The following is a 60,094-nucleotide window of genomic DNA, read 5'->3' as shown; positions in this document are numbered from 1 at the left end:
CCTCCGTCGAGTCGGCAAAAGTAGAACATTGCTCTACTTTTGCAGCGAGCACCTCGAGAGAAGCTACGCTTTGCTCCCACAATGCAGTTCGGCGAATCGTGACGTCACCCCATTCAAAGTGAATGGGCAGAAGCGTTGAAGCGGCAACGCACGCCGCCGTGTGTAGGGGCCGTGTGTGTTTGTGTATTTTTGCGTTTGTGTGTGTATTGTTTGTTTCCCGGGGAAAACACTCACGAGAAACACCGGCTGTTGTTATGCCTGCTGTGACGTCAAGTTACTCCGTTCTCCGCTTGTAATTATGCCGAAGCTTCAAAGTTGTATTTATCATCTGAATTTGCTGAAACAAGTTTAATATTCTGAAAGCCAAGACTTTCTTTATTTAATAATCTATGATTACTATACGCCTTACATTCATAATTTCAGCGGAGGGAGGGGTACAGCAGAACAGCAGAGTGGAGGGAGAGCTGTCTTCTTCCCTTTACAAGCTTCAAAAATATATTTATCGTGTGATTTTGGAAATAAAAGTTTCATATTCTGAAAGCCAAGACTTTGTTTATTTAAAAATTTTTTTTAAAACATCCGAAATAAAAAACATTTTTTTTTTTTTGTATTATTATTATTATTATTTTTTTTTTTTATTGGCTCATGATAGGCCCCTGATCTCCGTAGGCCCCTGGGCTTCAGTCCAGGTCAGCCCATGCATTAAGGCGGCCCTGTACACAACCGGTTCTTTTGTTTGCCGATATACATTTCCATGCGAATATGAATACGCTTGTCAGGGTCAGGACTCCCTGGAAGAAGAGATCTTGTATCTCAATGGGACATTCCTGGATAAATAAAGGATAAATAAAAATAAAAAATATGCTTAATCTATCAATGTGACATGAAAATGAAGGTTATTGTCACCATTTATTGTTAATGTAAGCCTGTTTACCCAAACCTATGCTGAATCATGCTGAGATGCAAGTCCAGACTTGCCATTGCCATATGGAAAGCTGCCTGCAACTGAATGAAGTGTGTATGTGCAGGGATTATAGTAAACCTTTTATGGAGGCCTGTTCACACAAGACAATCTTTAGAATGATTTTTGCAATAATATGTTAGCCAACAAAAGAAAGAAAAACGAAAGTTCATTTTGACTTTGGAATTGCAAAATACTAGCTTTCTCTGGAGCCAACACAACTCAATCTTCTTTAGTTCTCCTCAGATGTCTGTCTACTTGCATGCTCACTTCTTATTTATATCTTTAAAAATGAAAGCTTTAGCGCAAGTTCAATAAGGAAGACCTAACATGAGTCACTTACACGTCACTCTATTGCTCAATTCCCCCCTCATTAAATACGAGGGCGTCACCCCTCAGCAGCCAATTGCTGCACAGGCTAAATCCCTTAAATACCTGCTCTTCCTCCATGTCAGTTGTCATTTCAGGTAACCCGCCTCCACCCCTCTCGCCTCCTGTCTCCTCCAGGACAAAGCTAAACTTCCTTCTTCAGACCGGTCCCACCTACTTATCACCACCACCAGTGTCTAGACCCCGGGGATTTCATCGGAGCGGTTCTTTCCCTCCTGAATGATTATCCTGCAAACCGGGGCCTAATCACCAAACACCATTCCATTCTCCTTTTGTATTATCATGGCAATCATTTCATTCATATGACGTGTAAACAATAAATATGTATTCCTTACATCACGTCTCTCCGGTTTGAACTATAGTTATCCAAGAGTTACCAGTTGAAAGCTTTTTTAGGATTTAAGTTCAGATTGTGTAGTGAGAATATTTTCTCATTGACTCCTTCCACAGACATTGTTTACAATGATTCAATTGCAGAAATCAATGCACATTTGCACATGAAAAGTGACTCAAACAATTAATTATTGACTTGACAGTAGATCCACTAAAAAAATGTCAGACTAATTGGTTAAGCACTGCCGAAGAAAACAAGCCATATAATAGCGGTTACTATACTATACATGTGTGTGAAGTAGGAATGTATTCTTTGCAGCCAGACCAACTTTTATTTTAGAGAGGTTTGTTGTCAGTCTGAAATTGGTGTTAAATTCCTGCTCACTTTGACCCACATTGGACTCATTATTATGAGCTGAATATGCACACAATACACTCTTTGTTTCACTTCTCCTCTACTCACTGATTCACATGTCCGCAGTCCAACTGTCTTTAAGTTCCTAAATGTAACTTACCTTATGCTGTAGGAACCCTGATACTATGACTCTTTTCTGTTAATTTATTTAACATTTGTATTTGTTGGTATAGCATACAATATTATGACTTTTTATGACTTTTCATAGTCACTATACTTTCACGTTTTTCATGAAATACGATGACTTTTAAAATGACATTTCTTATGACAATTTTATGCCATACTATACTATGACGTTTTATGAAGTACTATTCCATGACTTTTTAAATTATATTTTTATGGCATACGTTTTTTCTTCTATTACTAAAACATTTTTTTAAATATTAAAGATCCATCCATCCATCCATCTTCTCCCACTTATCCGTGGTCGGGTCGCGGGGGTAGCAGTTCCAGCAGAGAGCCCCAAACTTTCTTTTCCCTGGCGACATCAACCAGCTCTGACTGGGGGATCCCAAGGCGCTCCCAGGCCAGTGAAGAGATATAATCCCTCCACCTGGTCCTAGGTCTACCCCTTGGTCTCTTCCCAGCTGGACGTGCCTGGAACACCTCCCTAGGGAGGCGCCCAGGTGGCATCCTAACTAGGTGCCCGAACCACCTCAACTGGCTTCTTTCGACGCGAAGGAGGAGCGGCTCAACTCCGAGTCCCTCCCTGATGACCGAACTTCTCACCTTATCCCTAAGGGAGACACCAGCCACCCGGCGGAGGAAACCCATCTCGGCCGCTTGTATCCGCGATCTCGTTCTTTCGGTCATGACCCATCCTTCATGACCATAGGTGAGGGTAGGAACGAAAATGGCCCGGTAGACAGAGAGCTTTGCCTTCTGGCTCAGCTCCCTTTTCATCACAACGGTGCGGTAAAGCGACTGCAGTACCGCTCCCGCTGCTCCGATTCTCCGGCCCATCTCACGCTCCATTGTTCCCTCACTCGAGAACAAGACCCCGAGATACTTGAACTCCTTCACTTGTGGTAAGGACTCAAAGAAAGATATTTTTCAATTACAATTTGAGATCTCAAAATAATGGGAACTTACTTTTTTTAAAGATTATTTACCTAATGCAGGGGTGCCCACAGTTTTTTGGCTGGTGAGCTACTTTTGATGTAAACTGCCCCGCCCCCTCGCACACAGACGGGAGAGAGAGATCTCGTCTGGATTGGAAAGGTCGAAAATACACCGACCATAGACGCATTTGTTTGTCTTTTTGCATGTTAGAAACGAGTTGGCGACACTAAGACTGCAAGATAATGTTTTTGTAGCAATAATACATGACCTTTCTCTTTCTTAACTCGCTACTCGGAGGGAAGTCGCTGCCATATACCTTGTGAACACTCCGATAATGCCTCTCCACGTTATCTGTCTTTGGCAGGGCGACGCTTGCTTTACAAATAAGGCAAATAACCTTTGAATGTGACATCAAAAAAAATATTCTTCCTCCCATTCTGTGTGGAAGTGGTATGTCTTTAGCTTTTTGCTCGGTCCCGCACTCATTTTGTTGTTTGTCTCTTAATTTGAGTTTTCCCGGCACTTGACTGATTTTGTATCGCTTTGCATTCTGGGTTAACAGACTGGAAAGCGATAGGTCGCTTTTTCTGTCAATCAAGTAAACTCCTGAATTAAGTGGCAGGGAGGCCAAGGGAGGAGGGATCAAAACCTGTTTTGTCTATTTTAACAGAGCTGGATTTTTTGTTTTATGAATGACTCACGATCTACCAGCATTGCCCCGGTCGACCGCGGTCGACGTACTGGGCCCCTCTGCCTTAATGCATTACTGTCACGCAGATCAAAATTGCTGAATTAACAACATAGGTGTTAGAAACCAACATGTTCATGTTAAACATTGGGAACAAAATAATAGTCCCTAACTAAGTCATTGGTGTTGTTTTTAAAAATAATAGTTGCTATTGTAAAGTTGGTCTTCCATGTTAATTCAAAATGGCATTAAAAAAAAAGTCAAGCACTCCAGTGTGAACAACATTTATTTTTCTTAGACACAAATGCATTAAAAATAATATTCCACAAACATCACATATATTTCTCTGGTAGGGACACATACTGTAGTGCTTACACTAGAGACCCCTACAAATAACATCATGACAACAACAACAACAACAACTGAAGGCAGGAGGTAAAAAAGGGTTTGTCAAGTTAGACAACTTTCAATTCTCCCCAAAATAATGTTTTTATCATGAATTGCACTGTTGGTCTCTTGCATGAATGAAAACTGAAGGAACATATCATGCATCAATTACTGTACTATGACTCATAAATGTATGCATTTTAAAAAAATTCCGTGTACATGTAAAGGACATATGGTATTAAATCAGAGTTACTGTATATATTGAAAGCAGAAACAATGTCACAAAATCAGAGTATAATAAGAAGCTACAAACGAGTAGCAATACTGCACAGGAACACATATTGGCTTGCCATCATGCAACTCTACTGAATAACTGTAGAGACTGTAAAAACAAAACCTAAACTGCAATATGACACAGAACACCTGTGGGAAATAAGTTTTTATAATCATTACCATTAGGAAGGAATATGGAGGATTTTTCTATTGTCCTGTGAGAAGTAACACTTTAACATGTCAACCAGCCAAATTCATGCATTGTGAATCTAACTTGACCTAAACATACATATTCTTTACTAATTTTTTGCATCACATGTCAAACAAATGTTGCAAAACCTGGTAAATCTTGAATTCAATTATTATTAATCAATGCTGGCTACAGGAAGTTCAGAAACTCTGACAAAATATAATAATTAAATTAGAAATACATTAAGAGACATTGTGAAATAATTGTGACAAGTAAAATATTGAATGACACAGGACACTAAAGGAAGTAAACATGTTGGGTACACAGATTGTAGGTCCTCTCATAGTGGCCCAGGAGCAACGTTCACAATCTTCTTGGAACAATGCTTTCCTTTTTCACAGATATGTTGAAGTCCTGATGTAAAGACAGGGAATGTAGTGAGAAATGTGTCTCTGTTGTGCTACATGTTCACTTGCTTCCCTGCACTGCTCCCATGCACAGACTGCCCTCCTCCTCGATGGTCTCCAGCTCGTCTGTGCGGATGGCCTGTGTGATTAAATTCAGCTCCTCACACATGGTCTCATAGCGGTACGCCACGCGGATGTCAGGAACGTTGGTGCGACGGATGTCATTACACTCCTGCCCCTCCTTGCGGTGATGTGGGCCGAGCCAGGATCTCTTCACCTGATCCAGGAGAGGAAAATTAATCAGGCTACAGAACTATAGACTGAGCAGGGAGTGGTATAGTTAGATGTGCTATACAGTAAGTAATACCTTTTGAGAGAATCCACTCATCAGCACGCTGTTTCTGGCAAGCTCACACATGTCGCAGGAGCTCAGCTTCCACACCTGAGCAGCAATGCTGTACTCTTCCATCAAGGGCTCCTACACAAAGGAAATACCAAAACACATCAGCAAGGTTACAAGGTCACATGTTAACCCTGGTGAACACAACTAAACTAAACAGGCCAGTCCTCCCCTATCTGAACTGTAGGCTACACCTGGTCACACCTGTTAAACCCTGAGCCTGTTTTCAGGTCTCAGGCTCGAAAATGACATTCCCAGAACAAATGACCATATCTTCCCTTCTAAAAGGGTTACATTAATAATCTTTTTTCTCAAAGTAATGATAAACCTGTGATGTAGAAAAGTCAGAATCAATATAGGTGTTTTTTATTTTAAAGAAAATTCAGATTGAACATGGTAAAAAACTGTAAATCATAGTGTCCGACCAAAAGATATTTTGTACTTATAGTGAAAACTAACCTTGGATGATGGGTTAGTAGACTAAAAGCTTTAGGAATCCAAAGTACAACATATAATAAGTACCCTGTATCAAGATTGATGCAAAACAAGTGATATTTGACCTTTTTAGACAGATTTAGCAAGAAAAACCCTCTTCTGGGGCCATTTGGGTGGATTTTCCTTATCTCTTGCCCCCCTTCTTCGATTTTGACATATGACATCTCTTTCTGACCGTTAGAGCCAATATAATCGAAGGGGAATTTCCCCACACACACACATGGTAAAACGAAAAGGTGGGGGCTTCGTGCACACAGTTTTGCTCCAGAGTGAAGCTGTCTCTAGGTCTGACATCTCAAAACCGAAAAGCAGATTTATTGCTCATAGATGATCAGAAATCATTCAAAGTGACACAGACACATTGGATTAACCTATGGATTAACTTCAGCATCGTTTTTATCGTTTTAATGCCATTGAAGACCACTTTTGACCAGACTACCACACAGGTGAGCCATTTTGCCGTTTTTAGCTAACTAGCTCCATATGTTTTGATGTGTGTTCTTGTCATTATCTCCGAGAGTTCGTATAATTGAGTGATAATGAGGATAACCATCGATTCTGTGTCCCCTCACGATGTGAAACGATGGGTTGAGATGTGCAGCAAAGATAAATAATAAGGTTTTGTGAGTGAATTTCGGTGCAGTCATCTGTTAGCAATTTTCCCTCGTTGCTAATTCAGAGGCTCAGCGTTAGCATTGTGGATTTTTTTTTGGAAAAAAAATTAGAATGATCAGTTAGATGAGTTTCTTTCCGTTACATGGATATAAAACATTCATAGTTTATTAAATGAACATGCCCTCAGACACTGTTTTCTGCAAGATATTGCAGGAGGCCCCCGTTACCGGGGTCTCTCGGGCTTAACAGCCACTCTGAACAAGCAGGACCCTCAATTTTTATTTTAAACGTGTTTTAAATATAATATGTGAGTTTAGAATGTATTTCTGTTGCACTGTGTCTTTTTTGTAAAACACTTTTGCCTTGTGTTGAAATGTGCTATATAAATTAACTTGCCTTGCCTTTTGTGTTGTTTCACAATTTCCGAAGACCACTCTGCTAGTTACAATGTAAGCTAACGTCTCTAGAATAAATGCCAGCCATCAATAGTCACAATGGGGTTTGATATAATGGAAATACTGAACATTATAAGTCAAATTCAAGATAATTGGAGAGGCGTAAGGCATGCAACAAAGTTCCCAAGACAGAAAACAAACTTGGTGCGTTATATTCAATTCAAGTCAAGTTTATTTTGAAATGTATATGGCATGTGCTGTTACACTTCGGTACAAAGGTGCACCACAAGTGTAAAACTTTAACATTAAGGATGTTGTGGTTGTGTACACCGACCTTTGTGAAGTGGAACTGCAGAGGGTCGTCTGTGGACAGAGAGACAACGAGGCCTCGGGACAGGTACTCTGGCAGAGGGTTGCGATGGTAGCTGAGAAACAGGCTGTTATTGCTGAGAGGGGACATGGCAATACCTATCTGGGCCAGGTAGTACAGATACTGCAGCACAGGAGCCTGGAGGATCAGAAAGCACAATGTTGTGAGCTTTATTAATCAACTAATGTTATAGTAATATATTAACACTGCATCCATTATGGAGAGTACAAGGTATGACTAAGATAAGATAAGATAGACACACCTTCCTGAGCAGCAGCCCATGGGAGATGTTCTCTGACAGCATGAAACCAGACACCAGGTGATGGATCGGCCCCGCCTCCCCACAATGAGGACGAAGAACAAGCGTGGGAAACCCTCGCTGTCTGGAAAGTAAAAGACACAGATAGGAGGGGCGGGAATTCCACAGATTAAAGGGGTTAACATATTTTAGCATTGTTTGAAGTGTACACAGTCTTTGAAAAAACTATAATCTGACTTTTCTTTAGACATACTATGACTTTTCTCCAATAAACTATACCATGACGTTTTTTCTGATGTTTTCCCACACCATTCTAGGCCTTCTTTATCAACATTTTGACTTTTTATGATGCATATTATATTCTGGTGTTTTTGACTTTCTGACATGACCATGTTTTCATTTTTTGACAAACTGTACTTACGAATTTTAATTACATAATATAATATGATTTGTTATCCTTTTTTTTCAGGGTATATTGTGCCTTCTTTTGTGACTTTTTGACATAATGTACTATTGCTTTATTTTATATTTTTCAACATACTATACAATGACTATGTTTACAATTGTGTGACATGTTACAGTATAGCATGACATTGTATACACACTACAGTATAAACCTTTTCAAATTTCAAAATGCTATACTATGACTTCGCTGCAAAAATGTGCTTGAAAAATTTGGAATGCTAAAACATAAAAACTGACGAGTTCAAAGTTGAAGTCGTTGTAAGTTTCTACACCTAAAACATATCATTATGACTGCATGGCAGCCAGTGGGACTTAGCTGTATCTATATACCTGCGCAGGTGATTCAGCACCGTCATGTTTGCATACATATAGTAGAGGTAGTAGGAGTAGGGTGGGTTTTCCTCCTGTTGCCAGTTGACTGGCAGCGGACTGTCCAGGTTGAAGATATGTTGCTCTGGTTTTGACTCATCGTCCACACTGTCAAAACCAACAACCTGTATGAGGGACCAACAAGAGATCCATGAAACCCTCTGAGGTCTGGCTACATGTGAATAAAATGTATTTAATGATCACACAGCAAAGACTTCATACGTGCTGTAGGAAGAGGTGCAGCTCTGGATGGCTACCAGGGTCGACTGTAACCTCGAACAGAGGTGTAAATATATTCTCCAGCATCTCTTGGAAGTTGCACAGCTGTTTCTTTGTTTGGTAGACGTCACTTTAAGAGAAAATACAAAATAAATAAGTCAGGTATGGTATGTGTCCAGAAACAAGTCAGTATGGTATGTCATAGGAAAGTGGTGAAAAGAAGCATAGTATTGTAAGCTGTAAAAAAGTCATTTCATAGATACCTTACTGACTTATTATTAAAAAGTCATAGACTATGTCCGCAAAATGTCATGCTGAAGTATGTGGTAAAATGTAATTTAAAAAAAGTTACAAGTAGTAGTATTATAGTAAAGTATAGTACATCGTAAACATGTTACAGAAAAACATCTTGAAAAAATGTCTTACAAAAGGTCAAAAATAATGTGGTTAAAATATAATTAAAAAGTCATATGTCAAAAATGTCATTAAAATGTCAAAATGAAGTCAAAGTTGAGAAACATTTCAATAAAACTTATTGAAAAAAAATGTTTACTTAGTTAAAGAACACTATTAATGTCAGTGATAGTGCAATACTCAAGTGTAGTATTAGATTCATGTGTGTTTGAGTGTTAATATTATAAAAGGTATTGATATAATCTGTATAAGCTCTATTGTGTGCTATACCTTTCTCTGAACATCTAGTCCAAATGTGACATTCTGATCATTATTTCTAGAGATACATGGGATAAGGCCAACACGGCCCCCTTCAGAGGAGCTTACATTTTCAATATTTTCAGATATGGGAAGGTTCCAAACATCAACAAAAAAGTATAATTTTGCAGCAAAATATTTGTATACAAGCATCCGTTTCCTAAAGTAGACGTATTATAGTAATGAAAAAACATGGTTGTGCTTTGTTCAACCTCGGGTAGGAGTATCTCGACTTTTAGGGGCCTTAGTTCCTCTACTTTATCACACTACCCACCAGTGCAGTTACTCACAAGAGTCGTGGCACCTGCACCAGCCAGCGCACGTTGCTGGAGTACACCAGGTGTTTGACAGCCCACTGGGCCAGCTTATCCCACTCGTCTCTGGAGCGGCCGTAGATGGAGAGCCGGAGCTCTGTGTTCTGGTACTTGCTCTCCTCCAGGTCAGCCATCACCTCCTGAGGAGCAGTAACAAAAAAGACGGTCAGCAGAGGGCGCCAGTGTCTCATGCACTCATTCTGCAGGTATCAGTGACAGGTGATGGGTTGTGTATTTGTTGAGCACCTTAATAATGTGGGCAAAGTATTTCCCCTCAATGTGGTTGTCTGTTTTGATGAAGATCTCTCTCAGGATGGACTCGCCGATGGGGTTGTATTTGGCATTGAACTTGTCAAAGCGGTGAAAAGTGTTACGATCCTGCAAAAGTGAATGTCATTTGAATCACTATTTGTAATTTCAACACCAACCTGGCAACCTTTTATCTATCCATCCTGGGCGTTACTCACGGCATGCATGTCCAGCGTGTCTACGCTCAGGTCAAAGGCCGTCAGGTTCATGCTCTCAAACACCTCCATGAGCGTCTGACCCTTTCCTTTTTCCACATGCACAATCTCCTTCGGGAACTTCTTCATCGCCCTTTTGATGAAACGCAGAAGGTGCTTCTGGTTCATGCAGGACGAAGCGTGAATATGTGTGTCTACCTGTAAAACAAGATAGAACATTATATCTTGAAGTCCGCTTCTGGTTTTTAATAAATATTCTGATAGGGCTCAGTAGGAAACAGCTTTCAAGTTCACCTTACGGATATTGTAAAAGTCTCGATGTGGGACTTTTTTCTGTTCTGCCAGCTCTTTCATCTCATTCAGCAGGATGTGCATCTGGAACTTGGAGCTAAGATACTGCAGACGACGGTAGCAGAAGGACTTTCTGTGGCAAAGGAAATGTGGTTCAAAAAGGGAATAATTAGGAAGTCCAGAGATAAACAATTTGAATGGTCCATTATACTTTAAAAATGTGTGATATACACTCTGTTCTGTAGTCAAAATCAGGACAACGTACACTGGTCCGTTGATGATGAGGGCCATCATGACGTTCATGTCACCGATGTACTCCCGCAGGTCGGGGTACGGCAGGTCCAGCTCTGTGCTCCTGTTGGAACATCACAACTGAAGTAGGAACCCTCTGCTGCCATCACAATGTGTGAACTGAGTCTAAAAACAGATCCAACCACATCCAGGACTAAAAGATAAAGCATGCGAGTGATTCATCATCAGTATCTCACTTTTCCATATTGCTCTTCGTCGTGTACACATGCATGACACCGTCCACCATCTTGCAGCCGTAGCCCATATCAGGGGGCATGCTGGCAGGGTCCTGGTTCTCATAGGGGTGCGTTTTAGAAATGGTTGGGTGCATTGAGCCATCTGAAGGGAGACAGAACGTCACGGCTCTGAACGAGGTGGGAATGCACATGCAACTAAGGTCTGATTTTAACAGCTTGAATGTTGTGACAGGCTGGTATGGGGTGTGTGACAGATGGATTGTGAAATCTGTGGGTGTACCCGGTGATGTCTTAATGTGAGAGAACGGCACCGGACATGGCTTATATTCCCATATTAATACGAGATCAGTAAATATTTTAGAGTAAAAATAATAAAGGTATACATAGTTTAGGATTATTGACATAATATTATCGTATGTGTAATTTTAATATAATATCTAACCCTAACCCATATTAGATCTTTTATACATCAACGTTTTTGCCAACACCGGTATATAGCAACAACCATCGCAAATAGTCAGGACATAGTCATATTAAAGTATGTCATAAAATAAAGAGGTTTAATATAGTAGGTTTAATATATAATTTAATATAGAATATAGAACGTAAACATAGAAAATAGTATAGTCTGGCAAAAGTCATAGTACAGTGTAATTGTATAATACTAGTGTAAAATTATCTCGTGTTATTGTTTAAGCACAAATAAGTGCCTCCTATTCACTGTTTCTCACTACTTCATCAATATATTGTGCAGTATATGAGGATATCAGCACTCATGCACACTGTACATACCTGCATATCCTCCGGCCTCTGAGATGTCCTCCTCATAGTCTAACTCCAGAGGTCTCTCACTCAGCTCCTGCAGGTAGCGTGCAGTCGTCCTGCAGAAACTCTGCAGCGACAGACCCATGTACTTATGTCTGATGAACAGAGCCTTCACCACACATTTGGCTGCATCCAACAGATCTGTGAAGGGAACCTGGGTGCAAGGAAAGATAAAAAGCTAAGCAAGGAAAACACATTTTGTCTTTTTCTCAAAGGAGGTGTTATTTAAATGTGTGAAATGTGTATTTATGTGTAAAGTGTTTCTACTAAAATACATTCTCCGTGAATTACTGGGACTCACCCCACATTTCTCCTCTCCAGAAATAGAGACTCGCTGGTACTCTCTCTCTGGAACGAGATCTCTCTCCTGCAGATCAGGGAATTGGCTCTGCTCCATCATGTATCTTATAATATATGCACAAATGACTCAAAGTATTCATATTCTGTACACTTCATCATTATTTTAAAGATAATAAGACCAATATTGGTGAAACACTCACTCTAGGTCTGTGGCACTGTCAGTCTTCATGAACTCCTGTTTGGCTCGCAGGAGGATTTCGGGTTCAAACCTGAGCACAGAGAGACTTTAGGATCCTGAGTCTGAGTCATGTGACTGTTTACTAACCGTCTTTCCTCTACACTTACTTGACATCCTGGCTGATCTGACGCTCAAGGCGATGGCGTCTCTCCTCCAGCTGCTCGATGGGGCTGTCCTCTGGAAACTCATAAGGCGCGCTGCGCATCTCACTCTCGGCCATGGTGCGGGAGAACAGCTCCTTCACATAAACAGAAAACAACATTATGAAAGTCCACATATCAAGGAAATCTTAATTTTTTAGGTCAATAATTCACAGAGTACTAACCTCAGCAATCTCTTTGTACTTCCCATCCATGGATGTACGCAGGTCAATGGACTGTTTCAAGGCCACAGGGATCCCAGGCAAGGAATGCTGGGAAGTGAGGAGGTGGCGGGCACAGCGGAGATCAGCTGGAGATAGAGAGGAGAAAAAGGGAAAGAAAGCAAAGAAATTGTGAGAAAACAGTGCATCTTTGTGACAATAATGTCTCTCCAGGAATAATCCTATCCTTGTTTTGGAGCTTAATAAATAAATTAAACAGCATTTTATTGACATATTAGTCAAATAACACCATATTTTAGTAGCTCTAAAGACGCTCACAGCTATACTAAGAATCCTAACTTTAAATGAGTTTTGCTTCCAACTGTCGAATCCTATTAATATTAATATTATAACTGAGATAGCAACATCTCCTCATTTTACCCATCAAGTAAGAGGGCTAGATATGAATATGAATCAGCTAAAGAAACTAAATCAGTTTATTGAGTCTCTGTGATTTTTCATTCCTGAACAACAGTAAACAAACAGTGAGCAGAAGCGTGTTGTTCCTCCGTCAGTCGGCCTTTGCACAAGAGCGCAGGTCTGAGGTCAGCCGCTGTTTATGCCTCAAGACACAATGGACTATTCAGGTGGGGAGCCCGTCAGCACTTACTCTGGCTAATACCCTCCATTGTTGCCATTGCAAGATTTATACAAGGTTTATACAAACCCAGTTGTCATGGAAAGGAAAGAAGGGAAAGTGAAGGGGGGATGGTCATTTAAAAAAGACTTAGAGAAAGCTATCAACAACGATGAGGAAAACAGAAGTGTTCCTCACATTAGTCTGTGAGAAACAAACAGTGAGGAAATACAATGCCTCTACTGCTCTGTTTCCCTCTGGGTGTCTGTGTAGCAGTCTGTCTGCAACAATATTAATCTTTACCTGGAAACTAAGCACCTGCCACTGAAATATTCATCATGCTCTTAAATATTTTATCCTGTGTGTGCTAGAGTGTCACTGAGCCTGTTGTTTGTCGGTATTAATACACACACAAAGGTCAAAGAGGGTCTACCGTGGGATACCTGTTTCTTTTGAGCAGGGTTTAAAGTAAGAGCTTGATTTATTTAACACAGCATGTCTGAGTCTGTCTACTCTACAGGGACAGTAGGGAGACCAGAGTGGCCAATTAACTGGGCAGATTAGGATTTGACAAAAAGCCTCATTAAAGAGTAAAAAAACACTTGAGGCAGAGGGAAAGAGAAAAGAGGTGATGGTGTAATCATTGGCCGGACCCCAACTTAACACGTTGTTTATCCAACACTGTCCAATCAACACATCCTACTCAACACGCTGAGAAAGTGTGCCTGAACTACAAGGAAGCAACGTCAAAACACACACAAGCATCTCAGACTAAGATACTACAACGAACACAGAGGGGGAACTTCTTCAGTGTTGTGTATTCAGGAGGGCTTATTCTTTGACTTTTAAAACGCTGAAGAGCCTAGCGTGCACATTCTGCTATGGGTCTCAGTTAATTACACAAACAATATTCAAATAACACTTGATTTTATTGTCTACAGGAATAATTTCAGCTAAATGATAAAAAGAGTAAGACGCTAAATAAGACAAGAAAATACCTAATTATTCTCTGTATAAAAGCACATCATTGTACAACATAATGCAAATAGTAAATAGGAGTTTTTAATATAAAAGAAGTAAGGATTTAAAAAGATGGACATAATTAAAAAAGATCCTTGTGAAAATGTTATACAGGGTTGCAGAAGATGTGCACAAACATGTTAAAAAAAAACAACGAATTAACACTCTTTACTAAATGTGCTTCTCGAGCTACTACAAGTTTTTATTTTTGAATAAATGAAAAATTGTCATGCACACATAAACAAGGGTCACAGAACCTTCTCGAAATCAAACAATGAGTGAAATTTAGACTTGCAAATATTAATTCCATAGTCTATTTATGAACTTATATAACTGCTGTAAACAAGTAATTTTTCGAGTAAACACACACACAACATTCCCTTGTTCCAACTACTACAATATATGGATGTTTTCTGTGTTAAAGTACATCCTAACTTCTGGTGAGACAAAACAAGACATTGAAAGAGGTCATTGAGAGAATACCGTTTTGCAAAAATGTAGGGATGAAACAATAATTGATTGATAATGAATAATTGATCGAAATAAGAAATACTAAGTAACTTATGTCTATCCAAAGCTAGCTTAAATACATTTAATGAGAACGCATGCTGTGATGCCTGACTGCCCTCCAGTCTCAGTCACAAGGCCGAGCCTCAGTGATAGGAGGGAGCCGTCAGTGAGATGCATGCTGGCTCAGATGTTATCCCTGCTGTCGGGTTGGGCCACATCAGTTAGTGGTGATAACAGCAGGCGACCAGCGGCAAAGACATCCATACTGGGATACAGCAAAGCCAAGCCGAGCCAAGCAAGGCGGGCCTGGAGCTAATCCCCTAATGGCTGCTATATTTGGATCAGTAGCATCTACAGTTACATAACAACTCATCCCCCTACTGCGAAGAGCAAACACTCAGTAATGAATGTCACGTTTCTCTTGAACCTGCGCATCATAATCCAGTTGGCTGAAGCTTTTATTGATCTAATAGCAGCGTGAGGAAAGCAACACAAGGGCTTAGAGAAAGAGAGTAAAACCAATTGGAGCTAATACGACAACATGTTGAATCGCAGACACTTCAACACATCATCTTCCACAACATCAAAATGAGGTCAAATGGTATCAGCATGATGCGGGTCTTCAACTGCATACATATTCCAGCAGCTGTACAGTGTGGACAGCTCTGACTGCAGTCCAGCTCAGACCGGATGGTGCGGTGTAACGGGCCTCAGGGGATGAAATCACAAGTGGAAAGTTATCCGAAGCTAATGGGCCAGATGGGAGCCAGAGGTCCGGGGTCGAAATACTTTGTGTGAAACTTCATCTACAGGACTGCTTTTCCCCCCACTGGTCTTTGTTAGAACACCTTGTTACTTTTGAGACCAACACCTGCCTGAATGGAATAACATTCAGCATAATGCTCTGGATTATTAGATGTAAATATCAAGAGATTCCCTTAATTTACCCCCTCTCCTCTATGGGCTTTCTGCCATGCATCATCAACCACTGTCCAACTGTTTCCATTGACTACGCAGATACCCCCCCACTGAAGGAGCCAGTGACTCACAGCCTCTGTGGCAAATGTCTGACAGCAAGGAAAAATACTTTCTCACATAGCTCACATGTGTCAGTGCTGTTGACAAAGCAGAAATACCAATGTAAACAAAGCAGCACTGGAGGTTTATTTTTTACTAAGATTGGATGTTGTCTGAAATGTGCAGATACATCCTCTAAGTTGCAGTAGATATAACACAATTATATTAATTAATAATTAATTAAGTACCTTACTTAAAGAATATAAATGATTATCTGCAAAACCCCTTTTTTACTGCAACAAAATAAGACAAAGTTGTCAAATATAATATGTTGCCTAAACACAAGCATGTCACCAATAATGCTTTTTATTAAAAAAAAAGTCTAAAACGGGTTACATTTGGAATACATTTAAAAACACTATAGAAACAGGATTACAAGGCATATGTAGCAAACTTTTGAGTAGTTAGTTTTTTACACGATGAAAGCTAAAGCCAGAATATCAAACCAACAACTAACAGAGCGACATAAACAGAAAGACAATCTCACGTATCACTATAGGATTTCACAATAAATTATAGCAGACACACAATCCAGCAGAAGAGGGAGTGTTGTGTCCAAAAGACAAACGCATGCAGCTGTCAGGGAGAACACAGCAGGATCTAACAACGCTCCTAAAGGATGTTTACTCTTTGCTTCTTCCAACGGCTCTGCATCAAACAGCTGACGACTCTCAAGATGTGTAATCAAAATCTTTGCTTTAGTCTCTGCAGCTGCAGAAACTGCATGTCTGCAGGCCGATGTTGCTATTCAAGTAACTTCTTAACTGTGTTTTCTTTACTGCCGTCAGCCTTCTTGCTTGAACCATAAAGAAAAGGAATGCTGAGAATAAAAAGCAGGATGCCCCCTAGCCTTAAAAACAACCCTCTATATCAGATCCCACAGCAGTTGCAGGTGTAGTCAGCACGATTTATCGATCTGCTCTGCTTCTTTGTGCACAGTTACACCTTTATCCCTTTTCCAAGAGAAAGAGAAAGAGAGAGAGAAAGCTAGTTTGTGGGACAATCAATCGACACACATTGTCCCCAGCACACTAAAGACAGCAGAGCTCAGGGCTATTACACAATCCCGTCAAGGGACAGGCAGAGGACCGTGGCAGTGAGAGTGAAAGACGGAAAGGGAAAAGGGGGGAGGGTTAGAGAGGAGGAGAGGAACACATTATTTGTGCTTTTGCTTAGGATGAGGGTAGTGGAGCGTACCTGCCTCCTCAGAGCCTGCATTACCCAGCAGCTAGCAGGGCAGAGACGAGAGACAGAGAGAGAGAGACAGACAGAGAGAGAGGGAGAGACAGAGAGAGAGAAGGAGAGAGAGATAGATAGAGAGAGAGAGAGAGAGAGAGGAGAGAGACAGAGAGAGACAGAGAGAGACAGAGAGAGAGACAGAGAGAGGGAGAGACAGAGAGAGACAGAGGGAGAGACAGAAAGAGAGAGACAGAGAGGAGGGAGAGGCTGTCCTGGCAGTGAGATGGAGCATGCCAAACAACAAATGGACCATAGCGTCTGTCGTCCTTCTAAGATGGGTTAAACATGATGGGAGGAAGGGATGGACGTAACCAAGAAAGACAAACTACAAACACAAGCAACACTGGCAAAGACAAGACAAACGCTCTCACATAAACACACTCACAGAGTCCGAGCCATCCTCATCTATTGCCTTAATCCGTCCCTGTCATACATACAAAGAGCTGGTCCCGCAGATCCACAAACTCCCCCTCACATCCCCGTGTGTGACCCCACTCTGTCTGCCTCTGGTTCAGGCCAGCTGTCGCTGCACTAGCTGCCTCTGGAGCTGATCCTCCTCATTTAAATGCCTCTGACATCTATCTGGAACGTACCACAGGAGGGAGAGGAGGCGGGGGGAGGGGACGTACATCAGCAGCGGGCGCACTGTCTCCTGCTGTGAGTTTCTCTCACAGCACCCCCCTGCCCTCTGCTTTATCCTCTGTGCTGTGTTTTGCTGTGGGACCATGTGTTTGGGATGTTTGTGGCGTCTGAGTGTGTGTGTGAATAAAATGGTGCTTGCTCAGCGGTAAGGTTTGAGAGGTCAGGGTCTTTTTTTGCCAGCTGAACAGCATTGACTAATGGAGATGACTGTCTAATAATGAGACCTTGCCTCCATGTCCTCTCACATGAGCCAAATTAAAGGGCCAGCACGTGTCCACATTATGGCTGCAGCAGACATTTCTAGAACATGCTTGCATGCTATAAACACAGAGCTGTTTGTAAGCTAAGACTGAAGAAATAACACATTCATAATTCAGTAAACTGATGCAATTTCATGACACAGTGATACATTTTTTGTGAAATCCGTCATTGTGTCTGCAGTGTGAGAGTTTCTTTGCAGTCATATCACATGACACCTCTGCACCGAATGTACATTTGTTTTTTGGATTAAAATAAATAGTTGCATGCTTGAATTTCAAGATGATGTCATAAAAAAGGAAAATCTTCCAGTCATGGCAGACAGAAACGATGAGACATCTTAATATTTCTGACCTTTAATTTAGAAAATGTTGGCAATCACTGGGTGCCTGATTACGCTTTTAATAAAGCATTACAAGTCTAATGAACACAACTACATTGACTGAAGTTGTGATCCAGGAATTCAATGAATTTGTTCTCTGGATTTTAAGCTCATCATGATCGGTTTGTTTTAAATTGTTTTCTTATCTTATCTGCTCTTGCTCAATAATGTCTAGAGTTCAACTCAAGTTGTCCAACTGTCTAACATAGGAACTTAAAGCTGAATAAGAAGCCTCCTTAATTTTTTACCCTAACACATAATCGTATTAAGCTGTTCTTACCTTTCCTTGTGAAGGATAAGGCTGGCAACATCGTTCCCCAAATGTGTGATTCGATACTAAACACTTTCATTCAAACAAATGTGTCAAAAATATATTTGTATCTTTTTTATAAACACTAGAAAAAATTGTAGGCACTGTAGTTTATCTCAATTGTGGTTAACAGTCTGTTATCAAAGCACCTGTTCAAATGTATGGCACCAGAGCATTGATCACAATTTCATTTCCATGAAATATACATAGAGCTACAACTGTTTGGTGGAACAAATTGTACACTAAAACTTCCTGACAGTTGTTTCTCTTCCTTTCATGCAGTGAAGAGAGCTGCTTATAAACTGGAGCAATCCAGTTTGAAAATCAGTACTGACAAACTGCAGAAAAACCGTGATTGCCACAGCGAGTCAAACTAAATCTAACAAGAAGAAAATTACCGCTCTGCCACTCAAGTGTCTTTTTTCAAGGTACTCAAAACCAAAATAGCTTTCAAGAGGATTAATCAAATTGATGTGGCCCCATGAAGAGCAAAACAAACACGATTGCATTTATTCAGACCAGACTCCCCCTGATGGCAGAAGGCTGCATCACACACACATCAGTGTGAGCCCCATGGTGTCAAAGCCTCTGATGGTGCAGAGTCAAATAATGAAATCTGACATAGCAGGAATCCACCTGGCCTTAACTTCATTAATAGATTAAAAGAAAAAGTAAAGCCATTTTTATTTAGGTAAAAGCATTGTAATGTTCATTTCAGAGGTTAACGTAATTATAATAGATATATGATATTGTTGCATTATTATAATCATTTTGAAACATTGAAATGTAAACAGCATTTCAATTTAGCACATAGTTCAGAGCAAATGCTTTATATTGTATACCGACATGTTGTGTATGTTAACATAGGTGATTATTTGATTGATTCTCTTCACTGATTAATAGTCGTCTATTGTGAAAAAAAATAACTTTCTTAAAAAAAGAATATTCCACATAACTGTTTTCTTAAATTTCCCTGTGTTTTTCTGTGAAAAAGCGAAACATTTTTAATTGATATGACTGAAAAGAGAAGCACATCTTTTGATTTTAGAAGCTTGAACCAGCTAATCTAATAATGTCAATTTCTTAACTGAATCTGTAAGAGTACAAAAAAAAAAGAGTAGAATCAAATAGAAATACTTGAAGTACAAGTACCTTAAAACTGTACTTATAGGAATGGTACCAACAGTAAGTACATTTGTTTAATTTGCTTCCAAATAAAAGTAGCCAAAAGACAAAACACTGCAATACTTGCCCCCTGTTTGATTTCAGATTACGATATTAGTAGTATGCTCTGTACCTTAAAACAAGATTCTGTCTCTCCGCAGGTCGATGTGTTACTAACAGCAGCTGGCTTCAGGTACAGTGTATCAACTGCAGCAGGCTGCATTACGTATGAGCAGCAACATTATATAGTCCCACCCACAGGTCAGGAGTCCACGAGACCTCTCAGAGGCCAGATGTTTCACACTCACTGGAGGTTATCAGAGGAAGGAGTGTTTGGGTGGGAGTCCCGGGTCTAGGTCAATCATTATTTGTAGAGATTGCGCTAACGTGGGGAGTGATGGGGCGGTTTAACCTACAGGGTCTCTCCCCTGTAATTACTGTATTTGTTCATGACACAGCCCCCGACTTGTGTTGCCACATAACAATGACCAGGAGTGACACATGCAGAGGAGGCGTGAGGGTAATGTGGGCGAAGTAGGGCTCAACGCTAACTTTTAAAACTGATTGCCAGGCTGGCAACCAGGCATCAGCTTTTGGTTGCCAAAACTGTAAATACGGTTGCCATTTTTAGTCACCTTATATTTTAAATAATTAATATACTATACAGTGATACATCAACTTAATAATGAACATGTGACACAAAAGAATGTTCAAATGCTTTACAATAAGTAATTAACACAATTATTTGAAACTTAAGCAGTAGTAAACTTGTCCACCCTCAATTGCTGGTATACAAAATAAAAGTTGTCTGTCTTGTCATGTTCTTCACAGATCCCTCACAAAGGAATTGAGCAAGTCACTAGTTTCTTGGTCATCCGTTGTCTCCCCGTTGTGGGTTTTCTTGACCTTTGTGCTGACTCCCACCATAGATCCATTGGCCCTTCAGCATTGAAGTCTTGGATTGGCCAGACTAATACATTTCTAATGTTAAATAGATAATTAGATATTCATTATTAATGCTGTAAATTACCTTTAATATGTCTAACTATATTTAAAATGTGTTACCTTTTTATAGAAGTGATTATATTTGTATGCCAATATTTTCCTATGGTAAAGTTTCGTTTTGCACTTTTATTTTGGTAGTAATAAGATCGGGACTCTTATTTTGAAGGAACTTTTACCGGAAGCGAATGGACAGCATTCCTCTTTGCTTTTCGTTCGGGTTCACCTTGCGCTTCATCTGTTGAATCACTTTGAACATTCGTTTGAGATGTTGACGGGTTGGCCGAACATTTTACCCCACAGTTAAACAACTTAATGTGCTTCACCATTTGTTGCAAAACAAACACACGGCGCACCGCGCACGCGAGTAAACGTGCATTGCTTTCTTGCTCCGTAATCTACGGTGGCCCTGAAGTGCAAGACACCACAGCATTTCAGAAAACACCACAGCATTTCACAAAACACTACAGCATTTCAGAAAACACCACAGCATTTCAGAAAACGCCACAGCATTTCACAAAACACTACAGCATTACAGAAAACACCACAGCATTTCACAAAACACCACAGCATTTCACATTGGACGGAAAGGGTATTCCTTTAGGGAGAACACTTCTTGTTTGTGATTGGACAGAGCCAGCCAGAGAAGCACTGCTGTGATTGGTTGTTTTTGCTGCCAGTCAAGAAATGACGCTTGTGATTAGCCCAACACATCAGCCGTTAGCTCAGCTGTTAGCACACACTCAGAGCTCACAGCTCCTCATATCTGTTCAGAAACTGGACAAAAGTTAAACATGTACAAACCACAGACTGTCTATGTCATGGTGAATACAGTCACTGCTTTATTGATGTCTGTATGACGTTGTTGTGAGCGTGGACGGAGCAGCTACAGGTTAGTTTAGCCTGATGGATCCGATTCCGATAGGATTTACATGGAGATACGGCCCGCCCCCTCTCCAGCGTGAGCGTCTTGTTTGAATGACAGGAGTAAATACAGAATTAATGCTTTATTAACTCATGGTTTTTAAGGGGCTTATCTCCATGTAAATACTATGGTAGACCACCCAATATTCGCATCGCTCTAATCGCTCGAGTTTCACTGCGGCTGTCAGCTGTGTTTGCTCCTGTCAATGCTGTCATTCAAACAAGAGGCGCTGGAGAGGGGACGGGGCGTATCTCCATGTAAATCCTACAACAAAATGAACATATTTGACCGTGATTTAATTGTAATACACGTTTCAAAGTGATGCCGAAGTAACTACATATTGATAGCAGTTAGTAAAAACCATGAATTAACGCTTTGACAAGTCTGCAAACAAGACGGCAGGCGAAAAGCTTTTAAAATGCGTGTTTTCTGAATCGGATTCATCAGGCTAAACTAACCTGTAGCTGCTCCGTCCACACAACAACATCATACAGACATAAATAAAGCAGCGACTGTATTCGCCATGACATAGACAGTCTGTGGTTTGTACATGTTTAACTTTTGTCCAGTTTCTGAACAGATATGAGGAGCTGTGAGATCTGAGTGTGTGCTAACGGCTGATGTGTTGGGACCAGAGCTATTTAATAGAAGAGTTACGACATCTCCGTTCACTCCAATGGACCACTTTTTTACAGCAATGGCGGATCGTGGAGCCTCTCAATCGTTCCCCGGAAGTTAGCGCCAAGGCTGGCAGAGCTGTGGAGTTGCAGCATAATAGACCGTTTGTGACGGACTTTTTAAGGTAAGAAGAAGTTTAAAGATTTATATTGCGGATATTATCAGTACATCTGATTCAAATGAACATGTGTATTAAAGGATGTCAGTGGATTATCCCTAAATTAGTAGATTTAGGGAACGTTTACAGATAACAGATTAAGCTAGCATACCGAAGCAAGTTAGCAACACACGTTGAACAGCCTTTTAATTGTAAATTCCGTTCTCTCTATGTCATTTCGTCCAACATGTTGAATTAGAGAAGAGGGGCTTCTAAACGGGATTGTATGCGGGGGTGGAGGGAGTTAAATATTAGATAAATATAACTTTGGTGCGTGTAAGAGTGAGTGTTTTTAGCAGAGCCATATTGTGTCCTTGTGATTCTGTTGATTATTACCTGTCTGTATAATGTTGCAGCTCAGCTGATTTTGGATTAATGGCAAAGGGAGAGGGACTTAAGTGAGAGTGAAAACACAAGGTACGTTTAATACTACTGTTTTATATAAGTAAACACCTTATCTCCCCAAGGCATTTCCCATCCAATAGGTGTGATGTGTGTGTATAACCCTTTCTCCTATCGACTCCCTCTTTCAGCACAAGAACCAGAGGGGGGTTCAATGGAGCCTGAATACCTGCACTGAGACCCTCACCCTGCACCCTGAGTCTCAACTCTCAGTGTTTTTCAAGCCTTTCCCTGTTTTTTTGTATTAAACAAAACATTAAGCTTTCCCAATGGTGTGGTTTTCGTTTTATGAAAAAGTGCAAATGCAGTGTTTGTATATAATTACATCACATATTGTGTTGCTGTTGGTCATGAAATTGCTCCTGCTGACTTGAGCCAGCCATTTTTTCCTCCGCTCTGTGTCAGTGGGGAAGCCGTACATTCGTACTCCTTTCTCTGAGCGATTTGAGCATCCCCAGGCAGCACAGCAAACCATGGTGGTGACTAGGAGGCAGCACAGCAAACCATGGTGGCGACTAGGAGGCAGCACAGCAAACCAGGACAACACGGAGGAAAAGGCACCGACAAACTGCATGATATGCTATTCAATGTTTATTGAATTCCATGTATTTGCAATGGATGTTCCTAAAACAACACATTTAACATCATCATCATCATCATATGCTGCTGCTGCTAGTCCTTTGATAGTCACCTGTCGGTCTCCTGTCCTTTCTGAAAGCCATAAAGATGACATTAGTCATTTAGATAACTTGTGTCCCTTATTACCAGGGGATTACTGAAACTACCATGAATTTAAGAAAATGGTAGAAATGAATCCAATCTGAATTTTAAAGCATTACTTTAGATCCCCTCCCTCTAAATGTATCAATAAACATTATAAAGTGATGCTCCTGACTACCATACAAGTTTAAGAAGATAATATTGGTTTGAAAGAATTCAAAGCTATAAATAAACAGCAACAGGCTCTTTAACAAGGCACTGTTAGTAACATGTAAACTAGTTGTTCACACTAATCCTAATATTATCACTTAATATTAGCAAATTCGATTTTATTTTTTAAAACATATTGATGTAAATACATACACATCGATTTGTTGTATAAATATTGCAAATCAAAACCTTTATTCACTAATAATTAACAAAAATCGTAGTTCTATCTCCTGTTATCAATGCATTCACATTGCCCGCCATGAACTTCCGGGGAACGATCCTCGTCTACATGAACCACGTGACGATAACCGTTTTTGGACTTCCGGTGTCGTAACTCTTCTATCTATATGGCGCTGGTTGGGACCATACGTTGTGGGACCATGGTTGGGACATATTTCGCTGTCAGGTGTTGACCAATCACGAAGCGTCTTGACTGGCAGCAAAAACAACCAATCACAGCAGTGCTTCTCTGGCTGGCTCTGTCCAATCACAAACAAGAAGTGTTCACTGTTCTCCCTAAAGGAATACCCTTTCCGTCCAATGTGAAATGCTGTGGTGTTTTCTGAAATGCTGTAGTGTTTTGTGAAATGCTGTGCTGTGTTTTCTGAAATGCCCTGTCTTGCACTTCAGGGCCACCAATGCACGTGCAATTTAAGTATCAGGTTGCGACTGGTCACAACAATAATTAAATATCACTCTTAATACAACAAATAATTAACTTGTATCTATTTTGGGGTGCACATGTAGCTGTCCTTATTTATTTATGTTAAAAACTGGTTGCCACTGATGGCAACCAAAGGCCAAGAAGTGGTTGACATTTTTTTGGAATGGTTGCCAATGGCAACCTGGCAACCGTTACTGTCGATCCCTGAATGTGTTCAAAGGTTAATCTCCAACCTCCTGTACTGTAAGGAGGGTCACTATAGCGGTCTGATTGTTGTTTATCCTATTACTTCATGTGTTATTGTAGTATTGCTTTCTTGCAGATTTGGAAAGCATTTCTATACTTATATTAAATATTGTAGTTTTTACCCCATTACAATTGTTGTACAGTCATAATTATTATAGTGTGCCTACAGTCTATGGTGCCTACACAACATGAACAGTTTATAAAACCTCCTGGTTTGGTAAAGGTGTTTCTAGTCAGCAGTATATAAAGCTACAAAATAAAAGGCTGCTAATAAATTGCATCAGGAATAATACAAATAATAATATAACACAACTTGTATTGTATAATGAGTACTATATAAAGATGTTCGCCTGGATTTGAGAGAAAATGTACTTAGATTTGATATGCTATTGTGAGTAGTTATAACCATATTGTCTTCATTTTCTTTAAGGATTCTCATACTTGAGCACCCAAATGCATTTCTTTTTTTTTCAGATGTTGTTTTGGCCCTCAGGCCTTTTTCAAAAAGTATTTTGGGTCAGAGTGTGTGACATGTTTCCAAGCCTACTTCTAGTGATCAGCACTTCACAGCCCTGGCTGTAAGTGTCTTTTCTTACATTTTATAGACTTTATAATAAAGTGTTTTAATATAATCATTATGTCTTTCGAGTATTTTTGTTTTTGCTCAATATAATAATGTATGTTTGTGTCACACACTTCACGCAGCTTCATAATTGCGTACATTGCGTTCTCCTTGTCGCTCAAGTGGTTCAACAGGTGTAAAACAGCAGGGGGCAGAGAACAGTGTAACCAGTGAGTGGGTGTCGCTCTGATCCCAGAACTACCTTTTCACAGCCAGACAAGTTATTCACACACTGCTGTTCTCTGAAGAGTTACTCCACAAACCTGCAATAATGAACGATATCTGCACCAGAACGCTGTCTGATAGTCATGGATCAGTCAATAATGTGTGAAGGGGGGTACATAACCTTTAGAGAGAGCTAAGATGTGAGTGACTCAAACTCATTTAACAACTCATTTAGATTCGCTACAGCGTCTCTGGTGCACTGATTAGTCAGTCCATTAGATTGAATCAAAAGTTAAGGATACTTATGAAACAATCTAATACGATTACACTTCTCCAGCTTGCCAAGTGTTGGTATGGATCATCATTAGGCAGCTAGTGTCAGACAATACATAATTTATGATCCTGCTGCGATTGACTGCAGCAGAATCCATAATAGCATTTCATTAAGTACTCACTGAGCACTTGGAGACACTACAATGGCAATTATTCAAATAGTGCATCTAATACAAATACAGGATTGTGAATGCAGCCGGTTTTTACTATTTACACAGTACTGTACATACTGCCCAAAACTAGATCCGTGCCCTTCATGAAAACAAAGTCAATGAGTCACCTAAATGTCATCTTTGCCTACTCAGATGCCCCCCTGGATGCTTTAGCAAATATACATGTGAACGTTATTTTAAATCGCTTCTGCAGAGACTTTCTAAATCAAGCTCCAGAGGCAATCTGTGCACAGTCCTCTGCGTCTAAAAAACAGAACAAGAAATCTGTCGCTCTCGAGTACAAAAGGCAAGACTCATTAGGACAGCACCTTATGTCACAGCCAGTCACTCTCCGTCCTACTAGTCCCCAGTGGCAACATGACCGTGGTGATTTTTAAAGATACATATGTTTTTGAGCCAACGTTTGTATGCCTTTATGATGCAATTCTAATGTAAAAATAAATCTGCCAGTGGAGGGAAGTCATATCACAAACCCCCTATGCAACATAAGATATCAAGAATAATTTTCTGGACACAAGTAAACCAATGTTTTCTTTTAAACGCATGAAATCGACGAGAATTAAATGACGATTTTTGACGCTATAGGAGAAAATGAGGTCAGATTGAGAGATGACACTGATGAACAGAGAGGGAGGGGTATTTGAAAGGCTGGCTTTACATCATATGGTCATTCTAAAGTCTTTGTAATTTGGATGAAAGGCTGACCGGCGGGTGCATACATCAGAGTTGAGGCTAATCCTCTCATTCAGACGGGGATCAAGGAGTACCATCCTACATATTCTCTCCAGGCCACATACTGCCATCAGGCTAAATTAAAAGCACCGTCATCACATTTGTCCACGCAACACATAATTAACAACATAAATTAAGCATTTTAAGGTGCATTTTTATAAAAGGTAGGCCACAATCCAACGAGTTGCCAACATATTAAGGTAATCCTTTAGGTTAAAACACAAAAACTTACAAAATGAATTATGCAACATTTCAGCAGCGTGAAACATGGTTTAATACAGCATCAGCTGATCCTACTGCAGAAAAAACTTTGGCTGATGCTGGAGAATGTACGCATGTTGTGTAATTTGTAGAAAAAGAAATGCTGGGCATAAAGGGAAATGAATGCTGAAATCCTCCACAGAGAGCATCATCTGCCTCTACACTTCCCAAATCAACAGGTCTGCTTTTCAACAAACTACTCGCAAAGAAAAACTGTTGCACCGTGTGTGAGTTTTCTTTCTTTAATAAATAACAAGTATAATGGTTCAAAAAGCCAGAATACACAATGCCCAGCAGCACCTCATGCTGAATTCATGTGAGAGTCCTTGTTCTGCTACAGCAGGGATTCTCAAACCTTTTTCAATAATGTACCCCCTTTGAATTTTTTTTTTAACCAAGTACCCCCTGATCAGTGCAAAAACTATTTGTTAGGGAAAAAAAGCCTATATAAAGAGGTACAGTACCGCCTTGCGCCATCAGTGTCTGATTTATTAACACAACAACCTTGTAACTGAGAAACACTTAAATGCTATATTTCAAATGTTTACCATCACTAAATGCATGGCCAACCGATTTTAATATCATGCAATAACACTAAGACGACATTAGTTGCATTTAACTGATCTTTTTAATAAGTTGTACTTACAATTTAGTGAGAAACATGGACTTGTGCTTCACTGAGGATCTTTGTCATTCTGGCAGGGAGGCAACTGCAGTTATTACACTTCGTGTTTTGAAATATGTGTAACTCTAGTCTATTAATATAAAACCCACAGTGCTCAAACTTCATTACTTTTCCTAAAATTGGTATATTTATCTCTTTTTTTCTCCTTTTTTTTTCATTAACATATAATAAATCTCACGTACCCACTGCAGTACTCCAATGTACCCCTAGTGGTCCGCGTACCCCCATTTGAGAACCACTGCGCTACAGGACCAACATGCCAACCTCCCCCCCCCCCCCCCCATCTCACCTGTGCCGGCTGCATACTGCAGGCTGCCTCGCTTCCTAAAGGGGGAGAGCGGCTTGTTTTTGGCCCCCCCGGCGGGTCCTGGGGGAAGGTTGGAGGACATGATGCCAGGTTCAGCTGCTCAGCGTGGCAGGGATGGTCGTAGCTGAGTGAGTCAAAGCTGCGGAGGACAGAGCGATACAGAGACACAGAGTAAGAGAGGAGGTGGAGAAGGAGGAGAGAAGAGATGCAGCGCAGATGCTTGGAGCTTGACGGGGTTTGATTGCAGTCAGCGCAAGTGTGTGTGTGTGTGTGTGTGTGTGTGTGTGTGTGTGTGTGTGTGTGTGTGTGTGTGTGTGTGTGTGTGTGTGTGTGTGTGTGTGTGTGTGTGTGTGTGTGTGTGTGTGTGTGTGTGTGTATGCTACGTGCCTGTAAGCAGGGATTTTCCAGTCTGGTTGGTCCAGCGTGGGGATGCGGAGCATCCCTCTGCAGCGAAACAGACCACGCCCCCTCAGAAAGGCTCTGGTGCTTGAGCTGCAGCGCTGGAGGCGGGATGGAGGGGCTCGGCTTCCCCCCGAAACGCATAAACACACACACACTTCTGCTGTTGCCATGACAACCACACACCCTTGGTGTGTGGGCAAACCAATGAGCAGAGTAGTGGTTAGATTCCATAATAAAATAAATTCTACAAAGAAATATGACTTGAACATTTATCCAATTAAACTAATTGAAATAAATAATAAACAAAAACATGATCTACGGTGTAAGCTAAAAAGAAAATCTAAAATATATGTGATATATGAAATGTCAGTCTGTCAGGATTCATACAGACATTTCAGTATACCCAGAGAATGAAACACACTGACTGTTGTGCGTCTGAAGTTTCATTAAGCGCTACGAGAGTGACACTTTCCGATCTGAGGGAAACATCTCAACAACTGTTGGATTGATTGCAACAACCTTTAGTAGCTTGAGCTTCACATTTAAAGCTGATTGCATGTAAACTGGATAGACATTTGTATTTGATTATTTAGGTCTAAGCTGTACAGGCTGTTTTATTTGAGGACTGCAACAGACAGTCATTTTTATTGTCGTTTAATAGTTTGTCTGTAAAATGCCCAAACATTTCTCCACAATCCCAATTTCTTGGCTCTTTAAACCTTTTTAAATTGCTTTCTTTTCACACCAATGGTCCAAAAATAACCAAGTCTGCTAATTATTATTATTATTATTATTATTATTATTATTATTTCAAATGTTAAAATACACCTCCCTGAAGGAGAGATGATGAGAGAGGGCAGTAGTGACAAATCAGTGCAAAGTGTTCTTTGAAAACAGCTTGTAGTATTATTATTATTATGGAGTAGAGGGACTGTCTTAATTTTGGTTAAGAAAACTGTTCTTTGACATGTACATTTTTCGATGAGATTGCATAATCTTTTGTTGCAATAGATGAGAACGAGCGATGGAGATCCCTTTTTTTTTATCGCCATAAACATCTCATGGACTCGCCACTTAAAAAGTTACAATGCCAAGTGAGATTCCTCTGTGAAAGTCAGTCTGGAAATGTTTACAATGGACAATTGTGATGTTCTTAAAAGTTGCAAGGTGTTGAATTTTAACATTTCTGTGTTAATACCTAATAGAGTGGTGCAGTGATGATGTATTTTTGTAGGCCGACCCTGAAGTAAGCTGCGCAAGGGTTCCCTCGACAAAAAAGCGGGATTTCTCTGTGGGTCTGTGGAAAACCAACCCGTTTGATAAATGCACATTTTGTTCAGTCGGATAATCTCCACGTCTACCTACTTTTATAATAATTACAATTATAATAATACAAATTATAAAAGTAGGTAGATGTGGAGATTATCCAGCTGAACAAAATGTGCATTTATCAAACGGGTTCGTTTCCACAGACCCACAGAGAAATCCCATTGCTTTTTTGTCAAGGGAACCCTTGCGCAGCTTACTTCAGGGTCGGCCTACAAAAATACATCACTGCACCACTCCATATTTAAAAATGTTGCACTTGAATTTGATTCCAACGCTTTCTGAAAGCGTCAGGAATGGAGCAGCTCAAGGTAGCTTAATGGGTTACAAAGGGGACTGCAGTTGCCTCCTGTTTATTTCAGACCATTATATTTTCTTAACTGTGAAAAAAGTACTCATGCTGTGAAAACAAAGCTGACTGTTCAGTGTTTGCAATGTGGTTGTGAAAACATTGTGAAATATTTGTGGTTTAAGGTTTAGTGAACAGATGTTGTACAAGAGGTTTGAGCTGTCTCTAGGTCTGTTTCCTATCCAGGAAGCAGAACCATTAAATATCCCCTTGCTTGTTTTGGGTTATTTTGTTTGAAAATGTATAGTCAGTACAAGTTAAATTCTTGCTTTGTGAAATGTCATCTCATACAATTTTTGTATGAATTAGAAACGAGTCGTGTTTTTTTTTGCAGCCGACATAAAATGTGTTGATCCAGATGGTTATCATTGTCTTTATTGTTGTTTAACCATCCTTTTTTTTTTTTTTTTTAAGATGGTGAACATTAAACATCAAGGTGTCAGATTAAAAAGGGCAATACTAATATACAGTAATACTGTATATTGACAAGTGGATGCACCAGTCTTGTTTGTTAAAATGAGGATTATGGTCCGTGAGAGTTGAGGAATCCAGATATTTGGGTGTTTTGTAGACAAGATGAAGCTGATGAGAAGACAGGTGTTTCTTTAATGGGAAAACATCTCCTCCCCAGAGGACATTTAGAGAGCAGACAGAGATGGATGGCTGTGTGAAAAGGTTATATCTCTCACAGGCTCCGCCCTCTACTGGACTCTATGGGTACTACCTTATCATGCAAGCACTCCCCTACTGAGACTTCTATACAGGGTTCATACACTTTTTCACCAATGATTTTCAATGACTTTTCCATAACTTCTCAATGACCTTTACCTAATTTTCCATGACCAAAAAAAAATTACCACTGAAAATGGTTTATTTGAACATGGAACAGGGAAATAAGGTCTGCATATGAAACATGTAGTGCCTATCTAAAACAAATCAAATAGTAGGCTTATTAGCTTTTACACGCTAAAGCAACTGTAGTCAGGGATGCAAACTCATCGGGTATGAAAAAGGTGACAAGGACCCAATCCCCCGACCCCACGGAATATAGGCTTTAAAATGAGGAATAACAGAGGATTTTAGCAGTCAGAACAACTAAAGCAGCAGTGGTAATAATAACAGAAACTCCAAAGAGTCACATCTAATAGAAATATATAAAAGCATTTATTTTAATTGTGTAGCAGTCAATTTATAATTCTGGCAGCACTGTTGAGCATTTTGAAAATGTATTTTCATGCCTCTGTGCAAGGCTTAGTCTTTATATCTTTATAGCCACTGATGTAAAGTAACTAAGTTCATAAACTCAACAAGTACTATACTTGGGTACAATTTTGAGATACTTGTACTTTATTTAAGTATTTCAATGTTTTGCTACTGTGTACTTATACTCAGGGGTTAAGTTGGGATTTGATATGTGGGGGGGCTGTGTTTTTTTTTGGGGGGGGGGGGGGGGGGCAATATATGATGCCCAATCCTAAAGCAACTGCTCCTGTATTAGATGCACTATTTCATGCCACCAATCGAGAAAGTAAACATAGAAAGTATGTCAAATAGACCGTCTTTTTATTAGTATTATTTAACTGGAATGAATTTACATTTGAAATTGTTCATATAAACACAAACATTTTTCACAAATTACAGACCTTCAAATTGCCATTTTGAGTCAACATTTCTCTACACACTTACTCAAAAACATTCAAAAACAACTATGTGAGTACAGAGACATATTATCTGAATTGATTGAGGAATGAAAGTCCACATCAATATAAGCAGTTCAACACTGTATGTACGACCAGCTACTTCATCAAATCCCAGATGGGCCAATAGGGGAAAGCCTGTGTAGTCGTGCATCTTTGTCTACAGGCTAAATGGTCTGCAGACCTTCTGGTAGCTACCCACTTCCTCACATATTTTGTGGGATCCCAAGAGGTAAGAGGAGGTCCAACCATTTGAATGAACATTAGAGCAGAGACATTTTGAGTTTTAAGTTGTGAGCGCATTGATGTTACAACTGCATTCATTTCTGAGAAACCCCTCTGACACTCTGCACTGCTCACAGCAATGGTTTCCACTGCGTTCTTAAGCTTTAGAAGGGACATGTGCATCGGCACACTGGCATTCTCCTTAAAGTCCTTAAAGTAAATGTAGGATAATTAACAAAGGAACTTATGGTGAATAAATAAAAGATACAAATGGCTTTGACACGCTAAGTAGTAGTGATGTCTTGCATACCTTTTAAAGAAGTCTGTAAGTTTCCTCCTTTTTGCTTCACTCATTTCTGCATCATGCCTTACTTTAAACTCTGAAACTTTCAAAGAGAAATGAAATACATATATGCATATCTCAGCTTTATGCACTCACATACATAGCATCAGGCTGAGGCCAGTTATTTCATGAGAGGGGTACAATAAAAGCGGGTTAAATTGACAAAGACAGTATAAAGTAATTTTGTAAAATAAACATAAAATACAATACTTGGTATTTGTTTTGGTAAATTTAAGTGACAATTTCATTAAAAAACATAAACAGTATTTGCTTTTATAAGGTAATGAACAGTTTAATCTCCACTGTACATCCGGGTCTCTGATTTGATTTAATTCCAATAAATCGTAATATTGTAACCTTTTTTTGGAGGGGAGACCACCTGGTCAGTGTTACGGGGGCACTGGCCCCTGTTTGCCCCCCCATAGAACCGCCCCTGCATAGCATGGTTTAGGAAACGGGCGCTCTGCACGGAGGAACCGCAGCAGAGTCCCGCGGGAGGTGCTGCGGTGTAAAGCTCACGATCGGAGCAGAGACACACTTCACTGACAAAGCCGACAAACTATAGCTGGTCGCAGAGATCTGCTATTCTAAAATAAAGTCAACAATATCGACCATTGGCTGGTGTCTTTCTCTTAGTTTAAGAAACGCTTGATTTGATCAAAAGTTAGTTAAAACAAAAAAACGTTATTTAACTTAATGGTAGTCGAACGTAAAACCAGAATATCAGACGAATTCATGTTAAGAAACCTGTCACTCTGCTGGCTGTCTGTGTGACTGACGGAAGAGACTGTGTGGTTGCCGATCAGCCAAGTAGATTTGAAGAAAATAAAGAAAGGGGAGACCCACAACAAATTTGAAAAGTGCAAGTCATCGTCGCGTCTTCTTATTTATGTTCCCTACAGCTAGAAAGAGTGTTTTATTGATTTTTCGAATTATTAAGAACCTTAAACATACAGAAAGAAAGGTTTTAGCATGTATATATTTTTTGTGTAGACATATGATATAGGCATGCTGCATACATTGTTAAAATATGCGAGGGGCATGACGTCAGAGCATTTTCCTATGTGCCGGTGCTTAGCCCCGGACAGCCCCGACCCAATTTAACCCCTGCTTATACTCCTCTACAGTTCAGAGGTACATGGTATGTAATACCTTTAGTTACTTCACAGAAGTGGATGAATGATGAAAAATATAATCAAGTGTTAAATCAGACTTTAGTTCCACCTGGAGTAAATCCACAAGCTATCCTTCAATATACAAAGTCATTCAAACTAGCTACACCTTTACCAGCTTTGAGAACACTTTAATGATCAATCATTATAAAACATATCATATATATTATTCTGAAATGGACCAATCTGCACAATGACTACTTTTACTGTCGCTACTTTAACTATATTTTGATGATAATACTTTTCTACTTTTACTTGAGGAACATTTTGAATGGAGGACTTTTACTTTAACAGAGTATTCCTACACTCTGATACTTCTACTTTTACTCAAGTACAAGATCTGAGTACTTCTACTTTTACTCAAGTACAAGATCTGAGTACTTCTACTTTTACTCAAGTACAAGATCTGAGTACTTCTACTTTTACTCAAGTACATGATCTGAGTACTTCTACTTATCTGAGTACTTCTACTTTTACTCAAGTACAAGATCTGAGTACTTCTACTAAAGTACAAGATCTGAGTACTTCTACTTTGACTATATTTAGTAAATATCTATACTTATACCACCTCTGTTTATAGCCTATGAAAAAAACTATTAGAAAACGAAGGCTAAAGCTAACGTTAGCAGATAGTGACAATTCTAGCTAGCTAGCTAGCTCGCTCGCTCAACGATTCCTTAAATAATATTGCGACAGAAAAACTTTTCAGTTCACATCACGCTCTGCCGCTCTGCTCTGAACACCTGAACGGCCCGTTCTAACAGCTGTTCACCCGCGGCTCAGTCTGTGCCACAGTGACTCCGCACAGTTAACGAACGCACCGTAGATAATGTAGCTGACCCTCATCCCGGAGCAGCAGAGTTCAGCCGGCCGGCCCGACAGACAGGAAGTCTCGAGCACACAGCTCGCGCTTCATATATTAAAAAATAACACCATGCGCGTCATGATGGCACATAACAGCTCGCGACCGCAGATTATTTCGCCGATTAGATCAAATGTAAATTATATTTAACGCAACTTTAGTTACATTTCTATGACTTTTCCAAAACGTTGGGAGAAATATTGTTTTCCATAACTTTTCCAGGGCTTGGAATTTTCATTTTGAATTTCCATGACTTTTCCAGGTTTTCAATGACCGTACGAACCCTGTCTATAGAACGTAGCCGGCCTTGGGGCGGGCCTACCTGAATGTGCGCACATCTCACGTATAAAAGGAGGCCTCGCCTCCTGACAGTCATCACTTTCTCTTCAGCGGCGGATGTAATCCACTGAGCAAGACGGATAAAAAGGAAAAAGAGAGAAGTCATGGAGCCACTCCTCGACCATCGTACCTGCCCGAAGAGCAGGGGCGGATCTAGACAAATATTCATGGGGTGGCAAGAGGGTGGCAGGAGATTTTGTGGGGTGGCATCCCCTGACAGAAGTATATGCTGATTTAAATCGCAATCATATCAATCAATTAGGGGTGTAACGGTACACGTACCCGTACTGAAATTATTCGGTACGGGCCCTTCGGTTCGGTACACGTGTGTACTGAACGAATATAGCGTTAAACGTAAAAAATTGAGAACATGAACAACTTTCTGGAAGTAATCTATATCATAGAGCGACCAAGTAATTTCATTGGACGAGAGGCATACTATGAGAGCTGGTCACAGGAATGCGTTCAAATGTAGTCAGTAATTTGAGGAACTGTCGAAATGGCGAACGCAGATAAAGTTGAGCTGAAAATCCTCCAGCATCATTGAAGTCTCCGGTTTGGGAACATTTTGGTTTCGCAGTTACGTACAAGGATGACGGACAAAGACAGGTGGACCGAACCAAAGCTGTTTGTCGGCATTGTTCAACTAACATTGGTTACGCGGCTGGCATCACCCGAATGTGAATATCACCGGTACCAAAAGAAAAAAGACTGAAGTGAAAACCCAACTCCCACTAGCATGTAAGCCTCCACCACTCGCAGAGAGTTCAGACCGAGCCAAAGCTATTACAAACGCCAAGTATCCTTATGTTGCCATGTTAGCAAAGCGCTACCTGGCTGTATCTGCTGCCTCTGTCCCTAGAGAGGGTGTTCTCCACAGCAGGAGACATTGCTAGTGCCAGCAGATCTGCCCTTTCAGCAGCAATGTGGACAAGTTCATCTTTCTTTAAACAACATGAAAATACAATGACAAGCAAGTCCTGATGTCAAACTGGCTGCTCAGGTACTAGTACAGTTCAAATACAGATTATTTCAGTTCATCGAAATGTTGCACCTTAAGGTTTATTTTACTATATTTTGTATTTATTTGAATACATTAGTCACAGTTTAATAATAATTTAAAAAAAAATATTTAATGTTTTGTGATAATTTTTTCTGCTGTACCGAAAACGTACTGAACCGAACCGTGACCTAAAAACAAGGTACGTACCGAACCGAAATGTTTGTGAACCGTTACACCCCTAATATCAATTTTAACTTGGAAAGCCACAATATTAATATTTTAACTCAATCACATAGGTGATATTATTATTATTGTGGCACATCAGTAAAGCCTTACATATAAGGTGGCAGACGTAATTTAATGAATTTTTACTGAACAATAACTGAATGAGTTTGTCTCACTCTTAGACCAGCAGGTGTACCAAATCTATGCAGACTGCTGCAATAAGTACATTAATTAACTGTCTCATCGATGTTTGTCTGAATGAATATGATACTATTAACAATCATATTATTCCTATCAGCTGTCAATCACTGTTAATAAATAATAATAATAATAGATTTAATTTGTTAGCGTTTTTACAGGTGCTCAAAGACGCTTTACAGATATAGTGAAGAACAGTTATGATTCACATATTCATTTATTATTGAATAAACTATATTTTTTGGAGGAGTTAATGATGAATGTTCATCAAGATGCTTGCTCACCCTCCTTCAAATTTGAAAAACAAGTAATTATATCATTATTGATATACAGTTACAACCTTGACTTTACATCAGAAAGAACAAACATTAAAGAAGTGACTAACTGCATCAGTTAGGATTAAAAAACATAGAACGTAGCAGAACCCCTCAAAGAAAAAAATATATACACTAGGGGTGTAACGGTTCACAAACATTTCGGTTCGGTACGTACCTCGGTTTTTTGGTCACGGTTCGGTTCGGTACGTTTTCGGTACAGCAGAATTTTTTTGCACAAAACAAAACATATATATATATATTTGTTTATTATTATTAAACTGTGAGTAATGTATTCACTCAAATAAATACAAAATATAATAAAATAAACATTAAGGTGCAGCATTTCGATGAACTGAAATAATCTGTATTTGAACTTTACTGTACAAGTACTCACAAAACATAAACTATTAGTTTTGGGTTTTTAATTATTATTAAACTGTGAATATTCACTCAAATAAATACAAAATATAATCAAATGAACATTAAGGTGCAGCATTTCGATGAACTGAAATTATCTGTATTTGAACTGTACTGTACTAGTACCTAAGCAGCCAGCTTGACATTAGGACTTGCTTGTCATTGTATTTTCATGTTGTTTAAAGAAAAATGAACTTTTCCACATTGCTTGCCGAAAGGGCAGATCTGCTGGCACTAGCAATGTCTCCTGCTGCGGAGAAAACCCTCTCGCTAGGGACAGAGGTAGCAGATACAGCCAGGTAGCGCTTTGCTAACATGGCAACATAAGGATATTTGGCGTTTGTAAGAGCTTTGGCTCGGTCTGAACTTTTTGCGAGTGGTGGAGGCTAAATGCTAGCGGGAGTTGGGTTTGCACTTCAGTCTTTTTTCTTTTGGTACCGGTGATATTCACGTTCGGGTGATGCCTTTTCTAGAGTGTGCAAGTTTGATGTATTGCCAGCCGCGTAACCAATTGTATTTGAACAATGCCGACAAACAGCTTTGGTTTGGTCCACCTGTCTTTGTCCGTCATCATTGTACGTAACTGCGAAACCAAAATGTTGATGGGAAGTTATGTAAAGGACATTTATGTGCGGTTGAGTTTAGAGGAAATAATTCACTTTTACCAAGATTAAGTTTATATCCTGATATGAAACCAAATGAGTCCAGCGTGGCAAGTGTAGCAGGGATTGAAACAGACAAGTTCGAGAGGTACATAAGAAGGTCGTCCGCATAAAGAGAGACTCTCTGTTCTGCGCCATTTCTGGTTATCCCAGTAATGAGGGGGTTAGAGCGAAGCGCAATGGCGAGGGGCTCAATCGCGAGGGCGAAAAGCAAAGGACTCAAAGAGCAACCCTGTCTGGTGGACCTATGAAGAGGGAAATATTCCGATTGATTGTTATTAGTTCTAACAGAGGCCTGAGGCGAGGAGTAAAGCAGTTTAATCCAGGTCGTAAACTTTTTCCCAAAGCCAAATTTGTCTAAGGAGTAGAAGAGATAGCCCCACTCCACCCGGTCAAAAGCCTTCTCTGCGTCCAGGGATATTAATGCTTCTGGAGCAATAGAAGAAGATGGGTTATAAATTGTATTAAACAACCGTCTTAAATTAAAAAAAGAGTGTCTATTTTTAATGAAACCCGTTTGATCAGGGGAGATAACAGAGGGAAGTGTCGACTCAAGGCGTAAAGCTAAGAGTTTAGACAGTAGTTTGAAGTCTACATTCAGCAAGCTTATAGGACGAAACGAGGCACAGGACAAAGGGTCCTTATTCTTTTTCAAAATGAGGGAAATCGAGGCCTGAGTGAGAGTCTGGGGTAATTTAAGAGATTTAAATGAGTCATTAAACATGTCAATTAAAATAGGAGCCAATTTATGTAAAAATGCCTTATAGAATTCAGCAGTGTAGCCGTCTGGTCCTGGACACTTGCCACATTGCATGGACTTGGCTGCAGTAGCCAGTTCCTCTATAGTAATATTTCTTTCCAAATCGTCAACAAAGTCAGGGTGAACGGTGGGTATATGGAGTGAGTTAAAGAAACTATCCAAGTGTGAAGAGTCGGATGTGTTTTCAGAAGTATACAACGATACGTAAAAATCTTTAAACTCATCATTGATTTTCTTAGGATCAATCGTCGAGCCTGAAGAGGTCCTAATCTGGGGAATTTGGTGAGACGACAATGTCTGTCGCAATTGATAGGCTAGTAATCTACTAGCCTTATCCCCATGTTCATAATAAGTATGTCTAGATTTCAGTAACATTTCTGTTATGTGATCCGTAGCTAAGACCTCAAACTCAGTTTGTAAAGAGAGGCGCTCCTTGTATAAATCTGGAGAAGGAGAAGCAGAATAAATTGCGTCCAGCTGTGCAATACGTTTAGTTAAATTATTAAGTCTTTCCCTCCTCACTTTCCTCTCATAGCCGCTGTAAGAAATTATTTCACCTCTGATGTATGCCTTTAAGGTCTCCCACAAGAGTGACGCGGACACATCAGTAGTTTTGTTTATACTAAGAAAGAGATCTATTTGTCCGGAAACAAATTCCACAAAGTCTTCATTTGAAAGCAAACGATTATTGAAACGCCATGGAGCACGGTTTTTATCAGACCCTGTGAAATGTATCCTCATAGTGACTGGGGCATGGTCAGATATGACTATCGCATTATGGGAAATTGATTTAACAGAAGGAAGAATTATATTGTCTACGAGAAAATAATCTATACGAGTAAAAGTGTGGTGGACATTTGAGAAAAATGAATATTCCTTTCCAGAGGGATTAAAAAAACGGCAGGGGTCAGAAATGGCAAATTGTTTTTTAAAGGATTGAATTGCCTTAGCAGACCTAGACGGCTTACAATTTCGGGTCGATGATCCGTCCAGTTGAGGATCCAGCCAACAGTTGAAATCCCCTCCGAAAATAAGGAAATGTGAGGATATATCTGGTAGAATGGAAAATAATTGTGTAAAAAACACATCATCATCCCAGTTTGGTCCATATACATTGACAAGAAGCACTGGAGTAGAATTCATTTTACCACTAACAATTAAGTACCTCCCGTTTTGGTCTGCCATCACATTTGAACACACAAAAGGAATTGACTTGTGCAATAAAATAGCTACTCCCCTAGATTTCCCCGTGAAAGAAGAGTGGTAGGTATGGCCAATCCAACTGGCCTTTAATCTGCTCTGATCAGAGACCCTAAAATGAGTTTCTTGTAGAAAAATTATCTGTGCATCCAGGTGCTTGAGATGGTGCAAAACTTTGCTGCGTTTAACAGGATTGTTAAGGCCCCTACAGTTCCAGGTACAAAATTGAAGCCCCTCTCCATCTTGTTGTATTAATTTAGGTGAAACCATAGAAGCATCTTAAGAGGCAAAGAGTGAAGCATAATATAACATATTTAGCAGAATGAGGTATAACGAATAACAGCATTTCAACATGTACAATGTTGATAAACCAAGCCGACACGAAAAACACAAAAAAGAAACAACCAAAAAAAAACAAACACACAATATAGTACAACCCTTTGTGGTAAAAGAACCACGTTACTCCCTCCCACCTTGGCAGAAGTGCCTCCCCATGCGAGACACGCCGATCAAACCTTATAGGAATTGCTAAACGCTCCGTCGTAGCTACCATCCTAGGCTATTACTAACACAGCCTAAGCTACCCAAAGAGAAAGGTGACTGGGTAAAACAAGAGTAAACACGCACAAAATAAACAGAACATTAGTACGTTCGTCACACGTTTAGACATGTTGTCAGTGACTAATTATCATGGAAAGCTACAATGACTTACTGGGAGATGCAGTCCAAGTTGTCATGAACAAAAAAAGAAGAAGTGTGACAAGGAGCCGGCTCTGCTCCGTCACACAGCACTTGGAGTGACTGCTTTCTTGAGTTTTGTATTGACAAAGTCATTTGCAGCTGTAGGATCTTCAAACCGATGTGTGTCTCTGCTCGGCAGCGTGATTCGGAGCACCGCTGGGTAGAGAAGTCCAAACTTAATGCCCGGACATGAGTGCAGCTGACGCTTGACAGTTCCAAAAGCAGCTCGCTTTTTAGTGACGGTGGAGGTGTAGTCAGCAAAGATAGAAATCCTCTTACCCTGACAGAGGAAGGGAGACAGTTCCCCGGCCCGACGTAGGATCTCATTGCGAATGTGAAAGTAATGAACTCTTACGACGAATGGTCGGGGTGCATCTCCCTCTCTGGGCCTGTCCCGCAGTGTACGATGAGCTCGATCTAGCAGGGGCTTTTCATCCAGGCGAAGTATTTCCTGAAGTAGTTTGGCGATAAACTCAGTAGGACGAGGTCCCTCCAATCCCTCCGATATGCCCACCAGCCGAATATTATTCATTCTGGATCTCCCCTCCAGGTCCTCGCATCGATCATCAGCATGTTTAGCCTGAGCCGTTAGCCTGCTAACTGTAGCTTCCAGCTCCGTTATCTGGCCGCTATGGTCCGTAGCAGCTCGTTCAAGCTCAAGCACAGTTTGCCCGTGTTGCTCGACTTTAGCTTGTAATGGTCCTATTGACTCTTTTAGTTCTTTTCGGACAGAGGTAATCTCGGAGCGTAGGCTGGAAGATAAAGAGTCAATTTTGCCAAAAATGTCGGCTTTCAGGGAGTCCATCATACTTTGTAAAAGTTCGGCGTAGAGTGCGTTAGCTTCAGCCACCCCTCGAGTAGCGTTAGCCGGGCCAGGCAAAGGCGAGGTTTTGCTGCGGCCTCCTCGCTGTGCTTCGGATTTTTGGCGAGCAGAAGACATTTCGGTTGTTTTGGTTAACAAAAGTCACGTACGACGAATCCTTAATTTATGTTCTATTTCATTTCAACAATAAAATACCAAAATTGTGCAGGATTTATGAAATTAAGTCACATTCTCAGGAGCAGCGGAGAAACACGTCTTACATCCTCAGTGCCCGTGACTTCCTCTCCTCCTGCTGATTTTAAAGCTAGGTCTGGGTTGGGTTTCATCCACTTGAATGTGCGCAGTCTGTTAGGTAAACTAGATTTTGTCCGTATCTGGGCGAGCTCGACTGACGCTGACGTCATTGTTTTATCAGAAACATGGCTCAACAAATCTATTTTGGCCTCTGACATTGCCTTAAATGGTTTTAATGTGTATCGTACCGACCGGTTGCAAATGATCTGAGTGATCACTGTGTTGTAGCCACAATTAGGGACACTAAGGTCCAAAAGGTTAAACCTCGCATTATCATTAAGAGAGACAAAAAACATTTTGTGGATCAGGGTTTTGTGCATGATCTGTTTGATTTTGATTGGGGTAAAATCGATCTGTGTGCTGATGTTGAAACCGCATGGTCTTATTTTTATCTTGGTTTTATGGAGATCATTGATAGACATGCACCCCTGCATAAATTTAGAGTAAAGGGACGAGACAATCCTTGGTTTTCTGCTAATCTGTCCAGTCTCCTTCATGAGAGAACCAAGGCCTGGGCAAAGGCTAGGAAATCAGGCTCAGAGGTAGAATGGCTGCATTTTAGGCAGCTAAGAATTAGCTTTACTTCACATATCAAAAGTGCTAAATCAAAGTACTATCTGTCAGTAACCACAAAGAATCTGAATAATCCTGGAAAATGTTGGAAAGCCATTAAATCGTTATCCACCGGTGATATCCGCAATGAGCTACCTCCGTGCATTACCAAAGCATCTGGCTCTATATCGGACAGGGCTACTATGATAAATTGCTTTAATGAGCATTTTGTGTCCTGTGGTTCTCTATTTGATTCTGTCACTAACTCTGCTTCTGTGAACACTACAGTATGTGACTCTGAAAAAACGTGTGTTGGAAAACCCTTTTAGTTTTACCCCTTTTACTGTTGATGTTGTTCGTGAAGCTTTAACCAAGTTAGATCCTAAGAAACCGGCTGGTCCGGACAACGTAGAACCTTTCTTTTTAAATAGTTGCAGATGTTATTGCTCCACCTCTCACTACTCTTTTTAACCTCTCCCTCAGCACTAACACAATTCCAAAATTGTGGAAGTCAACGTATGTCCTGCCTTTGCTAAAAGGAGGGGAGGCCACCTTATTAAATAACTATAGGCCAATCTCTAACGGCCCGTCCACACTACAGCTTCAAAAAAAGCTTGGAGCTGGGCGTGTGTGTAGCTTGGGGATTTTATTCAAGCAACGCGACCAACAACCAATCACATGAATCTCCCGCCCCCGACATACAAAGCAAAAACCCCCGGGGATTTTATGGGAGCAATATATATATAAACTCCCCAAACAGGCGAAAACCTACCAGTTTCACCCACTGTCTCTGCCACCTCCCTCCATGCCTGGTTCCTCCGGTTTGTATCCCGGTAGGTGAAGAGGGTCTGGTCATACAAAACCGGGTGATTTGCTACGGCGATAGTTAGTTCAATCAGGAGAGACGTGATGTATGGAATACATGTTTATTATCGGTCACATTATATAAATGAAACATAATGATGACAGTTTATAACAAGTGAATGAAATGTGTTTTGGCGACTAGGCCCAGGTTTTGTAGGACATCATTCGGGAAGGGAAAGAACCGTTTCCGATGAACCCCCCTGGGTCTAGACCTGGTGGTGGTGATAAGTGGTTAGGTCCGGTTGGAAGGGAGAAGGTTGAGCTTGGCCCTGAGTTGGAAGCAGGAGGCGAAGGGGTGGAGGAGGGTTGCGCGTTGACGCCTGGAAGACAGCTGATAGAAAAGGGGAGAGCATATATAGAGGGTTTAACAGGTGCGATAATTAGGCTTGTGAATGGAGGGAAGTGATATGTTGGCTAAGGAGTGGCGCTCCCTGTCATCCAGTGGAGGGAGCGAGTATTGCCATGACGAGCAATACGGAGTGTTAGGTCTTCCTTTCTGAACTTGCGCTCAGCTTCATTTCAATCAGGAGAGACGTGATGTATGGAATACATGTTTATTATCGGTCACATTATATAAATGAAACATAATGATGACAGTTTATAACAAGTGAATGAAATGTGTTTTGGCGACTAGGCCCAGGTTTTGTAGGACATCATTCGGGAAGGGAAAGAACCGTTTCCGATGAACCCCCAAAAGAAGTGAAGTATGAAGTACTGAACGTGAAGACATCTTACCTTGTGGGATGCAGTGGAAATCTATGGATGAAATGAGAGGTTAATACATGTGGGAATTTAGATGTACTGATGCCTCCCAGGCGTCCTTCCTGGCCGTACGGGGCATCCCGGCCGTACGGGCAATAATATTAAACATGAACGCAGACCCGGAGGTCACAACCTGACGTGCAGGGTTAAACATGAACACGAACCCGGAGGTCACGGCCTGACGTGCAGGGTTAAACATGAACACAGACCCGGAGGTCACAACCTGACGTGCAGGGTTAAACATGAACACAGTGACACGTATGCTGGCGTGCTATGAAACCACCACCACCAGTATAGGCATAATTACCATTCTTTTAGTGTTTGAGAGACCTTGGATAGCCAGCACGCGCTGATGTCCGGCGATTGTGGGATGTGAAGGCGGAGGAGGACCACCGCCCGAGTTGCAGGGATGAGGGAGAAATGCCTGATTGCAGCAGAGGTGGCTGAGCCTATCTGAACGAAAGCCCTGATATGCTATTAAGACGCCACAACCAGTTATGCATTATGTACCATCGGTAAACTGAAGAGCTCTTAGATTGCAGCACGAGCCGATGTCCGGGCGAAGAGGGAGATGTAAATAAGTAAGCACGAGCTGTTAGCTGGAGTACAGTAATGCATGAATATCATAGCCTGGATTGATGCGAGCCAAGTGAGCAAACCCGAGAATATGAATGAAGTGCAGAATGCACGCAGAAAAGACGTACACTTAGTTAAATGCTGAGACATGACCCACGATATAGTATAGCTTAATAGCAGTTAAGTGCGCCAGGATGAGTCATAGATGCTGATAAACTGATTGAGTGATTAAGATTGTCTTCCATCATCTGAGTGAGGATGGTGGGAGGAAGGGGAGAGCAGATTTAAAGGGGTTAGCAGGTGCGATGATTGGCTAGCTGGGGCGTAATGCCCCTGATCACTTATTGAGATAACGTGTGACACCCGATGATGTTGTCTTCCTGATTGAACTTACGCTGAGCTACATTTCAATCAGAAGAGACGTGATGTATGAGTACATGTTTATTACCGGGACACATGATATGCGGGAATAGTGATTGACGTATTACGATAAGTAACTGTAATGATGTTTTGGCGATTAGGCCCCGGGTTTGCAGGATGATCATTCAGGAGGGAAAGAACCGCTCTGATGAACCCCCAAAAGAAGTGAAGTATGAAGTACGGAGCTGTGAGCAATCCTTACCTTGCGGCTGGCTGCGGAGATCGATGGATGAAAAGAGAGATTAACATGGGGACATGATGAACGCCGGAATCGCTTCCGGGCTGCGGGGTTACACATGCGCGGGCCCACTGGCCGCAACCTGCACTGCAGGGTTAACATGACGCAGACCCACTGCCGCAACCTGCCCCCGCAGGGTTAAACCTAAGCGCGGACCTGTGTCCGCAACCTGCACCTGCAGGGTTAAACCTAAGCGCGAACCTGTGTCCGCAACCTGCGCCCGCAGGGTTAAACCTAAGCGCGGACCTGTGTCCGCAACCTGTGCCCGCAGGGTTAAACCTAAGTGCGGACCTGTGTCCGCAACCTGCACCCGCAGGGTTAAACCTAAGCGCGGACCTGTGTCCGCAACCTGCACCCGCAGGGTTAAACCTAAGCGCGGACCTGTGTCCGCAACCTGCGCCCGCAGGGTTAAACCTAAGCGCGGACCTGTGTCCGCAACCTGCACCCGCAGGGTTAAACCTAAGCACGGACCTTTGTCCGCAACCTGCACCCGCAGGGTTAAACGTGACGCGGACCCACGTCCGCAACCTGCACTTGCAGGATTAGCATACGCAGATCCAGAGTCATAGCCTGACAGAACGGAACCGTAGACACGTATACATGCTGACGTGTTACCACACCAGTTATAGGTATATTTACCATCTTTTAGTGTTTGAGGGACCTTTGGATAGCCAGCACGGCACTGATGTCCGGGCGGATGTGAAGGCAGAGGAGGACCATCGTCCGAGTTGTTGCAGGGATGAGGATGAGACGCCTTGATTAGCAGCGGAGGTAGCTGCGCCTATCCTGAACGAATGCCCCGAGAATAATTGGGGTGATAAGCCGGATCTAATGAGAACTTGCTTTAAGTAATGATTGAACTGGCGTTGAGTTAAGGGAATAACCCCGGAAATAAGAAATAGTGGTGAGAGAGGATTAATGAAAGGTCTAAGATGCAGAATTTGATCATGGATTTATAAGGGCAGAACGGGGAATCGTTGCGATTTTCGTTTTTTAGCAATATATATGACATATAGCCTATTATAGATGTCTCCGGTACCGATAAAAGACCAATACGTTGGAGCTTAACGGCGCGTAAAACACACGTGATGACATCACCAATGAATCGACGACTGAATAAGTTGGCAACTAATTTGGTAATCAATTTTGATCGATTAAGACGATGAGTTGTTGCACCCCTACTGCCGAGGAGATGTTGTTGTAGCAGATTCAGCCGTTGGTGCACCGAGAAACGGAACATTATTATTATTTATTTATTTTTATTTACTTTTTTGGGGAAGAAAAAAGAGAAAAATACGATCATTTAGTCAATAATCATTAAATTAATATTGGGAGTGAATTCCTAATTTATTTAGTATCTGGTCGTGTCATAACCAGGATAATGTGCAGCGACTTGTCATTAAGGAGAAGAAGCCCTACGAAACACCATTCATTTCAGGTAATATTGTGTTGAAGCTTGGAACTGCGTTAGTTACTGAGCATTGTAATGGGTAGTAATTACCCGAACTGCATTAGTAATGCATTACGTTCTTCGTACGCAAGTAATACGTTACTGCAACTCCATACTGTAACACGTTACACCCAACACCAACAGCCTGGAACTCACCTTAACTAAAGTAGAAATGTATAGTGTTGAATTTCCTGTCGGCTCCCAGACCGTAGTCATGGAAACGGGGGGGGATTGACTCTCTGTCGTCTCCCAGCAGAAGCAACACGCTTCGGGTTCAATAACCCATTTTATCGGAAAGACTGGAGAGAGGCGAGCTCTTCTTGGGAGGTCGTTGCATTTATTTAGCTCTTCTGTTTCGCGAGATAGATTCGCAAGATCACAGACCTATCCTTTTTCTGCTGCCTTGTTTACTTCTAGAAAACATGTATCCCGCTCGCTCGCTCTACCATACCCACGCACACATGCATGCGTCACGCCCCTCTCTTAAAGGGGTAGCGATCTCGCTCTGCATGACCCTAATGTCATAACAATATAACGAAACATCTCGTGAATTTGTTGCAACTGCCTTTTGCCAGCGCTACCATGACGCCTGTTTTAGAGGTGAGGCGCAGGAGGAAGTAACTTCAATGGGATGTAGCTTAACCCCTGCCTGCCTGCCTGCAGGAGGGGTTGTGGTTGAAGCCAGAATGGGTAAAGCTTCGCCTGCGATGAGGACCGTTCCGCGTGAAGCCGGAAGCTGCCGCATTTGAGCCAGTGATGCCCTCTCGAGAGACTGAAGGCGTGCGTCAATTGTTTGCGTGAAGTAGCCCGTTTCCATTAAGCCCGGAGGAACTTCCGTGGAGCCCGATTTCCTTGTTTTTTCCTCCCGCGTCCGGGTTTACGGGGCGGCCGGCTGGACCCGCTAGCCGAACTGGGGAACGCCGTCTGTAGCTTAATCCGCAAGACTGCGGAGCTGATGAATAATGCCTGGAGCTGGGACGAAGCCCTGCTGCTGCTTGCGCGTTGACGCCTGGAAGACAGCTGATAGAAAAGGGGAGAGCATATATAGAGGGTTTAACAGGTGCGATAATTAGGCTTGTGAATGGAGGGAAGTGATATGTTGGCTAAGGAGTGGCGCTCCCTGTCATCCAGTGGAGGGAGCGAGTATTGCCATGACGAGCAATACGGAGTGTTAGGTCTTCCTGTCTGAACTTGCGCTCAGCTTCATTTTCTCCTCCAACTTTTTTTGAAATATAGAAATGAACGGCGGGATATCTCTCCCAGCTTAGACGCGGTTTGATTGGCTACGGCTTCAGCTGTCAGATTTTCCGAAACGGGATTTGATTGGCTGGCGCTGGCTACTCCGGCGTCTCTGGCGTCAGAAGTTGAGACGGCGGAGACGGACCGCTATGCTACCCACAATTCAGTTCGGCGAAAAAGCGAGGCAACGTGACATCACCCCATTCAAAGTGAATGGGCAGATTGGAGTTGTCGACGCTGTAGTGTGGACGGGCCGTAAGTTGTCAGTTCTGGCTAAGGTTCTTGAACGCTTAGTGAGTAAACAGGTAAAGGTGTTTTTATGTACAAATGACATCCTGTCTAAACATCAGTCAGGCTTCAGAAAGCAACACAGCACCATCACTGCCACAATGAAAGTGGTGAATGATGTAGCGAGTATTTTAGATAATAAGCAGAGTTGTGCAGCTCTATTTATTGACCTTTCAAAAGCGTTTGACACCGTTGATCATCACATTTTAAAGCAGAGGCTAGCCAGTATAGGCATGTCCAGCCATGCAGTAGGGTGGTTTGTAAACTACCTCTCTGAAAGGTCCCAATGTGTTCATTTTGATGGGCTGTCTTCTGAGTGGTTGAACATTGCAAATGGTGTTCCCCAAGGTTCTGTTTTAGGTCCACTTTTATTCTCCATCTACAGATGTAGCGCTTCGTTTCAGACGCCTACCCGTGCGGGTACGTGATCGGCACGGGGTGGGCCCCTGCTGAAAAGTAAAACCCCCCGCAGGACTTGAAACGCCCCCTTGATAAAGACATTTAATTATAATGAAACCAGCAGCAATGGATCATGGATCCACCAGGGGGAGCCGTGAAAAGCTATGATATGATATGATAATTACATTTTAGTTTTATTCATTTCTTATTTCATAGTTTCTCATTATTATTATTATTTTTTATCGCTCATCTTATTTTTGATTTTATTAATCTGTGTGAATCTGTGCTGTCCTGTTTTTCACTTTCACCCTGTTGCTGTTTGAACTACTGAATTTCCCCACGGGATTAATAAAGGTCCATCTTATCTTATCTTAATGTATAAGTTGATTTACTTCAATCTACTGTACAATATTACAGGAAATATACTGCATAAAGAAAACTATATACTTTATTTGATCTAAAATATTGATGTTTCTACAACACCCATTGTGTATTTTGTGAATGAAGCGCCATCTCATGGTTAAATCCTGTAATTGAACAAATGGGGAAATTGGGCAACGCCCTCTAGCAATTTGGCAACACCCCCAGCCTGGTATCCGCTGGGATTTTGACTGGGACACACCCATTTGAGTCTGATCTGGAGTGCTACATCTGTACATCAACAGTTTAGGTGAAAATGTGGATGAAGCTACTTTACATTTGTATGCGGACGATACCGTGATGTACTGTGCAGGTCCCTCCATTAAGGAGGCTGGTGTTAAATTACAGGCTGTTTTTAACATTATTCAGACTCAGCTCTCTGAACTAAAGCTTCTTTTAAATGTTGAGAAAACCAAGGTAATGCTCTTTTCTAAACCTAAAAAGACACCAGAGCCTGTTTTAGATATTGTAACTACGCAAGGAATACAACTTGAAGTGGTTACCTGTTACAAATACCTTGGTATCTGGCTTGATGATTGTCTCACTTTTAAACTTCATGTCAATAACCTGCTTAAAAAGCTGAGGGTTAGGCTAGGTTTCTTCTACAGGAACAAGTCCTGTTTCTTGCTTGAGGCCAGGAAAAGGCTAGTCACTGTGACCTTTTTACCTGTGCTGGACTATGGAGATCTGGTCTATATGAATGCACCTGCCAATTGCCTGGTTAAGTTAGATGCTGTGTATCACAGTGCACTAAGATTTGTGACAAACTGTAAAGCATTAACCCAGGGGTCTGCAACCTTTTTGACCAAACACATTTTTTGTCTGGAGCCGCAAAACATATTTCATAGTTTTTTATTATTATATCAGACAAAAACTACAGTTTTTTTGCATTTATTAGGCTATTTATTACATGATATAAAACTGTTAACCTCTAATAAGAAACAAATAACTCTTATAAGGAGAATTACAAATAATACACAGGCCTACTTTAAAATAAATTAAACACAGCACTTGGGGAGTCCTCTGCACATTTGAAGGAAAAAAAAATATTATTAAAATGGGCCCACTTTGAAATAAATAAAACATATAGCTGCACCCTAAAAAGAGTTAAAGGTAGGGTAGGTAAGAATGGAGAAACCAGCTCGAGTGCGCTAGAATTTGAAAGTACACAACCGGAAAAAATATGCCTCTTCCTTCAGACTTCCTTACAGAGCCCCTCCTCCAACACACACGAACGCGCACATGACCAATGAGGGCACGAGATAAGTTTGTGCACAGATGGAAGGCTGACAGGCAGGTAGGCCATCCAGTTATTTTAGCCAGGCCGGCTAAAATGATTGGTCGTACTTGTTACAGCGCTACGGCTTCCACAGATGATATTTTTATATGTATTTATTGTCAAAGCATTTCATATATTCATTGCTATCGGGACGTTAAGAGCATTCCATGGAATATAACAAAAAGTGTTTTCTGAAATAAATTACATTATGACTGAAGATCGTCAGCTGTCTTCCTCTCCCTTGTTGTTCCTCGATACGTAAAGGCTGCAGCACCGTTGACAACTTCTCTCTACATATCAAACATACCGGTAAACCAGCATCGTTTGCTGTGAAAGCATACAACTCTGTCCACACAGAATTAAATCCTGTGTTCCTCCGGTACTTTTCTTTGATTTATCCATAGTTCGCTCATCGTGCCGGGGGTCAGGTTATTCGCCTCCAAGAAAAGGCGCTCGCGCGGGACCGTAGCAGGATGTGACGCATATTTTAGTTGACCTAATTAAAACCGTTTTGTTTTTTATTTATGTGTCACAGTATCACCTCAAAATACGAAACATTTTCAACCATGCAACAAAATATAAATAGTCCTACAAATACTTTTATTTTATTTCCTTCTTATTTTTGTCTAAACTCAAGGGAGCCAGAGTAGAGGGCTTAAAGGGCCGCATGCGGCCCGTGGGCCGTGGGTTGCCGACCCCTGCATTAACCCATCACTGTACCCTGTATGCAAGGGCTGGTTTGCTTTCACTAACTGTACGGAGGCTCAGTCACTGGTACATTTTTATATACAAAGCCATGTTAGGGAAACTTTCATCTTATATCTGCTCCCTGATCTCACGGAAAATTGTAAGTGGCTACTGCCTGAGATCGAATGCTGTGGTTTTATTAAATGTGCCAACAGCTAGGACTGTCTTAGGGAAGACAGCTTTTAGATGCGCAGCTCCTCTGTCTTGGAATAGTCTGCAAATTAAATGGAAACTGAACAATCTGGTGCCACTAAATGTTTTTAAAGCTCGATTGGATGCTAGTCAATCGGAAGCTATTGGTACCTGTTTATGTGGATAATTATGTAAATTATGCTGTATGATGTCCTTTTGTTGTTCTATTTATGTTTTATGTGGAACTACTTGAGCAGGTCTCCCTTGAAAAAGAGATCAATGATCTCAATGGGATTTATCTGTATAAATAAAGGTTTGAAATGAAATGAGAAACGTATTGACATAGGTTAAATACGTCAAAATGGCTTCAAATGTATTCTGTATTGTATGAACATGTTTTAATTGGGGGGTGGATGTCACATCCTCTAGGTCTAGGGGGGTCCGGGGGTATGCCCTTTGAACCTTTTAAAGTAAAATGCTTCAATCTGGTGCACTTTGAGCACACAATTACTAGAGACCTGATCTAGGGGGTACAACTCTAAAACACATTTTAATAATCAAATAAGTATGTGAACATAACCAATAACCTACCATAGCCAATAACAAATAAATGTAACTTATTTTATTTTTGTTAAAATATCTTATTTTACCAGTTAACATTTATTAATTTATGCATATTTTTGTATCTCACCAACTTTAAACAATATTTTTGGTTTACTGTTCTATAGTATACATTGGAATGATTTCAAACCTGTTTTTATTTATCCTAATAATTATAAAGTAGTGCCTTGGAAATATTTGTTTGAGACCCACTGAGATAACTTAGACTAAAATTAACTATCTAAACACTCAGAGAGTCCTTTACCTCACTGAGCCTCTCAGTGTGACTGGAGAGCTCTCCTCCACCATGGTTGGAGGAACATCTACTTCTTATATCCGTTAGCGCAGCTAGCACCAGATTCTAATAACAACAGCGCCGGTGCCGGTGCGCCCTCTCCCTTGCTCGCTCTCTCGCTCCCACGCTGGCTGTGAGCGCCTGATAAGCCAACATTGAACATACAGTAACACAAATACTACAAATCCACAAAACAAACAATCAAAAACGAAAAAGGGTCGCCACTTATTATTATTTTAATAAAAAAGTTTAAAAAATAAAATTATTATTTAATTTTTTTTGGGTACCTGGCTGGCGCCCCCTAGCAGCGGTGCGCATATTTCAGCAGCGGCGCTGCACCACCGTTATTTGTATATAGGGGAAACACTGGACTGTGTTACAGACTGTCATCCTGGTTAGTGGTTACTCTGGGTTCTGTCTTCAGGACACAGTGTTAATTGGATGGGACTTGATTGGATTCAATATAAGAGTAATTTTCTCGTTTGTGTGTTTGTTTAAATATATTTGGCCTTTGTTTATGTGATTGAATGATTTACTCAAATAAAAAGGTTGATAAATTATCATCTAATGATTTGTATGATGTTTTATTTATGTTAAAGGTCACTTTGAATGATTTTAACTAATGATAATGTAATGTAGAAAAACTAACATTTTAAATTCGGGACGGTCCACATTAATTTCGGGACGGCTTAGATTGTATTTCGGGACGGTTCCGGGAGGATGGGGAACAAAGTTAGTCGAGAGCCCTGGTTTAAATGTCTTCCTTACAATTGTAAGCAGTTATGAAATACTAAAGGTTATTTGTATTCTTTATTGTTCATATAGAAACCACTGCTTTCTGCTCACTGGTGAGTTAGCCTATGAATGGGTGTTAAGCACATCAGGCTGGCAGTTGTATGGGCCAGGGTTTCCGCTAGGATTTTTTCTCGCCGGTCAAATGTCCGGGCAGAATTTATTTTACCGGACAAATTTGAAACTTACCGGTCATATTTCAATAATAATAATAAGAGTTGTGTAGCAGAGTTTCCGTAAGCAGGTAATTTACCGGACTATGAGCAGATATGCATTGCTGATGTTTAAAACTCAGTTCACGGGCTCATTTTTATATTGCTTCAGTTTATAATCATAACAGATCGAAACAATTCAGATTAATTTTTCAATAAATGATTCCACAAACAACAAACAACATAATTATTACATTCAAACAAACTACTTAGATAACGTACATTATTCAAAAGTTTACATTACATTTGAATAATAATACGGGAGAAACGGAGCCTCTCTTTTCCCCTCTCCCTCCCTCTCTCTCCTGACAGCACGTCAGTTTCTCATGCAGCTCCTGCAGCTCGCTAAACAGAGGGCGGGGCTTCAGGTGATTATGCAGAGCTGCGTGTCTCGGTCAGACTCAGCAGCTGATCTGATCTCTCTCTCGCGTCCGGTTACACTTCACTCGCGTTTATGTCCATATGGATCAGATCCAGCTCTCCTGATCGGCCTTTATAGAGAGCACCGATCAAACTATTAAGAGTGAATATCGGCCGATAATGACCGGCGGCCGATCGATCGGAGCCTCCCTAATTATTACCAGACATTTTGACCGTCAGGTTTTGAATTTACCGGTTTTTTATAAATTGTACCAGCTAAAAACCGGTAATTACCGGCTAACGGAAACCCTGGTATGGGCATTGCACTATGGTAGTTGTTATTTGCACATTGTTAATCATGGGCAATGCATCCTTAAATTGTTTAACTGTGAGGTGTTATACAATTGTACTGTACTCTGGAGAGTTTTTTAAGGTAAAAAAGAAACAGCATGAAGGGATGTGCAGTACTAATAGAACCAAATATGTAAAGCACTTTTTTGTTAATTTATGATTTACTGCTGCATATAAGGAATAAAACAAAAATCCTCTGTCGCACCATATTGAAGTATCATTATTTTGCATCGTGTTGAATCGCATCATATTGAACTGTATCGCAACAGGGGCGAATCATATTGTATCACATCGCCTGGTGTTTCAAATGTATCGTTGATGTATCGTATCGTTGGCAACCATAGACTGTATATAAATGGACGTAGTGTCCGTGACGTCACCCATAGGATTCTGCAGAGTTGCTGTGAAGCCCTTAGTAGGCGGAGTCGGCCACTAACGGCTCGACTGTGACGTCAGAGTCTAATCCCGCCTGCTCCAAATAAGGGCAAAGAGGCAGAGCCGAGGCGGGACCTGCTGCCTCCGAACTGGAAGTAAACAGAGCTAGCTCAGGCTAAGAAGCTAAGCTACCATGAAATACATGCATACCAAGTTACTGCTAACAGTGTAGTTCCCCTATATAAACGTTACATTCATAATCAAATGAGACAATCTGCAAGAGAATTAGCTATATTTTGTTATTCTTAATGCTTGTCATTCACACGTTGAGAAAAGACGGACTCCACTGCCCGGACCTAACGGAGCCGCAGTGGGCTAGCCCCCTGCGGCTCCGTTAGCTCCGGCGGCCACCACTGGGATAATTGGGTCCCCTATTAACATTTGCTCCCGTTTAGCATTATGGGCATCATAGCCATAGACTATAAAAGACTTACCCAAGGCTGAATCATAAACTAAAATGTATATGTATGCATAAAGGGTTACGTCCTTAGCTGGCTAATAAGTAACAAGCTAAGCTAACACCTGCGAACGGGGTTAACATGTATAATATTATCATTTTAGACTTCTTGGAAGTTCTGTTAGTACATTCAAGCGCACAGCACGACATTTTAATTGTCTGGTATTTGTAACAATATTCCCTAAAAGGCACAATCACCACGAACACGGCTAAAGCTAAAGGGTCAAGTACAGTACTATGACTAATTAACGTTGTAGCCTCTATGGTTGTAGCCTAGCAGAGTGGACAAGTTGCTGTTAGCTGACAGTGAGGCATGTACGTGTCCATCAAAGTGACCACGCCCCAATTTATGCAAAAACATTAAGACCTAATATAAATAAAAGGGTCGTGTTAGAAAACAATTCACTCACAGATTCATAATCATGAAGGTGGAATCTAACTATATCGATAATAATATTTATTGCATCCATGGGTAGAAACATGTTTTTTTCTGCTGTAAAGTTGGGCATTTTAACATGGGGGTTTATGGAAATTGCTCCTTTCTGCAGCCAGTCCCTAGCGGCCCATGTATGAACTGCAGTGTGTGGCACTTCCGTATTGGCGTCCCGGCTGTTCCCCAGAGTTTGCCGCTTGTTGGCAACGTATCGAGATGCGCATCGCATCGGCCTCAGTGATGGAGATGCACATCCCCAGTGCCAAATGATCCCTCGGCAAACCCGCCAACATCATTTCCGGGCGAAGCACGGCCCACAGGAGGAGCCGGAGGAGCAGGACCTCGAGGTAGTCGAGATGGGCGATCCGGAAGATGAGGAGGTGCCATTCCGCTTTACCCTTCCGTGGGGCCAGATGGCCCCGGTCCCGGAGGAGGAAGACGACGACGACGCCTCATTGTCCGGTGGTCCGACTCTCCGGTCTGCACGGCTGGACTTTCCAGCGGTGATGACCCTGGCGGCGGAGCACGTAGGCCTACCACTCCCCCCACTGCTCCCACCGAGGCCTGTAAACCGCCTGAGACAGGGCTTTTACGGCCGATGCATCCGGCGCAGCCGGCCTTCGTCTAGCCCCCGTTGCCAGACATCTGGCAGTGTGTGGAGCAGCCATTAAAAACGAAGGCCCCAGTAGCCGCCATGACGGGCATCATCAGGGTGCAGGGCCACCCGGACACGGCGTGTCCCGGTGTTCCCCCCCTTGACGAGAGCCTGGTGGCCCATCTGCTTCGGCGGGCGGCTGGTTAGGCGGAGGGTAAGAGACCTCTGCCCCCGCTGCCCCAGGACCGAGACACATTGGAATATCTGGACAAGATATTCAGGCTCGGTACGCAGATGGCGAATGCGGCAAATAATTTATGCGTGTTGGGTGTCTCCCTGATTACCCCTAAGGCAGACGCCCCCGCACTCCCGCAGCAGGACGGGAGCAATTATCCGGACCGCTGCATTGGTCAGATGAATAATCTGATCCATGGAGTGGCCACCGCAGCAGGGCGGGTGATGTCCTTGGCCACAGATGCGTCTCGTCACGTCTGGCTAGGACTCACTGCCCTATCCAAGAAGGACGGAGAGGATCTCCTTGGAGCCCCCGTGTCCACGGGGGGAGAGAATCTCTCCGCCCGGGATGCGAGGGCGAATCCCGCCTCCTACCTCCTCATTTAATACACAGATTCCAACGAAGTCTTTTCAAAATAAAAAGAAAGTTGATCTGTATCCAAGTCTAAGTGTCCTTTGTTCCACAATGCTACACTTGCACGTAATGTTGACTGTACAAATTCCCCACTCGCCGCCCCAGGCCAGCTGTAGCTCCTGTAAAGTGCTAGTGGGCATACGCAGATGAGAGTGATAAACCGCAGGGAGTGCTATGCGGGTACAGGGACATTATGGCCGGCGTATTACTGTCAGAGAATACACTACACCTAGAGCAAAGACTCCAATTAATGCAGTTTACCATAGTGGTAAAGACAGCATTATGGTGGAGCGCGCACTCACACAAGAGCGCGCGAAGGTGCGTTCAGGGACCTCAGTAGAACACACTACGCCTACAGTAAAGACTCAGATTAATGCAGTTTACCGTAGTGGTAAAGACAGCATTATGGTGGAGCGCGCACTCACATAAGAGCGCGCGGCAGAGCGTTCAAGGACCTCAGTAAATAATTGGCCCTTTCTGTGTCGACCCTCCATGGGCAAATCTTCCCTTCTCGGGGGATTTTGCGGCGGAACGGGTCACCAGAGAGCAGGGGCGTCGCCTGGACCTGGAAACATTCGGGGCTTAGCCCACAGTGGTGGCGCTACAGTCAAATTTTCTACTGCAAGACTCCCCACACGCACATACACAATTGCGCCATCTGGTGTCACAAACGTGTGCCTGCATTAGCTTTTTTACGGCAATGGATTGTGGGAGATTCTCATAGCACATGAGGATCTCTTGAGGGTAAAGTGCCTGTATTATCTCGGTGGAGATGTTTATATTTTATAAGAACAATAACGTACTGTTGTGTTTGTTTAGTTTAATGTTAATGGTTTAATGCTCACAGTCACAGCAACATGTTTTTGTGTGATTGGCTATTTGTTTTATATGATTTATCAACGTGATCATCAATAGCTAATCTGAGCACCAGAACCCAGCTCACGTGTCCTTTTATGCTGTCCATTGAAATGCAGGTATCTGAGTTTTGTACACCAGTTTATTTATGTTTAATGTTTCACATTGCTCCACATGATGCCTCGACTACAAAGTCTTCCATGTTTCTACGCTTCTTCCTCTGTGTCACAGTTTCGGGAATATCAAGATCATTGCACAGGGCCTTGGTCTTGTCATAGACCTCATGTGCTTTCTCGTTACTTCGGTAACTTTTCAGTGTGTTCTCAACTGCTGTTTGGTAATCTACTGCCTGCACAAGTCAATTGTTTCTTTCTGCAGGTATTTGTGCAGGCCCTGAGTGGTTGAGAGCAGTGTCTGGAACATGACAAGCATGTACTGTAGATGGTACTGCATTTTCAAAGCTTGCTTTCCAGTCCCTTTGCTAGAGGGGCTGAAAGGCTCCCTAAAGTCTTGATCAAAGCAGGGAGGTTTTTGACATGCCCAGCGAACAAGTTGTTTGTCCCCTACTGTACTACCCTGGCTCAAAAGGCCACAACAAAAAGGAGACACAACATGTCAACGGGTAGGTAAAGGTGTTTATTTGCACCACACTGTTCAAGTCAACTCATGGCTTATACTCATCAGAGCCGGGTGCCTGCAGGAAAAAGCAGAGAGAGAACAGACAGGAGCAGAGAGGCTTTAAAATAGCTGTAGAGCACCAGACCCAGGTGCCCTGAGTTACTGCAATCAGTGCGATCAATGCAGCCAAGACAGGACAGCCACACCCTCTCCACTGATGAACCCACAGGGGCATCACAGCCCCTCCCTTAAGACGGAGGCCCCAAAGGGATCCCCGAAACAACACCAAATATCCAGAGCCACAGAGACTTCCTACCCCACCGGGGCACGAGAGAGAGCATCCGCCACAACGTTGTCCTTGCCCTTGATGTGCCGAATGTCCAACATGTACTGGACCTCAGCCTCCAGCACTCTACGCTTATCTGCAGGACAACGATAAAATCGCTGCTTAATTGGAGGACTGTCCCCCACGTCGATATCATGCTCCACGAGAGTTGTGCGCGATGGCGTATCGCCGAACAGTACCACAAACTTCCCGATTAAAGCCGCCAATTCATCTCTCTGTGCTACCGGTAAGTGACTCAACAAGCGATCCAATTGGCATAAAGACTCCGAATTCCTCAGCCTACCAGACATAACAGGTTCATCTGGTGCCTTAACATCACACTCCTCAGCCAACCCTCGATCTGAAAGCACAGAATCAACCATCATTATGGGGCCCACACCCAACTTTTTAGGGTTTCAGGAGGTTGACGTGACACAGTTGAGACAACTTCCTCGGATTTGGAGTAGCAATCAAGTAATTTTGATCTGACACTTTACTCTCAACAGTGTCCGGGCCGGCAAACTTGGCTTTGAATGGTGAGACCTGCAGTGGCATTAAAGCCAACACCTGAGCCCCTGGGCTGAATTCACGATACTCTGCTTTACGGTCATAGAGTCTCTTCATATTAGCCTGAGCACCAGCTAAATTTTTCCTTGCCATTTCCACCGCTACATACAGGCGATGACGAAAGCCTTGTACATAGTCCACTAAATTCTTAGGTGGCTCACCCTCAACCAAACCATCCTGGAGAACAGATAACACACCACGCACCTTATGCCCAAAGACCAAATCATTAGGGCTGAACCCTGTACTTTCCTGAATGACTTCCCTGGACGCCAACATGAGCCATGGAAGTCCCTCCTCCCAGTCCTTCCCCATTTCCATACAATAAGCACGCAGCATGGACTTCAATGTTTGATGAAACCGCTCTAGCGCCCCCTGGCTTTGGGCATGGTAAGCCGACGCACGGTTATGCCTGACCCCCAGCTGCTGTAGGATCCGTTTGAACATATGGGAAGTAAAGTTGGTACCCTGGTCGCTTTGAATCACACGTGGGATCCCAAATGTGGAGATGAACTGGGTTAAAGCCCTAACTACTGGCTTCACTGAAATGGAGCGCAAGGGAAACGCTGCAGGATACCTTGTAGTCTGGCACATTATAGTAAGCATGTACGCACAACCGGACTTAGATGGAGGCAACGGCCCCACACAATCTATGATCAAATGCTCAAAAGGTTGACCAAGGGCTGGAATGGGACTGAGGGGTGCAGGCTTCACCACCTGACTTGGTTTACTAGTGAACTGACATATGTGGCATGCTTTAATATAACTTGCAACATCACGCTTTAACCGAGGTCAGAGAAAATAGCGTAGGACGCGGTCATAGGTTTTTTTTATCCCCAAATGTCCACCACTATCATGCGCAGTTTGCAATATCACATCACGAAAGCTACTCGGCACCACCACCTGAAAAATTGCCTCACCCACAGCATCACCAACACAGGGCACCCACTTACGCACCAGCAAGTCCCCCTGAACAAAGTAACCCTGGGCTATGCCTCTGATCTTCTCTGCCGGCAACAACTCAGTCTACAGAGCAGAAAGAGATGAATCGTCCTTCTGACTCCTGACCCAGTCCTCCTTTGACACCGACGAAGGGAGATCAGGCAGTGAGACCACATGTACCACATTACTTTTGCTACACTCCAAAACATGTGGGTCAGCAGACATTTTACGGCTCTGTGCACGTGTCACAGCACAAACTGGAAACACACTTGGAAACTGCAAACCACGCTCATCTGGCTCCCCAGATGCCACCGGCCTGGAAACCACCACAGGCGGTGGCACACCAGCCCACACAGCACTACCAGCGAGATTGTTGCCCAAAATCATATGTATCCCATCAAGTGGCAACGCGGGACGCACGCCGATAGACACAACTCCCCGCACCAGCTCGCAATCCAGCACTATTGTATGCCGTAGCACAGGGATCAAGCCCATCTCCATGCCCCTCATCAGCACAAAATCCCCCGTTTCTGTCTCTGACGAAAAAGGCAACACTGACTCAACAATGAATGAGTATCTAGCCGCTGTATCACGCAACACCTTAATCGACACATATTTGTCACTACCGACGACTGATACAACAGCTTCAGTGATGAACGGCTCAAAACCAGAACCCGCATCCGGGTCGGCACAAACCGGCTTCTTATCAGGCACCATGCCCGAGCCTACACCCAACGGTTTTTT

At 41.9% G+C, this 60,094-nt stretch overlaps 1 protein-coding gene across 4 annotated transcripts; it reads right to left on the bottom strand.

Moving 5' to 3' along the window:
- Positions 1-4,117: 4,117 nt before the first annotated feature.
- ampd2b (adenosine monophosphate deaminase 2b) lies at positions 4,118-28,430 on the bottom strand. Of its 4 annotated transcripts, none has more exons than XM_034088148.2 (18): positions 28,129-28,430; positions 12,650-12,774; positions 12,432-12,562; positions 12,287-12,355; positions 12,088-12,190; positions 11,754-11,940; positions 10,962-11,103; positions 10,739-10,828; positions 10,477-10,606; positions 10,186-10,380; positions 9,965-10,096; positions 9,695-9,858; positions 8,697-8,823; positions 8,436-8,599; positions 7,644-7,764; positions 7,346-7,519; positions 5,474-5,584; positions 4,118-5,383 (listed from the first exon to the last, which is right to left on the bottom strand). In XM_034088148.2, exons 1-18 carry the CDS (start codon positions 28,226-28,228, stop codon positions 5,168-5,170), a joined length of 2,481 nt encoding a protein of 826 aa, XP_033944039.1. In that variant the 5' UTR covers positions 28,229-28,430; the 3' UTR covers positions 4,118-5,167. The 4 variants fall into 4 exon arrangements, with proteins under 4 accessions (XP_033944039.1, XP_071059722.1, XP_033944040.1 ...); XM_071203621.1 differs by lacking the exon at positions 28,129-28,430 and adding an exon at positions 27,801-27,856; XM_034088149.1 differs by lacking the exon at positions 28,129-28,430 and adding an exon at positions 17,494-17,651.
- Between the last annotated feature and the right edge of the window lie 31,664 nt (positions 28,431-60,094).

Source organism: Pseudochaenichthys georgianus, chromosome 7, assembly GCF_902827115.2.
Source record: "Pseudochaenichthys georgianus chromosome 7, fPseGeo1.2, whole genome shotgun sequence".
In the NCBI taxonomy this organism is placed as follows: Eukaryota; Metazoa; Chordata; class Actinopteri; order Perciformes; family Channichthyidae; genus Pseudochaenichthys; species Pseudochaenichthys georgianus.
The sequence above is the reverse complement of the archived record's forward strand: the minus strand, read 5'-3'. Positions and strand labels throughout refer to the sequence as shown.

What these genes read in the sequence shown, in the direction of transcription:
- ampd2b (XM_034088148.2), bottom strand. Translation starts at nt 28,228, where the DNA reads ATGTCCTCCAACCTTCCCCCAGGACCCGCCGGGGGGGCCAAAAACAAG. An exon ending in CTCATCATCAACGGACCAGT is followed by an intron (nt 10,607 to 10,738) that starts GTACGTTGTCCT and finishes CCTTTGCCACAG; the next exon opens with AAAGTCCTTCTGCTACCGTC. An exon ending in TGAGTGGATTCTCTCAAAAG is followed by an intron (nt 5,384 to 5,473) that starts GTATTACTTACT and finishes CTCCTGGATCAG; the next exon opens with GTGAAGAGATCCTGGCTCGG.